General features: G+C 42.0%; 4 protein-coding genes across 7 annotated transcripts in view; 3 read left to right on the forward strand and 1 right to left on the reverse strand.

Moving 5' to 3' along the window:
* The first annotated feature begins 259 nt into the window (after positions 1-259).
* LOC120438159 (tripartite motif-containing protein 16-like) lies at positions 260-2,773 on the forward strand. Its single transcript, XM_039608592.1, has one exon. It carries the CDS (start codon positions 374-376, stop codon positions 2,048-2,050), a length of 1,677 nt encoding a protein of 558 aa, XP_039464526.1. The 5' UTR covers positions 260-373; the 3' UTR covers positions 2,051-2,773.
* A 16,520-nt stretch (positions 2,774-19,293) lies between these two features.
* Positions 19,294-22,893, forward strand: LOC120438173. 4 transcript variants are annotated; one of them, XM_039608613.1, is made up of 6 exons: positions 19,294-19,623; positions 20,188-20,292; positions 20,390-20,675; positions 21,056-21,223; positions 21,718-21,813; positions 22,368-22,893. In XM_039608613.1, the coding sequence occupies exons 3-6, from the start codon at positions 20,400-20,402 to the stop codon at positions 22,617-22,619; spliced, it is 792 nt and encodes a 263-aa protein (XP_039464547.1). In that variant the 5' UTR covers positions 19,294-19,623; positions 20,188-20,292; positions 20,390-20,399; the 3' UTR covers positions 22,620-22,893. The 4 variants fall into 4 exon arrangements, with proteins under 4 accessions (XP_039464547.1, XP_039464545.1, XP_039464548.1 ...); XM_039608611.1 differs by having other exon boundaries at positions 20,188-20,264; XM_039608614.1 differs by lacking the exon at positions 20,188-20,292.
* A 23,456-nt stretch (positions 22,894-46,349) lies between these two features.
* Positions 46,350-49,182, forward strand: LOC120433764 (butyrophilin-like protein 8). The gene is made up of 3 exons (XM_039600621.1): positions 46,350-46,863; positions 46,971-47,327; positions 49,064-49,182. The coding sequence occupies exons 1-3, from the start codon at positions 46,815-46,817 to the stop codon at positions 49,180-49,182; spliced, it is 525 nt and encodes a 174-aa protein (XP_039456555.1). The 5' UTR covers positions 46,350-46,814.
* Positions 49,183-64,306: 15,124 nt separating this feature from the next.
* Positions 64,307-71,883, reverse strand: part of LOC120438167 (polymeric immunoglobulin receptor-like) — an 8,547-nt gene continuing 970 nt past the window's right edge. The window contains exons 2-6 of the mRNA XM_039608602.1: positions 70,865-70,969; positions 68,439-68,774; positions 67,013-67,333; positions 65,234-65,499; positions 64,307-64,733 (exon numbers count right to left, since the gene is read on the reverse strand). Of these exons, the coding sequence (XP_039464536.1) occupies positions 64,647-64,733; positions 65,234-65,499; positions 67,013-67,333; positions 68,439-68,774; positions 70,865-70,904 (1,050 nt within the window). The 5' untranslated portion in view covers positions 70,905-70,969 and the 3' untranslated portion in view covers positions 64,307-64,646. The remainder of the gene's footprint in view (positions 64,734-65,233; positions 65,500-67,012; positions 67,334-68,438; positions 68,775-70,864; positions 70,970-71,883) is intronic.

Raw genomic sequence — 71,883 nt, forward strand, 5'->3', positions numbered from 1 at the left:
GAGAACTCTGACATTTCTAAACTGAAGTTTATTTTTAAAGAAGAAAGTGTTAACAAGCTGATGAGCAATAAATAAAAAAGGGTTAAACACACAGTATCGCTCTCAAACTGCTCCACTTCCTGGAGTGAAGCACAGCCTGATAACCCTCCCTCTTCTTCCTCCTCTTAAACACAGCACCTCCTCTCTGTCCACATGTTTCCTCGTTCCCTCCCCTTCAGATCTGCACTTTGAAGATTGGTGTAACCAACATGTGGTGACGTGTAAGAGCTGACAGGCTCCATTATCTGCAGAAACACATGTTGAGATCAGAGCTCAGACTAGTTTCCGTTATAAGGAAGAGAAACTCACACAGTCACTGACACTGAGAGGAGAAATGGCACAGAAAGGAGTTCAGCTGGACCGAGAAACCTTCTCTTGTTCCATCTGTTTGGATCTACTGAAGGATCCGGTGACTACAGCCTGTGGACACAGCTACTGCATGAACTGTATTCAAGGTTTCTGGGATGAAGAGGACAGGAAGGGAATCCACAGCTGCCCTCAGTGCAGGAAGACTTTCACACCGAGGCCTGTCCTGGAGAAAAACATCATGTTAGCAGCTTTAGTGGAGCAGCTGAAGAAGACTGGACTCCAAGCTGCTCCAGCTGATCACTGCTATGCTGGACCTGAAGATGTGGCCTGTGATGGCTGCACTGGGAGGAAACGGAAAGCCATCAAGTCCTGTTTAGTCTGTTTAATTTCTTACTGTGAGAAACACCTCCAACCTCACTATGATGCAGCTCCATTAAAGAAACACAAGCTGGTGGCGCCCTCCAAGAAGCTCCAGGAGAACATCTGCTCTCGTCATGATGAGGTGATGAAGATTTTCTGTCGTACTGATCAGCAGAGTATCTGTTATCTCTGCACAGTGGATGAACATAAAGGCCATGAAACAGTCCCAGCTGCAGCAGAAAGGACTGAGAAGCAGAAGGAGCTCGAGGTGAGACGACTAAACATCCAGCAGAGAATCCAGGAGCGAGAGAAAGATGTGAAGCTGCTTCAACAGGAGGTGGAGGCCATCAATGGCTCTGCTGATAAAGCAGTGGAGGACAGTGAGAAGATGTTCACTGAGCTGATCCGTCTCATCCAGAAAAGAAGCTCTGATGTGAAGCAGCAGGTCAGATCCCAGCAGGAAACTGAAGTGAGTCGAGTCAAAGAGCTTCAGGAGAAGCTGGAGCAGAAGATCGCTGAGCTGAAGAGGAAAGACGGCGAGCTGGAGCAGCTCTCACACACAGAGGATCACAACCAGTTTCTACACAACTACCCCTCACTGTCAGCACTCAGTGAGTCTACACACTCATCCAGCATCAATATTCGTCCTCTGAGGTACTTTGAGGATGTGACAGCAGCTGTGTCAGAGACCAGAGATAAACTACAGGACATTCTGAGAGAAGAATGGACAAACATCTCACTGACAGTCACTGAAGAGGATGTTTTACTGTCACCACCAGAGCCAAAGACCAGAGCTGGATTCTTAAAATATTCACATGAAATCACACTGGATCCAAACACAGCAAACACACATCTGTTATTATCTGAGGGGAACAGAAAAGTAACATTAATGAAACAACAACAGTCTTATTCTGATCATCCAGACAGATTCACTGACTATTCTCAGGTCCTGAGTAGAGAGAGTCTGACTGGACGTTGTTACTGGGAGGTGGAGTGGAGAGGTGAAGGAGTATTTGTAGCAGTCGCATACAAAAATATCAGCAGAGCAGGGAGCTCAAATAATTGTTTATTTGGATACAATATGAAATCTTGGGCATTATATTGTGACACAAACAGTTATAAATTTTTTCATAACAATATTCTAACTGACCTCTCAGGTCCTCGGTCCTCCAGAGTAGGAGTGTACCTGGATCACAGAGCAGGTATTCGGTCTTTCTACAGCGTCTCTGAAACCATGACTCTCCTCCACAGAGTCCAGACCACATTCACTCAGCCGCTCTATGCTGGACTTTGGCTTACACATGGAGATGGAGTCACTGCAGAGTTGATTAAAGTCAAATAGAGAAGACAGGTTCATGTTGATCCCTGACCATTATATGTACTTGTGTAGTTTCTAAATGAGGCTTTACATTTTAGAAGCTGAGAAGTTCAGTGGTCCATTGATGTGTGAAAATAATATTGCACTGATTCAAACTGTACTTACATTTATATACCTTACATCAATATAAATCTGAATTTGTTCTTATGGCTGATAATCATGTGAGTTTAAATGATACTACTCTTCATATTCAGCATGTTTGAAATCTGTCATCAGTCTGGTTAGTGGTTTTATTCTGTAGTTGCTGTAGTGGGTTGTCAAATGCAACAATATATTGGAGCTGCAGTGACTCATCAGTTAGTCAATGATTAGAGAATTGATTGTTTTATCATTATTTTAGTCACATTTAAAGCTGGTTCCAGTTTCTGAAATGTGAAGATTGTTGATTTTCTTGATCAAATATGACTGTAAACTTAATGTCTTTAAAATGTAACAAAAATTAAATACTTAATGTTTGATATTTAATGTCATGTTTCATGTGAAAACTTTGATCACACTCGATCATTTATACATTTAAATACAGACACTAAATGATACAGGCCTGTATATTGTGGAGGATAGACAGACATTGCCCTGAGCTGTGTCTGGCAGGCAGAGCGTCTCCACAAATCTGATGCTTCTGATTTGGAGTAAATGAGCTGAGGGAGACACCTGGAATCTCGGCCTGGACACAAAGGGAATAAAATCAGCAGAGTTATAACAAGTGGTGATGTTGAATGATTGGCAAATAAACATCTCTTTTAATAATGGACAAAACTGGTTGAAATCGTTGCTCCAAAGCTTCTTTAGAAACTTGGCTTCAAAGAGGAAAACCCAAAGGTTTCCTTCTTCTCTCATACATAAAATACAGTTCTTAATCTTAGTAACATGAAAAACTATTTTGTTGTCTTGTTTTAAATGTGTTCTCTAAATGTGCCTTATCCAGTGTGTCCAACATGTTTTTTTTAAACATCGGTTGGACAGATGGACAAACACAAGCACAGCAGAGGAGATTGTTTGGGTAGACGTGGAGGACAAATGCTTTTTTATTCATGTTTTGCCTGGAAAGTCTGCAGACGTTTTAGTGTCTCATGAAGAATGTGAAGTTTCTCTTCAGCTCATTATCTCTGTAAATAAATAGGCTCCAAATGCAGAAAAAGAAATCCTCAAATTGCTCTTACTGTGGTGCTTAATGCTACAATTTATACTGGGATTTTTGACGGGATCAGAAATGATCAGCCTCTCTAGAGATGGTTTGGACCAGGGCTGGACTGGGATAAAAAATCAGCCCGGGCATTTTGACTAGAGACCCGCCCACCGGTATTACAGGTAAAGCCATAAAGCCTTTGAATGAAAACAAACGCTGTTGTGACAGTGATGTACACTGTCTTGTTGGTATATATGTATCTAATAAACTTAAACCTACACCATCCTCCCTGTTCTGGTATTCTAAACAGTACTTAGCCGAAACCTTGGTCGAGTTAACCTCCTGAACTATCTACAACATATGGTGGAAACCTGAAATTAAGACAGAGAAGACTAGAGGTGAGACATGACCATTACTGAATATTAAAAATAATAAATGACAGATTTAGTGATATTTTCATAAACTATTTATTTACCACATCAATAAACAGCATGGCAGGGCAAAATATTTTTTTTAGCATGTCAACCTTTAAAAAGTGAAAGGAGACAGAAAGACAGGTGAGAAGAATAAAACTTAATTAACTTTTTGATGGCATTTTACACACAGTACTGGTACAGTATCTAGAAAATGTGGGAAATACTGGCATCATATACAGTACTTATATCTGAAGAAATTATGTTGGGACCCTGAAAAAAATTACTATGTACAATAATGGATTTCTATACATTTTACATCACATGAAAACATTTGTTGTAAGATTCAGATAATTATTTGTTAAAAGCGAGACATTTTAAATGAGAATAAGAAAGAAATGTATTTCTTTGTGCCCCCCTTTCCCTGTTACAGTTTTTTCTGATTGCTTAAGCACATTTTTTGTAACTATTGGCTATTTTTGCAAAACTCTACACACAAATAAGAAAACCTGTCACCCAATTATCAAAACATTGTAGTTCTCTTGCAAAAGCAAACACAGCTAGATTAACTCTTCACACCTTCGTAAAAATGGTGTTTTCGTATCAAACAGTACACACAAGCCATCATCTACCAAGCACACAATGTGCCACCTGCACACTGATGGTATGAATACAAAACACATCTGGCTTTTGCTTTCTCTGTGTACAGATGTCAATTTGAGGTCACACTTTTGTCATAGTGTCATGTAAACATACAAGGATCCAAACTTCAAGTATTGGTGTTTATTCACACTCATCAAAACCAAGACAAAGTCAGAACACAAAATAGGAATTTCACAAAAAAAGGAAAAAAAAGACAATCAGCCTACATCATGTCGTCTTTCTGGGTCCGGCCACAAAATTTCGTCCACATCGCATGCGATATCCTCCAGTCCAAGGCACCGGGGAAAATATCTCCCTGAATGCCGTATCCAGGCCTGACATGATGCCTGGTCAATATCTCCACATGCCTCCTCCATTGCCTGTAAAAGGGCTACCTGTTGATGAGGATGACGGTCGTACACTTTCCAGCGCCAGGCAGAGAAGAACTCCTCGATGGGATTTAAGAATGGAGAGTATGGAGGGAGGTTGAGTGCCATGAAGGATGGGTGGTCTGTAAACCAGTTGCGGACCAAAGCAGCCCTATGGAAACATATCGGGTCTGCTCTGGTCTCTGAACAGTGAGCATGTCATGCAAGGTGTCCAGGAATGCAATAATGTGTGCAGTGTTGTATGGGCCTATGGTTGCATGATGGTGAGCAACACCATTTTGGCTTATAGCTGCACACATGGTTATGTTACCACCACGTTGTCCTGGGACATTGATGATGGCACGGTGTCCAATAATGTTCCTGCCACGTCTCCTGGTTTTACTGAGGTTAAAACCGGCCTCATCCACAAAAAGTAGCTCATGTCCCATTGCATCTGCTTCTAGTTCCATCACTCTCTGGACAAGACAAAACAAATGCAACACAACAGGCCCATGCACAGCACTACAGTATGCACTTCCAAATTCAGAACCAATGACACTAGCTTACCTCCACATAGTCATATCGCAGTTGCTTTACACGTTCTGTGTTTCTCTCGAAAGGAACTCTGTAAATTTGCTTCATTCTTATTCTGTGGCGCGCAAGTACACGACTTAGTGCAGAAATGCTTGCACTGTGTATATTTTGAAAGATGGTGTCATTATCAATTATGCGCTGCTGTATTTCGCGCAGTCTTATTGCATTATTGGCAATCGCCATGTTCACTATATGGTTCTCTTGCTCTGGAGTGAACATTCTGCCTCTGCCCCCAACATCTGGACGTCTAGCAATTCTGTGAAGTAACAATTTCAGTATTTTTGCATGTATGGTACTGTTGTGTTTCTCATTAGAGTATGGCAGTGCTACAAAGTACTTACCGATTCTCATTTCGAAATGTCCTAATGATGCCTGCCACAGTGTAGCGGCTCAGTTTAGGCTGGACCCGTTGGCCAGCTTCCCTCAGGGTCATCCCATGGTTGATGACATGGTCCACTATTGTAGCTCTGATGTCATCAGTTATTCTGTTTCTTACTCTTCTTACCCTTCCTCTTTCCCCTCCTCGTCCTCTTCTTGCTCCTCCACATCCTCTTCCTCCAACTTCTTCACCTCCACGTCCTCTTCCTCCAACTTCTTCACCTCCACGTCCTCTCCCTCGGCCTCCTCTGATTCTCACTCTTCTCATTCTTGCTGCTCCTTCCATTGTACTCCACATAGACAGCTTACCTGTGGCCTGTTTATAGTGCTTAGGCTGATTGCAAAGTGGACTAATTATCTAAGACAGTTTTCACATGTGAAAGTGTGCCAGACAGTTGGCAAAATAGTGTTAATGATAGCCATACATGTGTATAATTTTGCTAGGAGTGTGTTGGAAATTTGGTAATTGAGTGTAAGCAGTGAGTTGTGTCTACAGTTTTGCAAAGTGTGTGTTACAAAATGGCAAACTGAGTGCAAAGCAGTGTTTGTGCTTTTAGTTTTGCAAACTCAGTGAGTGGTTTTGCTATAAGTATTAATAGTTTTAGAAATTGTGCTATGGAAATCACAGTTAGGGTTTAAGCATTCAGAAAAAACTGTAATGTCCTACCTGGCCCCCCTGGCAAAACTTTGCTAGACCCGCCCCTGCACAGCTACCAACTGTCAGCTACTTAGAAAAAGGATCCTGGTGTTATTTGTCTCTCAGAAACAGTTCATAACTTCCCTTCAACTCATTCATGTCACCTAAAAGGTAAACCTGTTTCTCCATCACCTGTTCAGCTCTGATGATTCAGTAAGAACATCTCCTGGTTTCATCTTCATGTTTCCCTCTCACCAGATATCCAAACCGACATCATGACCAGCAGCGTTTACAGCTGTGACTCCAGCAAACATCAGCTGATACTAGAAAGTAATATTAAATAAATTCTAACAACAGCTTATCAGACTTAAACGTGCTGCTCTTGTTTAACGCCACATCCACTGCTTTCTTCGTTCTGGCGCAAAGTGGGAGATAAACAAACAAGAAAGACGGGACTTGCGACAGAAAAGCCAATCAGCTGATTGGGCCATCGGCCCACCGGGCATTTGCTCGGTGGGCCGATGGCCAGTCCAGCTATGGTTTGGACATACAGAGAGAGATATGTCAGACAAATGATGCTGAACACAGAGGAGGCCAAAGACAAAGTGCATGACTGTGGTGACGGAGGACATGCAGACTGAGGCAACATGTAAGCAAGTGCTTTCTGAAGTCAGATGAAGGCTGACCCGAATTTGGACACAAACTCAGTTTTTTAGTTTTTTTGTCTTCTTTTTTTATGAAGACAAAATTAGCTTTCACCTGAAAAATGCCAAACAGCAAATAGAACAATACTACATTCACAAACACACACACACACACACACACACACACACACACACACACACACACACACACACCACGAAGGACATCTTTGTGTGAAGGACACAAAGATCAGCCATTTTCTGGTTACCTGCTGCAGTTCTGCTCCGCGGAGGTGATGGTTCAGACTATTTCAGCAGTTTCCCCAAATATTTTACAGACGCTAGGACACATTTCTCAATACTTCGGTCACTTTTGCAAAACTCTTCACACAATTCTCCTAACTGACCTTCAGCTTGGCAAAGCAGTTCATTTCACATTCAAAATGCACTACAACTACCAAAACACTTTATTCAGGTCTCAAATAAACTCATTCTTCCAGAACACTAGCAAAGGTTGACAGCCGACAAACACACTTTGTCACCCACAAAACAATGACCTAAAAAACACTAACAACATGTAGCATTACATAGTGTTTTCTTGTGTAAAACAAGGACACATCTCCGTTTATAATTTCAATATATGTTACTGGAATGAATCAGACATCATGCAGAATTCGTTAATATTTGTTTATGTATTTTTATTTTTTTGCACTAAGTAATCCCAAAATACAAGAATTTGTATACACACCATCCACTGATACACATACAATAGTAATGCTAATCTACTCTGTCTTCTCCATTTGGCCACAGGTTCTCATCCACATCACATCTTATGTCATCTAGGGCAATACACCTAGGAAAGAATCTTCTGGCATGCCTGATCCATCCCTGGCAATCTTCTGCTGATATCTCCAGGCATCCAGCATTCATTGCATCCAGGAGGGACATTTGATCATGTGGATGATGGTCGTAAACCTTCCACCGCCATGAGGAAAAGAATTCCTCTATGGGGTTGAGGAATGGAGAGTAAGGTGGGAGGAAAAGAGACTCCATTCTGGGATGGGCTGCAAACCACTCGGTGACTGCACGGGAGTGATGAAATGCCACATCGTCCCATACAATTATAAATGTTGGCTGATTCCTTCTCTCCGCATCCCTTTCCTCACCTAGCACAACCCTTCCATAGAGATCATGCAGGAACGCAAGGAGCCGTTCAGTGTTGTATGGCCCAATTAGTGGTCTGTGTAACAGCAGTCCATCAGTGGATATTGCTGCGCGCATTGTGATGTTGGCACCTCTCTGGCCCGGGACATTCACTGTGGCTCTCTTCCCAATCACATTCCTCCTCGTCGCCGTGCTTTGGCCAAGTTGAAACCTGCCTCATCCACAAAGATGAAAATGTGGTGTGTTTGCCTGCCTTCAATCTCCATGACTCTCTAACATAAATCCACAAGGCAACATAAGCTGTTACAGTAGTAAATTTGTAAAATTGTCTTTGTGTGTGTTTGGTTTTGTTCAAAAACAGATCTGTATTTTATTGTGATCTTACCTGGACATACTGGTTCCTGAGTTGCTTGACATGTTCAGAGTTCCTCTCAAAAGGCACAGTGTACAACTGTTTCATCCTGACCTGATGTTTTTCAGGACTCTAGAAATTGTTGTTATGCTTACACTGTGAATATTTATGAAAGTAACGTTGTCTGCCAAGACTCTGTGTCTAATTTCAGTGAGTTTTATCCCATTGTTTCTGATGACCATATCAACAATGGCAGTTTCCTGCACATCAGTGAACATCCGTCCTCTCCCTCCTGTGTGAGGTAACCGTTGAGTCCTAAGCAGAAATGCAACAACAATTACACAAAAGCTTATTTACTTCTGAAATGTGCAAATGCCCTTGCAGAATACAAGTTACCTGTTGGTTTGCCGGAAAACTCTAACAATAGATGCCACTGTAGAGCGTTGCAGATTTGGCTGCACGCTCTGACCAGCCTCTCTCATTGAGTGACCATGATTTACTACATGATCAATTACAGTAGCTCTGATCTCATCTGAGACTACAGCTCTTGATCTTCCTCTTATTCTTCTTCCACCACGCATACATATTCCTCGCCCCCTCCCAGCCACGCTTCTTCCTCTTTCAGCCACTTCTCCATTTCTGGCTGGGTCCATGTTTACATCACAAAACAAACCTATTCAGCAGTTGTCTCCTTTTGTAATGAAATTGAAGGAGTAACACCTGTGTAGATGTTCATCTACAATGAGAATCAGCTGTGGCTGGTTAAACTGCATTTTTAGATTTAAAATATGTTTCAATAAAATATTGCTGTTGAATTTTGCTGTCTTATTCAGTTTTGCATTATGTTATTGTTTTGACCATAAGTTTAACAGTTTTGCAAACAGTATGTAAGTACATGCAAAATGTCCTGTACGTACAAAGATTTTTGGCAGTTGTTGTGTCTGAGTGAGAAAATAATTCATGAAATTTGAGAGATGTAGTCATTGAATGCATTTTGTGCCAAAACAATGATAACTGATCCTCAGTTTAGCCCACATAGACTTCTGTTGTGCTCACTGTGTGAGGAGTTTTGCAAAAGTGACCTACATATTGAGAAATGTGTCCTAGCGTCTGTAAAAAACTGTAACACTTCAAATAATCCAACTCAGATATTCAGCTTTCAGCATTTACTCTGCATTTTCTTAGGAAATGTGTTCTCTGATTTGCTTATTGTTTGTTTAACATCCTCTGGTTTTCCACCTTGGATCCTGTCACAGCTGTCACAGAGTGAGAGCGTTCAGCTTTGCAGTTTCTACATTTTTATCACTTTAAATGGTGACACATTTGAAATGTTAACAAATGACTCAGTCTGTATCCTGCAGCCTGCATGAATGAAAGAATGGACACCAGAGTGTAACAGTCACAGCATGAACTCAGGAGGGGTCAGAGGTTATCAACCATCGCTATGACAACCAGTCGCTCATCTGAGTTTCTCAACATCTGAACATAAAGTGAAAATATTCTGATCATTTTCAGCTCTGTGTTTGAACAATAACTTAATAACTTAACAAAAAAATGCTTCTTTCTTTTACTGGGCCTCTGTGCATTTCATATGTTCACATCTATTCATTTGGTCAGAAATCTGACTTCATTACACCATTTGATTATTTTATGAATGCAGATACCTCTTTGATTACAGTTTTTTCTGATGGCTTGAGCACATTTTTTGTAACTATTGGCTATTTTTGCAAAACTCTACACACAAATAAGAAAACTCTTCACCCAATCAGCAAAACATTGTAGTTTTCTTGTAAAAGCAAATAACCTTTGCTTAACTCTCCACACCTTTGTAAAAATGGTATTTTCGTATCCAACAGTTAACACAAGCCATCATATTAATAAGCACACAATGCACCAACTACACACTGATGGTATGAATGAAAAACACACCTGGCTTTTGCTTTCTCTGTGCACAAGGTAGGCTATGTCAGTTTGAGCTCATACTTTTGTCATAGATCCGTAAGCATAGAGGGATCCAAACTTCAAGTACTGGTGTTTATTCACACACATCAAAACAAACACAAGTGTTTATTTCCAAGTCAAAACGAAATAGTAATTTCACTGAGGAAAAAAAAGAAATCAGTCTACATTGTGTCATCTCTGTGGATCTGGCCACAAAATTTCGTCTACATCACGTGAAATGTCCTCTAGTCCAGCGGTCCCCAACCTTTTTTGTGCCACGGACCGGTTTATGCCAGACAATATTTTCACGGACCGGCCTTTAAGGTGTCGCGGATAAACACAACAAAATAAAACTAGTACCGGTACCAAAAACAAAAGAAGATTTATTCATAACACACGTGAAAAGACCCAGGAAAAGCGAGTTAACGATAAAAACGATAACAAAATAACGCTGAAAACCGATAAAAACCCTGAAAACCATACATTTCACACCTGAGCCTCAACTCTCGCGGCCCGGTACCAAACAACTCACGGGCCGGTACCGGTCCGAGGCCCGGGGGTTGGGGACCGCTGCTCTAGTCCAAGGCACAGGGGAAAATATCTTCTGGAATTTTACATCTATGGTATTGTTGTGTTTCTCATTAGCATGGCAGTGCTACAAATCTTAGTGCAAAGTGACTGTACTAACCGACTCAATGTGACAAAATGTCCTTATGATGCTTGCTACAGTGTAGCGGCTCAAGTTAGGCTGAACCCGTTGGCAAGCTTCCCTCAGGGTCACTCCATGGTTGATTACATGGTCCACTATTGTAGCTCTGATGTCATCAGCAATTCTATTTCTTACTCTTCTTACCCTTCTCTCTCCCCTCCTCGTCCCCTCTCCCCTCCTCGTCCTCCTCTCCCCCCTCCTCGTCCTCCTCTTGCTCCTCCTTGTCCTTGTCGTCCTCTTCGTCCTACTTCTTCACCTCCACGTCCTCTTCCTCGGCCTCCTCTACGTCTCACTCTTCCTGCTCCCTCCACTGTACTCCACACACACAGCTTACCTGTATTATAGTGCATAGGCTGATTGCAAAGTGAACTAATTATCTAAAGACGTTTTCACATGTGACAGTGTGCCAGACAGTTGGCAAAATAGTGTAAATAATGGCCTTAAATGTGTATAGTTTTCACATTGCCGGCAATAAGTCGGACTCGTTCCTGGTGGGTGATGGGCTCCGCCAGGGCTGCCCTTTGTCACCGGTTCTGTTCATAATTTTTATGGACAGGATTTCTAGGCGCAGCCAAGTGGCGGAGGGCTTTCGCTCGGTGGCCTCAGAATCTCATCTCTGCTTTTTTGCGGATGATGTGGTTCTGTTGGCTTCATCAGGTGAGGGCCTCCAGCTCGCACTGGAGCGGTTCGCAGCCGAGTGTGAAGCAGCGGGAATGAGGATCAGCACTCCAAATCTGAGGCCATGGTTCTCAGCCGGAAAAGGGTGGAGTGCCCACTCCGGGTCGGGATGAGTTCCTGCCCCAAGTGGAGGAGTTCAAGTATCTCGGGGTCTTGTTCGCGAGTGATGGGAGAAAGGGGCCGGAGATCGACAGACGGATTGGTGCTGCGGCTGCAGTGATGCGGACGCTGCACCGGTCCGTCGTGGTGAAGAGGGAGCTGAGTGTAAAAGCGAAGCTCTCAATTTACCGATCGTTCTACGTCCCTACCCTCACCTATGGCCACGAGCTGTGGGTAGTGACCGAAAGAACGAGATCGCGGATACAAGCGGCAGAAATGAGCTTCCTCCGAAGGGTGGCTGGCCTCTCCCTTAGAGATAGGGTGAGAAGTTCGGCCATCCGGGAGGGGCTCAGAGTAGAGCCGCTGCTCCTCCACATCGAAAGGAGCCAGTTGAGGTGGTTCGGGCATCTGACAAGGATGCCTCCTGGGCGCCTCCTGGGTGAGGTGTTCCGGGCATGTCCCACCGGGAGGAGGCCCCGGGGCAGACCCAGGACACGCTGGAGAGATTATATCTCTCGGCTGGCCTGGGAACGCATTTGGTGTTCCCCGGATAAGCTGGAGGAGGTGGCTGGGGAGAGGGAGGTCTGGGCTTCTCTGCTTAGGCTGCTGCCCCCGCGACCCGGCCTCGGATAAAGCAGATGAAGATGGATGGATGGATGGATGGTGTATAGTTTTGCTAGGAGTGTGTTGATCCTTTGCAAATTGAGTGTAAAGGAGTGAGTTGTGTTTACAGTTCTGCAAAAAGAGTGCTGTGCAGTGGATTGTAGCTACAGGTTTGCAAAGTGTGTGTTACAAAATGGCAAACTGAGTGCAAAGCAGTGTTTGTGCTTTTAGTTTTGCAAACTCAGTGAGTGGTTTTGCTATAAGTATTAATAGTTTTAGAAATTGTGCTATAAGAATCACAGTCAGGGTTTATGTCACAGTCCGGCTGGAGGCCGACTGCATGTATTATGAAAAGGACCCAAAATGCAGACTCCAAAGAACAGGGAGCAAAGCGTGAATGTTAACAAAAGGCGAGCCGTTTAATGTGGCTGGTAAAAGGTACAAACAAAAGGCAAGGCAAACTGAAGCAAACTTAACACCAACCTAAACTGGGAAATCTAAACAAACAATAAGAAAAACCTAGACAAGAAACTTGGAGGCGAGGCATGGGAAACATTGCGTGGACAACAGACGACCTGACAATGACATTCAGAAAACAGAGGACTTAAATACACACATGAGGTGATCAGGGGAAGTGGAGACACATGAGGAAACAGCTGACTAGGATAAACATAATGATGCACAGGCAAGAGTAAAACTAACCACATGAACACAGAACACAAGACCCCTTTTCAAAATAAAACAGGAAACATGAGACAGACATGATAATACAAACTTGATAGCATAAGACACCCAGCATAAACACAAAGGGGCAAGGGAGATTTCACAGGGGTTGAAAACACAAGTGGGAACTAATAAGCAAATGAACATAGGAAACCTAATGAGCTTAAACCTACTATAAACATCAGAGTGAACTAAAACTCAAAACACTGGGTCATAAGAACCAGGATCGTGACAGTTTAAGCATTCAGAAAAAACTGTAAATGTGTGAAAACACAGATGATGAACACTTTTCTCTTGGCTGTCAGATCTCATATACAGCACATAAATATGTTTCTCTCTCAGAGTTGAATGAGCATGCCCAGCCATACAGAGGGGCCTCCTGAAGGCTGCAGTGGGAGTCTGCCAGGCCAGGACTGTGTGGGACCAAGTACAACAGCTCAGCACATCATTATGGTAAAAAACAGAGTTTTTGCATGTGTTGCTACAGCACTGCAGACATTTATGAAACTGTGTGATAATCTGGGATGTTGTGTTATCTGCAGTTTGTTTTTCTCTCCTCTTCTGAGCTCAGGTTGGGTTCTGCTCACTCTGGGGTGGAGTCAGTTTCCAGCACTGGTCAGTGCACACCTGCACTCCATCGAGTAGTAACGAAGCCACTTTCTCTTACTTGTTTTTTTTTTGTTGTTGTTGTTGGGTTTTTTTTTGGGGGGGGGGTTTAGCTTTTCTGCATTAACCCTGTTTTTCCCTTCTTTCCAGTGCACCAGTCTCTTTACCTGGTTTCTCCAGGGCTCGTGCCTGGACGCTCACCACCTCCCTCCCCTCCTGGACTCCATTCTTTCTCTGTCACATGGTACCTCTGTATCCAGCATCCTTTAGCAGATCTACATGGACAGTAAACAGAGGCTGATCCCTATGTGATTAACGTAGGTGAAGCTCTGGGAATATCTGAAAGTTTATTTTTCCCCTTGTGGTGAAAACTGGACATTTTGCGTATCTTTAAAAACTAAAATGAGAAATCTTATCTTAATGTTTCAAAGAAACATAATTTGCTGTGTGTGATTAACCCAGATCCAGGGACTGAATTCACTGGGTGAGATATTCTGTGTCAGACTGGTCTTGTGATTGTTGTTGTTTCTTACACACAGAGGAGTCATAACAATATCATTTACATCAATAATAATTTATTTGGAAACTTATATCAAACAGTGCATTATTCCTTTACAGTACTATTCCTGCACTCTATGTTTCCACAGGACACATATTAATGCATTCCATGTGTAAAATTATGCTTTACATTTTAACTAGTTAATACTCGCTTCAGTTGTTTGTCTCAAAATTGACCTTGGCACTCACCCACGCTGCGCTGTGTGTGGCTAATAGCCGTGGCTTTAAGGAGCTGAATTTCACTGACAGTCAAAGGTCTCTGGCTGATTTAAAGCTAGTTTTCTCTTCCTGTGCGGATGCCCCTTAAAGTGGGCATGAAACACTACACATAAAAAGGCAAATGTACATTGTGGATCCCTGCTCTCAAAAACTGACAAAGATGAATTTAAGAAATAAGTGTTTAAAGTTTTTAAAATAAGTTTAGCTCCAAGTGGGAAAATGTAACTGTTAGCTGTAATGTTCAGGTTTGTAAAACACTTTATAAATGAGGACTGTGTGGAGGAGAGTCTGAGTGACTCAACCAACACACAAGCGTTTCCTCGCCAAGCCAATAACAACAACAATATACACAAAAACACATTTGTGTCCTTTGATAGCTATTTATAGTGTGTAATCTTTATCATGGTGTTAACTGTAGTCGGTCTTTCCTGAGTAATGTGATCGTAAAATATAATGATGTAGTTACAGGGTGAGGCTGGAATATTTCTGACATAAAACACAATTAAACATATTTACTTTGAACCTTTGATGCTAACAGCTAACTCACCAGGATAATACATTCAACTGTCGAATACTCGTTGTTGTGTTGTCAGTAAAAAAAAATAAAAAACTTCACACAACATCTCAGTGGCACTACCTGTGTGTGTGTGTGTGTGTGTGTGTGTGTCTTCTTACCTAACAAGGACGGGATTCTCCTGGGAGCTCCACTCTCTCCTGAACACACCTGACAACCACCTGTGAATCAGCTGTGAATCACCTGTGAATCACCTGTGGATCAGCTGGGACCTGACTTTCAGTCTTTGCCTGAGGGCGTCTGTAGGTGCCAGACGTCTGCTTTCTATTTTTATTCACGATTAGGTTCATGTTTGTTTTATAATTCATAGATTCGTTACGTAATTCATCTTTTCAGGATTAATAAATTTGTAAATGTATATTGTGTTTACATAAAGTAATGAAATGTCACTGTTTGGGATTAGAATCTAAAGGATGTGCTTTAGTTTAAGTATGTAAGTGCATGTTTCAGAATGTCCCACTGGCTCCTCCTGCTGGATTGTTTACCAAACTAGCATCATTAATCAGAGAGTTTATTTGGAACAAGAAGCATCCCCGCATTCGCTTGTCTTTGTTGTATCTTCCCTTTGATACAGGGGGGTTGACATGCCCCAATTTTTACTGGTACTATCTGGCTATTCAACTAAGGACAATAATGTTTTATTTTTCATCCCAAAATATCCCGTCATGGGTGGGGATGGAAGCAAATTCTCTTAAAATGCCATTAAATTTGTACTTAGACTCTGCACAGCCAAAACAATTAAAGAAAGAAACAAATAATCCTATAGTCCGAAATATGATTGAAGTTTGGTTTACAATAAAAGAAATGATGAATATTAAGAATAATCTCTCTCAGTTTAGTCCTATTTGGGGAAATGCCTTATTTGTACCAGGGAATTTGGACGCAGGGTTCCAGGGTTGGGCAGAAAAAGGTGTTAGGAAAGTGGGTGATCTTTTTTGTGATGGAATAATGGTTTCATTTGAGGATTTAGTTTCAAAATTTAAAATCCCCCCAAAACACTTCTTTAAGTATTTACAGATTAGAAGCTTCATTTTTTCCATGCAAAATCAGTCTCTCAACGTTCCCCAGTTAAGTAAGTTAGAGGAGTTAATGGTGAAAAAAGGTGGTAATAAAGGTTTAATTTCAACATTCTATAACTGGATTGTCTCTGCCTCTCCAGAAACATCAGTTTCTAAGTTAGAAGCTTGGAGAAAGGACCTAAATATTAATATTTCTGAGGAGACATAGAATAGAATAGAATAGAATACAATAGAATAGTATAGAATAGAATAGAATAGAATAGCTTTTTATTGTCACTGTTACAAGAACAGTGAAAGGCAGTTTGGCATCTCTCCATGTGTGTGAAGCACACAATAGCGTAAGTATTTACACAATAACAGACAAATTTACATTTACACAAGAAAGATATGTACAAGTTATACATACACCTGCAAACATACACGCACATACATACATATATGTATATATACATATCTGCATCCGTACATACATACACACACATATTTCCACATACACGCTTACATCTATATACATACACATACATGCCATCTAACTAGCAGGTGCATTGAGAGGTGCAGTGTGATCAGTGATATTGCACATTGAGTGTGTGGGGGGATGATATTGCACATTGAGGGGGGGTGCTGTTGGAACTATACTAAATAAGGTTATAATAAATACAGTTTTAAAGAGGTAGGGGTGTTGGTTGCATTGAAGTATAAACAGAAATATGATTTATAAATAAGGTGTAATGTCCATGAGTGTTGGCAGTGCAGTTATCCTCCAGTCAGGGTGGAGGTAGGGCATGTTTGACAGCCTGTGGGTAAAAATTTCTGTTGAGTCTGTTTGTCTTCGACCTGATGGACCTGTAGTGTTTACCAGAGGAAGGGGGAAAAGTGAGTGTCCAGGGTGCGAGGGGTCTTTGATGATGATGCTGGCTTTCTGCTGAAGTCTGCCAGTATAGATGTCTCTGAGGGGGGTTAGTGAAGTGCCGATTGCCCGCTCTGCTGCCCTCACCACCCGCTGCAGTTTCCTCTTGTCCTCCGCAGTGCAGCAGTTGAACCAGAGTGTGGAGCAGTAAGTCAGAAGGCTCTCAATGGTGGAGCGGTAGAAGTTTACTAGCAGTCTTTGGGGTAATTGGGCCTGGACGTAGTTTCCTGAGGAAGTACAGCCTTTGTTGTGCTTTCCCTACCTGGTGGGAGATGTTTGTGGACCAGGTAAGGTCGGCCGAGATGTGGACTCCGAGGAACTTAAAGCTTTCTACCCTTTCTACCTCCTCCCCATCAATGTAGAGGGTAGAGTGCTCAGATCGCTTTGTTCTTCTGAAGTCGATTACCATCTCCTTGGTCTTGGCTGTGTTCAGATGCAGGTTGTCGTCGTCACACCATTGCTTCAGATGCTGAACCTCCTCTCTGTAGACTGAATCATTGTTGTTGTCGATCAGTCCTATGACAGTGGTGTCATCAGCAAATTTTATAATGGTGTTACTGGTGTGGATTGGGGAACAGTCATGGGTGAAAAGTGAGTATAAGAGGGGACTGAGGACACACCCCTGTGGGACACCCACATTCAGAATGAGGGTGGAGGAGGTGTGCTCTCCCATTCTTACGTTCTGGGGTCTGTTGCTCAGGAAGTCCAGTATCCAGCTGCACAGTGAGCTGCTGAGTCCTAAGTTGCTTAGTTTATTAACCAGTTTGTGGGGTTGAACTGTATTGAAGGCAGAGCTGAAGTCCACAAACAGCATTCTCACATAGGTGTTACTACAGTCCAGGTGTGTGAGGGCTGTGTGAAGAGCTGTTATTATGGCATCCTCTGTCGACCTGTTTGCCCTGTATGCAAACTGGTATGGATCGAGGTCTGCAGGGATGGCAGCTTTAATGTGTGACATGATGAGCTGTTCAAAACATTTGGCAATTATGGGTGTTAAAGCAACTGGACGATAGTCATTCAAGCAGCTCACTGTGTTCTTCTTGGGCACTGGAACGATGGTGGCTGACTTAAGGCAGGATGGTACTACAGACTGTAGCACTGAGAGGTTGAAGATGGTGGTGAAAACCTCTGCTAGTTGGTCTGCACATGCTTTAAGCACTCTACCGGCTACACCATCAGGACCAGCTGCTTTCCTCGCATTGACTCTGCGCAGTGTGGCTCTGACCTGGTGCTGCTCCAGCTGGATGGGAGCGTCGTCCCTCTCTGAAACAGCAGGATGGGTGATGGTGTCCCTGTTTTCTTGGTCAAAGCGGGCGAAGAAATGGTTTAGGGTGTCAGGTAAAGTGATGTCTGGGGAGTTGGTTTGTGTGCAACTGTCTTTGTAGCCAGTGAGTGTCTTGATCCCCTGCCACATGTTTCTGGAGTTCTTTGTGTCAAAGTGTTCCTCGATGCGCTGTTTGTATTTGCGCTTGGCTTCTTTTAGGCAAGGCAAGGCAAGGCAAGTTTATTTATATAGCACAATTCAACAACAGGGTGATTCAAGGTGCTTTACAGAAACATTGAAAACAACAGATAAAAAACATGATTTAAAATTGATTAAGACGAGCAAGCAAACAAACAAACAAACAAACAGTATATAAAATCAAAAATCAAAACAGTAGATAAAATCAAATCAGTAGATAAAATCAAAACAGTAGATAAAATCAGGACAGTAGATAAAATCAGTAGTTAAAATGTAAATTTTGAAATTTAAGCTTAAAAGTGTGGATTTGGTGTTTTATTCAAATGCAGCTGAGAACAGGTGAGTCTTCAACCTGGATTTAAATAAACTGAGTGCTTCAGCTGATCTGAGGCTTTCTGGGAGTTTGTTCCAGATATAAGGAGCATAAAAGCTGAATGCAGCTTCTCCGTGTCTGGTTCTGACTCTGGGAACTGATAAAAGACCGGATCCAGATGACCTGAGAGATCTGGAAGGTTCATACTGGGTCAGGAGGTCACTGATGTATTTTGGTCCTAAACCATTCAGAGCTTTATAGACCAGCATCAGAACTTTAAAGTCTATCCTCTGACGGACAGGCAGCCAGTGTAAAGACCTCAGAGCTGGACTGATGTGGTCCACTTTTTTGGTCTTAGTGAGGACTCTAGCAGCAGAGTTCTGAATGAGCTGTAGTTGTCGGACTGATTTTTTAGGTAGACCTGTAAAGATGCTGTTACAGTAATCAAGCCTACACTGTAATCCCTAACAGCTGTTCTAGCTCATAACTAATAAGCTCATAACACTCAAATGTCGTTTTGTAGTTGAGCAAACTATAAAGTATTGAGCTCTGTTGGCTTTTATGCGACTTTAATTGAATAGGGCTCAATATTTTTTAGCTAATTTGTTTGGAACGCTCAAAAAGTTTAAGAAGCATATATTAGTGACGTTCTGGTGGGTGGAGTCTTGTCGCTCCCTCAGGAAAGCTGAGTCAGCCATCTTGAATTTACCTTGATGCGGGGAAGATTTGGCCTGCCCGTGTGGATTAAGAGTCCCCATTCAACCTACAACGACCACCACCTTAATTTTTTTCATCAACTGCCCTAAATTTGGTAAGTCTAACGTGTTTTTGTTTTGTTTAAATTTAATTTCGATAAACAGTCTTTTTATTTTTACTGGAAATATATTCGTACTTTGTGCACAGTGAATGTTTGTTATAAATAAATTCGAATCCAAGTAATTGTAATTTTAGAAGTTTTCGAATGTGACAAATACGTAATGTTATTTCAAATTACAACGGTGTAACGTTTTGGCGGTTTTCCGTGGGGGACAACATTTCCCATAATGCATTGTATTCTTGCCCGGGAAGTTGACGGTGGCAGTTCTAGCTCCATGCATTTGAACTTTCTACTAAAACTTTCTACTGTCCGTTTCTACCGGTTGTCGATTCGCCGGTAATGCACGTGCACAGATTGTGAGTATACTTATTTCAATAAGTGTCCGCGTTACACAGTCAGTAGTTTACGCTGTAGAGCTATGTGTGTGTGTGTGCTAGCATGAAACGAACAATGCTAAACAACATGAGTGTGTTATCATGATTAGACACATGTTTGTATTTTTTCGTAGTCTCAAATGTGTGGTTGTGAGATAATCTCGAAATCCTTTTAACACTTTAGAGGGGTATTCCACTAAGCGAGCTCTACAAGTCAAGACTGGGCAGTGGGTCCATGAATAAACTGCCTCACTCCTGCAGGTGTCTGTCCATACTTCCCATCGTTCAAGTGAGGCTATGGACTTGTATACGTTGTTTGTATCACCTTTACTCTCCATAAAAATTAATGTGGTTTTTTTTTTGTTTGTTTGTTTTTTTTTTTCCAGGAACCAAAAGATGGCTGCTGCCCAGAAGCATGTGCTGCATGTGTATGTTGAACGAGACACCACCCTGAAACTTACTCTACTTGAGCGACCAAAGTCAGTGGAGGAGCTGAAAGAAATAATTAAAGAGAGGAGGTTCAAGCCAAGACTGAATGGGGACTTTAGCCTTCACTATGTCCTCATGGACACAACCTATGCCCTATGTCGCCAAGAAATTGTTGGAGCTGTTGGAGCTCCACGAGTGAGAGACATCGTGGACAGATGGCCAGCCCTACTTATGGAGTCACAGGTGAAAAAATAAAATATAAAATATATATATATATATATAGATGTGTATATGTCTGTCTGTCTCTTTACTGTTCTCCCAGTTTTTAAAAGTCTAGATTTTCAAACAATTTACCAAAAAGCAAATGACAGATGTAAATGACAACACATCACTCTGTGACGTATTTTTTTTCCCCATTCATAGTAAACAAAGTCTCTAGAAGTTTATTTATTTAAATTTCCTTTAGATAACATTACAAAGAATGACGAATAACTTTCTATTTTGGCCTTGGTTCTGACTAGAATTGCTCTGGTTTTGCTAACCTGAGAACTTTTTAAAATACATTCACATTTCTGCTCCTAATTCATCTTTGTTCATTTCTGTGTATTTCTGTTCATGTACAGGTGGTTGCAGAGTTCCACCGAATCAAGAATGTTAACCTGCGCACTCAATTCTACAAGGAGCTGGACAGACACACGCCTAGACTCATCACTTTGTTCCGAGACAAGGCCATCAAGACTGGCAAGATTGCAGAGGAGCTAGCAAAGCTCATGAGAATTTATGACATTCAGGTAAATTTTTCATTTCACATGATTCAGAATTACATTAACAGATGGTTTGTACACAGCTGTAAGAAGCCATAGTGTCAATTGCTTCAACTGTGCCCCACGATTAAGTGATTATGCCATGGATACAAGGTTGTCATTTTAGGAGAAGGACATCGTGACAAAATGTATCCTTTCAAAAGTGTTGTGTTAAAAGATTTATCAGCTTCAATTTAAAGAAGTCCAAACAAGTACTGTTTTTGTAAAAATTGGTTTTACATTTGGAAGTTTTTCCTTTGTGAGTTGTTGATGTATTTACAATGGAAACTTATTAATTTAAAATGTATTACTAAAAATACAGTTATCCAAAATACTGAATTTACCATCTTTAGCCCGTTACACAAAAAGTTTGGACACCCCTGATCTATAACAATGACAATCAGAACATGGCTATCCAACACTTTGTTTTTACTCTGCATTTGTGTAAATACTATTCTAATAGATATTGTATGTTCATCTAGGAACAGCGTGATGTAAATACAAGACGGGTCCTCGTCCTTCATGCACTTCCTGTGTACCTGCGTGAAGATGCCTCCACGTTATTCAGGACTTGTGATGTAAGTGTACTGCCCTCAGCATCAACCCCTTTGCCTAGCTGTTCAGTCGAATATATCACTCAGAACTCAAGGAGAACCAGGGTGTATATCAGGAAGGAGGTTCAAAACTGTCCTCATCTGACTTGTTTTCTCCCATATATCAACTATTGTTGAATAAGATTGCAAGAAGATTGTTACGCATAAACCAGAAAACATGAAAATACTTGAAAGATTATTAAACAAAAACAAATCCACAGATAAAAACTCTCTCCCTTTCTAAAATTCAAGTGTTCTATTTTTTGGAGGTGCCACATTGTGGTCAGAGAAATGTTTGGTAAATAACAAAAACAAATATCTTGACATATATTTATTATTGAAAACATTTATTTAAGCATATGTTTTGAAACCAAACCCAAATTAAGATTATTGTAATGCATCATGATGTATCAAATTAAATCGTTGACATTATAATCCTAAAAGAAACGTGCGACTTATAAAGATTCACACCTCTAATCAATAGCATGATTTGTGTCCTTGAGGGCTGAACTCATTCTTGTATTATTTGTGTTTTGCAGTCAGCAGATGGTCCAGACCTCACTGTCACTCTTGTGGCTCTGCTGACAGTTGTCACGGATGACACTACTGATTCGGCCCTCTTCAGTCCCGAAAGTATCTGCATTGTCGTTGAGGATGAAATACTTGTGAATGGTCCCACAAATCTGGCTGACTCATTTCTCCTGCTCTTTGGGTACATCTATGCACTAGACCTACAATACCCAAAGAAACTTGAGCTTACATTCACATTTATCCAGAAGGTTGTGATGTGACTTGAGGACAACAAACCACTGAAAGGGCGTCTACTGATGCTGAAGAATGATTTGTTCAATGAGTGAATCACTCAGAATGGACTACTTGTTGAGCTGAGTATTGAGAAAGCTTTTTTTTTTTTTTTTTCCTAATCATTTGGCTCTTCTAGTTCAAATTTAAAGTGAATGACTGCTCATTTCGTGGACTATTCATGTTTAACGTTCTGTTGCCTAATACCTTAATGCACTGCCTTGATGTTTGTTACCTATGAAGTACAGCAGTGGAAACCAGTACATTTTTTTTTTTATGTATTTTTAAAATAAGTGAGCTGCAGCTGTCAAGGTACAGTAAGTGTTAAATGCCTCAATGTTCTAATAGCTGCAATTGCTGTTAATACTGAAAATGTTATTTAATTTTAGAATCGAGATGGAGACCCTTGGAGTCTTTCTTTTGTTTTATTTATGAAGCACTTTTTATGAGTGAGCTCCGTTATCCGTGCCTTTTTAAAAGCACATTGTGTTTAATAAAAAAGTTAAATTGTTAGTGTTGTTACTTTCATGTTTTCTAACACTTTTAGCTGATTATAATTTACTGGGCAAACAGTTTAGAATTATTTGTAAATGTATTTCCCACAGTATTTAAAAAATATTTATTAGATTTTAAGTGTTATTTCCCATATTATAAGTTAGAAAATATGAAAAAGTTTGAGTTTATTTCCCACATCGTATGAGTTGCAATATGTAAAATATTTTGAGTGTATTTTCCACCTTAATTAAGTTGAAAAATATTGAACATTTTGAGTTTATTACTCCCTAATTATAAGTTGAGGAATATCAACATTTATAAGTTAACATTGAGGTAATTTAAGGCAACTGCAACTGTAATTTTTATTTTAGTTAAACTTAAAACTTTTAAAAACATCACTAAAAAATTGTTGTGTAATCTGTTACACAACAATTTTTGAGTTCTGTGAACTTATTAGGTTTTACAGTGTACTAAAGATGAATGCATGGACTAGTTTTTCCAGGTCCTGTTGAGACATCAGATCTTTTATCCTTGAAATATTCTTGAGGTGATAGTAAGCTGACTTTGTTATTGTCTTAATGTGTTTTTCTAAGTTTAGGTCTGCATCCATCACTACACCCAAATTTCTCGCCTGGTTTGTGGTTTTTAGGTGTATAGATTGAAGTTCTCTGGTGACCTGTAATCGTTTTTCTTTGGCACCAAAGACTATTACCTCAGTTTTGTTTTTGTTTAGCTGGAGAAAATTGTGGCACAACCAGTCATTAATTTCCTCAATGCATTTACCAAGAGCCTGTACAGGGCCTCGGTCTCCTGGTGACATTGTGATATATATTTGTGTGTCATCTGCATAGCTATGATAGTTTATTTTGTTGTTCTTTATAATCTGTGCCAGTGGGAGCATGTAAATGTTGAACAGAAGGGGTCCCAAGATGGAACCTTGGGGAACTCCACATGTGATACTTGTCTGCTCAGATGTGAAGTTACCTATTGATACAAAGTATTTCCTGTTTTCTAAGTATGTTTTGAACCAGTTTAGTACAGTTCCTGAAAGACCTGCCCAGTTCTCCAGTCGTTTGAGTAATATGTTGTGGTCAACTGTATCAAATGCTGCACTGAGATCCAGTAAAACTAAGACTGACATTTTTCCACTGTCTGTATTCAGACATATGTCATTAAACACTTTGGTCAGAGCGGTTTCAGTGCTGTGGTTCTGTCTAAAACCTGACTGGAAGGCATCATAGCAGTTATTCTGTGTTAAGAAGTAATTGAGCTGTTGAGAAACTGCTTTTTCAATGATCTTACTTAAAAATGGGAGATTTGAGATCGGCCTGTAGTTATTCATTTGTGTCTTGTCAAGATTGTCCTTTTCAGTATAGGTTTAATTACAGCAGTTTTAGTGATTCTGGAAACACACCTGACATTAAAGAAAAGTTTACGATCTGTAACAGGTCTGACTCCAAAGTCTTTGAGACCTTTTTGAAAAAACTTGTTGGCAGGACATCTAAACAGCAAGAGGAGGAGTTCAGTTGACCTAAGATGTCCTCCAGGTCTTTGCTGTTAATAGGGTGAAACTGTTTGATGGTGTTTAAGCAGTTTTTCGGTGGACACAGTACATATCCTGGATCTGCTGTTGATGTACCAATTGCTTGTCTAATCTTTTGGATTTTTTCTGTGAAGAATTTGGCAAAGTCATTGCAGACCATGGTCGAATGAAGTTCAGCTGCCACTGACACAGGAGGGTTTGTTAGCCTGTCAACTGTAGAAAATAAGACCCGAGCATTATGACTGTTTTTGGTGATGATGTCAGAGAAGTAGGACTTCCTTGCACTCCTCAGTTGTAAATTATAATTGTGAAGTTTCTCTTTATAGATGTCATAATGAACCTGGAGGTTTGTTTTCTCCATCTACGCTCAGCTTTCCTACACTCTCTTTTTCTTTTTTCACCAGTGTGGAGTTTCTCCATGGAGACTTTTTCCTTCCAGAGATGACCTTCACCTTAATGGGAGCAATAGTGTCCATTACATTTAACATTTTAGCATTGAAGCTGGTGACGAGCTCATTGACTGAACCTCTGGACAGGTCAGGTGTTAATGGGAAGACCTGGTTAAAGATCTCACTACTGTGTTCAGTTATACACCGTTTTGTGATCACTGCTGTTGACGTATTTGTGTGGGCTAAAATTTTACTTTCAAAGAAAACACAGTAATGATCAGACAGGCCCACATCAGACACTGTAACCTTTGAAATGCTCAGGCCCTTGGAGATCAGTAGGTCAAGAGTGTGTCCTCTATTATGTGTGGCCTCTGTTACATGCTGAGTCAGCCCAAAGTTGCCCAGAGTGTTACTCAGGTCTTTAGTCCCTTTGTCCTGAGGGTTGTCCACATGGATGTTAAAATCCCCAACAATAATTACACAGTCGAAATCAACACAGATCACAGACAGCAGTTCACTGAGGTCATTAAAAAAGTCTGTGCAGTATTTGGGAGGCCTGTAAACATTAAGAAACACAACTTTGGATGGGGCCTTCAGCTGTAAAGCCACATATTCAAAAGACTGAAAACTTCCAGGAGATAGCTGCTTACATTGAAATGATTCATTAAACAAGACAGCAACCCCTCCTCCTCTCCTGCTCACCCTGGCCTCACTGATAAAACTGTAGTTAGGAGGGGTCAACTCGATGAGAACAGCTCCACTGTTACTTTGGTCCAACCAAGTTTCAGTTAAAAACATAAAATCAAGGCTGTGCTCGGTGATTAAATCATTAATTAAAAATGTTTTCCCAGCTAAAGATCTAGCTAAAGATCTTTTATGCCTTTAACCAGAGATTGGCGTGCCTCTTTGTAGACTTGTTGGTCTCCTGATTTGAAGGCGCTGTCACGTGCTCTTAGTAGGGCTCTCACCTCACTGTTGAGCCATGGCTTCTGGTTTGGGAACACTTTAACAGTCTTTGTTGTTGTTGTTACGCTCTCAGTACAGAAGCTGATGTATGAGAGTACGGCAGATGTGTGGCCCTCCAAGTCTGATCCTTCTGCAAATACACTCCAATTCGTGTTATCAAAATAGTCTTGTAGAGCTGTGGTGGCTTCTGTGGTCCACACTCTTACTGATTTTTCAGATGGTTCTTGTCTTTGAATTAGAGGTTTATAAGCAGGAATCAGGGACAGAGAGAGATGATCAGAGAGTCCGAGATGAGGCAGGGGGGTGGCCTTGTAAGCATCTGGGATGTTGGTGTGGACCTGGTCTAGTGTGTTGTTTTCCCTCGTCGGAAAGCTCACGTTTTTAAAGAATCCAGGCAGGACAGATTTCAGGTTTGCGTGGTTAAAATCTCCTGCCACGATCACAGCGCAGTCCGGGTGCGTTGTTAGCTGTTTATTAATGGAGCGCTGGAGTAGCTCCATGGCTGACTTAGCATTAGCTTGCGGCGGCACATAAATTGCTATTATTGTGATCGCTGTGAGCTCTCTCGGCAAGTAGAAGGGTCTGCACTAAACCATCATGTATTCTATGTCTGGGCAGCAGTGAACGACTTTAACTGTGTTGTTGGTGCACCAGTTATTGTTTACAAACACTAGCAGACCTCCCCCGCGTTTCTTACCGGACTCTTTGTTCCTGTCCGCTCTGAACGTAGCGTGGCCCGCTAGCTCAAGCGCAGTGTCTGGGGTAAAAGAGTCCAGCCAAGTCTCTGTGATGATCATAACACAGTAATCCAGACAGCGTGAGGTGATCCGCAGTCGTAGCTCATCCATCTTGTTATTTAGTGACCGTGAGTTGGTGAGGAAGAGACTCGGAATAGCCGGTCCGTGTGGGTTAGCACGTAGCCCAGCCTTCAGCCCCTCTCTTCCCTCTCTTCTGTTTCCTGTGCCTCCGTCGCCACGCGCCACTTCAGCGGTGGTATGGTGAAATTAGAGTCGGTGACCCTCCGGATCCCAGGGGGAATTGAGTCCCAGTCATTGTCAGCAAAGGTGTGCAGGTTTTTGTGGTTTAGAACCGCAAGCAGTTCAGTTTTACTATACTGCATATGTGCTCCTGCATATCGGAGTAAAAGTGAAACAAAAATACACAAAAGAAAAAGAAAAAAGCTAAGTTGAGGAGAGCGCCGGGCCGCTGCGACTGCTCGCGCCGCAGGGGCGATTGTGGCTCAAGAGTTGGGAGTTCGCCTTGTAATCGGAAGGTTACCGGTTCGAGCCCCGGCTTGGACAGTCTCGGTCGTTGTGTCCTTGGGCAAGACACTTCACTCGTTGCCTACTGGTGGTGGTCAGAGGGCCCGGTGGCACCAGTGTCCGGCAGCCTCGCCTCTGTCAGTGCGCCCCAGGGTGGCTGTGGCTACAATGTAGCTTGCCATCACCAGTGTGTGAATGCGTGTGTGAATGGGTGGATGACTGGATATGTAAAGCGCTTTGGGGTCCTCAGGGACTATTAAAGCGCTATATAAATACAGGCCATTTACCATTTGCCATCTTGAAACAAGAATGTTGGATGTTGACATGGAAGTCAATTTGCTTAAAATCACAAAAACAATCGATTAATAGTAACTTAAAGTTATTACAATACAATTGGATCATGCAAACATAAGTAAAACCGGTGAAATTGAACAAATATAATAACAGAATTCCAGATACATGTTTTAAATGTGGAGAAGCCCGTGGAACATTTTTCCACTGTATATGGGAATGCAGAATTGTCCGTGCATTTTGGCAGGAGGTGATGAACAAAATAAACCAAATTTTAAATACAAAGATTGCTTTAGATGCAGAAATGTTGCTATTACGTGTGTATTCTAAAAATCTTAAACAAAGAGTCCATCAAATTGAGTTTATGGATTATTGTACATTACAGGCAAAACGTATGATTGCATTAAATTGGAAAAAATCAGATCCTCCTGCTATTGGTGCTTGGATAAATTCTTTGGCACAATGTATGGCAATGGAAAGGATAACGTATTTTCTCAAAGACAAGTTAACATATTTTGATGAGATTTGGAAGCCATTTAAAAACTTTATAAAAGAAGTAAACATCGGACAACTCCTGCAGGAGTGTGGATGAGGGGGAAAATTGTTTAATATGCGTTAGCTATTTCTATTGTCTTTTTTTTTCTTTCTTTTTTTGTTTCTTTCAATAAGTATAAATGTCACATATTGTGCAAATGTATACATATTTTATGTGGGTTTTTTTTTTATCTTGTTTGATGGAGGTTTGGAAGAGAGCAGGGTGGGAGGTGTGTGTGTGTGTGTGGGGGGTTCCTATTACTGCAGGATATTACTGGAAAATAAACCTTTGTATGCTGTTGCAAAAGCAATAAAAATATTGTTTAAAAAAAAGTATGTAAGTGCAAAGGGCAGCTGGAAAAGCTGTGTGATTGGAAAGAGGAGAAGCATGGACAGAGAGGTTAGGAGTCTCATGAGTCACGAGGATGCTCTGTGACTACTTTCTGGAAGTCTGAGAAAAGTCACTTGGATAGAAAGAGTTCCACCGTCCAAGAGGAAGCCATGATCTACAGGAAAACATAAAAAATGTTTTTTTCCACTTGGAAAAGTTCAGGGTCAGGTGAAATTAATGGCTGATTCATGTTTGTTGAATGGAAGAATTAAATAAAATATTTAATTTGTCATTAAAGTGAAAGCAAAGTGTTTCATAGGTATTTGTACTGTTGGTAAAATGCTTATGAGAGCAGAGAAGGTTTGGGGAAAAGAGACTTAGAAACTCCTTTGACGGCCTTTTGTGAATCGATTAGAAGTTTTCACTGTTCACTAATCAGCCAAGTCAGTCACACCACTTTAAAGTGAGATCGTCTGTTGGGTTGTGACGTTGTCTCATTCAAAATTAAATTGTGAGGTGAAAGTAGGTTTAAACACTTCCTGTGTTCATCTCAGAGGAAGTCCCACACAGTACCAAGAGCTTTGTAATCAGAAACAACTTCACATTCAACTAACGAACCACTAAGAGCATCGTGGTGCTTATATGGAAGAAGATAATGTGTTTGTACCTTTTGGTTTTTGTGTTCCTGTTTCTAGAATGAAAGTTTGCTGCTGTGCTGCCCTCACGACACGTGACCATGTGAAGCTAGACAGCCAGCGAACAAAATAGACGAGATCTTCCACACAAGGCTTGCTTTTCTTGCTTTTAATGAAGATCCTTTAAAGCCTTATCCTCTCTCAAGGCTTCTCCTTTCTATTTCTTATTTGTAACTGAAATATACAAAAAGTGAAAATAAATTGCTAGCTAATACACATCTTAATGACAAACTTAATGATTAGCCTAGCTTGACACGTGCGTTACATTAGCATCACAGTTCACTCCATGTAAACACATATACAAGTCATTTCTGAACACATTAATACTTACAAAGACGAACGTTTCCCAAGGTACAAGCGTGTATAGCACTTTTAGCGTGTACATGAGCTTATTCACAGTTTTAATACTGCCGAAGCACTTTTCACAACATTAACGGAGAAAATACGTCAAAGATAGGCAAAAGATCAGAGCGCTCCCTCGCTCCCATTTCCGCACATACAATACAAAGATAGCTTGCGACTAAGACATCTCACTCTGAGCAAATTTCAATCACACACATCTTAACGTTTTTAGCATGAATTACTTATAATATTTCTTAACTTTGAACTTATTTATCACCTTAGTTACGTAACTTAATCAGATTATGCACTAACTACTGACTTTTGACCAAAAGGCATAACACTCCCCGCTTGATATAAACACATTATATCACTATAAACATCAATACAACATATTCAAACATCATTTAGCATCGAAGAATATTCATTCAGTCTCTGCAAGCAAAACAACAATCTCTGAAACTGGTCTGAGAAACATTTTAACAGTCCCATCTTTTACAGTCCGCACTTCCACTTTTCGGACCTTCTTGTCGCTGCTGGGGAATGTTTTTACTACTAGTCCCATGGGCCATTCATTCCTGCTGGCTTGGGAGTCCTTCAGCAGGACCACATCTCCTTCTTTGACATTAGGTCTAGTCTCTGTCCATTTTGCACGACTTTGTAAGGTAGACAAATATTCTCCTTTCCACCTTTTCCAAAAGGTATCAGCAAGTTGTTGAACATGTTTCCATTGTTTCCCAAACAACTGCCCTGATGAAAAGTTCCCGAGTGGAGCAGACACAGCACTCATCTTCTGCGTTAGTAGCATTGCTGGAGTGAGTACTGCAGGACTGTCAGGGTCAGTGGATATGGGGACAAGAGGCCTTGCATTAATAATTGCCATCACCTCAGCCATGAAGGTGCACAACACTTCATGAGTAAGACGTGTTTGTTCAGTTCGTAACAACACTGCATCCAGAATGCGCCTGGCTACCCCTATAAGGCGCTCCCACGAGCCTCCCATGTGAGACGCATGAGGGGGTTGAATGTCCAAACACACCCTTTCCTTTGCAGGTACTTCCCTACTGCTTTGTTTCCTGAGTTTAGCCCTAATTCCTTACAAGCGCCCACAAAATTGGTGCCTCTGTCTGAGCGCAGAAACTTGGCTGGGCCCCGAATAGAGAAGAGCCTTCTTAATGCATTGATAAAACTATCAGCAGACATAGTCTCTATCAGTTCGATATGCACAGCTCTAGTTGACATGCATGTGAATAACACAGCCCAACGTTTGTTCTGGGAACAACCACCTCTTGTACGACGCGTCACAATTGTCCATGGCCCAAACACATCTAGGCCTACAGTGGTAAAGGGTGGTTCAGGGGTGACTCGGTCTGCGGGCAAGTCCGCCATTTTCTGGATCTGCATTTTGCCTCGCAACTTGCGACATGTGACACACCTATGAATGACAGATGACACGAGCCGCTTCCCTCCAATTATCCAGTACCCAGCACCACGGATAGCTCCTTCAGTTATGTGTCTTCCTTGATGAGCTACTTGTTCATGATAGTGAGTTACAATTAGCATGGCGATGTGGCTGGTAGATGGGATAATCAGAGGGTGCTTTTCATTTTCTGTGAGATCGGCAGCGGAAAGATGTCCACCGACTCGTAAGAGACTGTCTTTGTCCACTACAGGATTGAGCTTTTTGAGTGCGTCAAATATGCCACTGGCCTTCCTTCCTTCTTCAATGTTTTCAAGCGTCCCTTTGTAAGCTTCTTGTTGGACAGCTCGAATGATGACTACTTTGGCTCGGGTGAGTTCTTGGACATTTGGTGTCTCACTGAAGCTTTTCCATCCCCTTTGTCCACTTGTCTTTTGTGCAAAGGATGTAACTACATGAATGAGTCTGGCTATGACTCTGAAAAGTGTGGTCCAGTTTGAGTACTTTTTGAAACGCTCAGAACCTAACTGTGGCTCTGATACAGTAGTTTTCATTACTTTTATTTCTGGACGTATCTCTCTGTCTTTTTCAGGTTCGATGAGCGTGAAAGGACCAGTGTGTGGTTCTGTGTGTGTGTCAGAGTACAGAAAGGGTGGACCTGAGAACCAGGTACTGTTCTGCAGGTCTGCTGCTGGAATGAACCGAGTGGCTTGGTCAGCTTGATTGTTATCCAACATTCTCTGTTGGATGTAGTAATCTTTCGTTTCTGGTTTCTTTTCTAAAGTCTTTCGGAGAGAGCAGAGGCGTTTTAGGGCTTGTTCTCTGTTGTCAGGGAGCCTCCTTCTCGGTGAGCGAAAGGGTAAAGGTGCCACCCAGCTGTTCTCTTGGTTTTGATAAACTTCATTGTCCATTATTGTCAGGAATGCTTTGTCATCGATAGACATGGCTTGTTTGTTATCACCCTCAGATCTAACAAACACAGAGTGTCCCAAATCGTCTGTGACGCAGGTAGCATTCATAGTGACCCCATAATTCTCTTTAACATGAATTGTGTTTGGGCAAGGCTCAAAATAGGATGCACGTCCATTATCTAAGGTGTGTGTTTTGTAGACATTGACCTCTGACTGACTGTGCGCTTTTCCTAAACACACCTCCCCCACAATAACCCAACCCAGGTCTAGCTTTTGGGCGTATGGTGCATTGTTGGGTCCGTTGATTTGCTCACGTACCTTATGGACCCTGATGACGTCTCGTCCTAGGAGTAAAAGGATTGGGGCGTGGTGGTCAACAGGTGGGATGTTATCTGCGACTGGAAGAAGATGTGGGTGATGCTGGGCAATCTCTGGAGAGGGTATTTCAGATCTATTGTCTGGAACAGAGTCACATTCAATTAAAGGGGGTAGCTGGATGTTGACTTCTCCATCCAAGGACTCGAGGAAGAAGTTCACAGCTCTCCTACCTGAGGTTTGTTCTCTGCCAGAGCAAGTCTTTAAGGTGTATGGAGTGGGTCTGGCATTGATATCGAAAAGGCTGAAAAACTCTGACTTAACCAGTGACCTGTTGGACTGATCATCTATTACTGCATACATTTTTATAGCTCTCTCTTTTTGGCCTGCGGGATACACTTTGACTAAACTGATCTTAGAACATGAACGTGGGCTATCACTTTGGCCACATACCTCTGTGCACTTCGACTCGACTGAAGGTGAGCTCTCAGTTTGCTCTTCATTGTCGTTGTTTCCTGGTGTAGTACTCTTAGGGGCAGGAGTAGGACCAGGATGCATTGCAGATAAGTGTTTAAGGCTGTCACACTCGATACACTTAACCATTGCTTTACAGTTTTTTGCAATGTGTTGGACAGACCCACAGCATCTGTAGCAGATGTGATGCTCTTTGAGATAGGTTTGTCTCTAAAAAGTTTACACTTTTTGAGTGGATGTGGTTTTTTGTGGATTGGGCACTGACGATCCGGTTCCTCCATGTTCTTTGGACTGAGATTATTCTGGTCGGGCTCTGCCATAATGTCCATTTTGTGTGTTGACACAGTAGGTTTGCGACTATATGACCCCAGTTTTTCTGTGGGAGAAGGGACATGGGTGTTGGCCTTGGACATAGCAAAGCTTGGGTCATTCCTCATTTTCGCTTGCCGTTGGACAAATTGTGTGAAAACTGAGAAAGGAGGAAATGACACACTATGAGTCTCCTTGTACTCTGTTCCTACAGTAGTCCACCTTTCCTGTAGGTTGAAGGGAAGTTTATCCACTATTTGCCTGACTCCTCTGGCTGTGTCGAGGTAAGCAAGTCCTGGGAGTGCGCCATCTTGTTTAGCACACTGTAGCTCCAATAAGATGTCACTAAGTTCTTGCAGCTTAACATTGTCTTTATTTGTTAGTTTAGGAAAGTCCTCTACCTTTTTTAAGAGTGCATCCTCAATAGCCTCAGGTGAGCCGTAGCACTCTTCAAGGCGTTGCCAGACCATCTTCGCACCTGCAGCAGGATTGAGGGTGTGTACAGCACGAATCCGCTTAGCCTGTTCGGATGATGTTGGACCCAACCATTTCGTTAGCAAGTCTAATTCCTCTCTTGGAGACAAATTTAGGTCTTTGGTTGCGCTGATGAATGAGGTTTTCCATGCCCAATAGTTTTCAGGTTTGTCATCAAATTGCAAAAGACCTGTGCTGACTAGTTCTTTGCGAATTAGGTATTTTGCAAACTGTTGCGTTTCACTTGCTTCAGGTAAGCAGTTGTTAAGGTTGGGGGTGTGCTTTGTGGAGTTGGACCAGTACGTGTCGACTACACATGTGTTCATTGTTTGCTCCTGTTTCCTTTCTCTGTTTACAGGTGGTGGTTTCGTCTGAGTGTTGGTTATAAATGGATTAGTTATTTGTGTACTGTCTTGTACATCTACTTCATTGTCATTCCCTTTAGGAAGCTGTGCTGGGTCGTGCTGAGTGTCTGGGTAGAGTAACTCACATTGTTGTTGAACATATTCGTTAGTGCGGTGCACTGTACTGATAGGCTCAACTTCCTCACAAAGTTCTCCATAGAGCTCCCCGCTTTGAATTTCTGCTTCTTCATAGGCTGAAGCCTCTGCTTCAGCTGCGGCTATTGCTTTTTGGCACTGGAGGACATGTAGATGAGCATCCAGTTCAGCTCTCTGTTTCATTGCATTAGCTTCCTTTTCAGCGAAGGCCAGTTGAGCTCGTGCTGCTTGAGCTTTGGCGTAGGCCCTTGCAGCTGCAGAAGCTGTTGATGAGGATGTCCGTTGAGACCGCCTTGTCGATGTTCTGGATTTCTGCAACTTGGTGTCGAATGGCTGAGACTGTTGCTGCATTGTAGCTGATTGAGTGGCGATGTCTGGTTGCTGTTCACCACCGGCTGCTTCGTCTAGCTCTTCAGCAGCGTAGTCTTTTAGATAATTTCTTCCTGAGCGTAGACTCATGTTGCTTAAAGTAGCTCTGTATGCTTGAACCCGCTGAGTAGGCGTCTTTTTACTGTGCTGCCCTCACGACACATGACCATGTGAAGCTAGACAGCCAGCGAACAAAATAGACGAGATCTTCCACACAAGGCTTGCTTTTCTTGCTTTTAATGAAGATCCTTTAAAGCCTTATCCTCTCTCAAGGCTTCTCCTTTCTATTTCTTATTTGTAACTGAAATATACAAAAAGTGAAAATAAATTGCTAGCTAATACACATCTTAATGACAAACTTAATGATTAGCCTAGCTTGACACGTGCGTTACATTAGCATCACAGTTCACTCCATGTAAACACATATACAAGTCATTTCTGAACACATTAATACTTACAAAGACGAACGTTTCCCAAGGTACAAGCGTGTATAGCACTTTTAGCGTGTACATGAGCTTATTCACAGTTTTAATACTGCCGAAGCACTTTTCACAACATTAACGGAGAAAATACGTCAAAGATAGGCAAAAGATCAGAGCGCTCCCTCGCTCCCATTTCCGCACATACAATACAAAGATAGCTTGCGACTAAGACGTCTCACTCTGAGCAAATTTCAATCACACACATCTTAACGTTTTTAGCATGAATTACTTATAATATTTCTTAACTTTGAACTTATTTATCACCTTAGTTACGTAACTTAATCAGATTATGCACTAACTACTGACTTTTGACCAAAAGGCATAACAGCTGCTATTTGCTGATATACGCAGAGTGTTACAATATTCTGCACACGATGAAGAGATTTTAGGAGAATACAAAAAGCTGCCATTACTTAGTTTTTACTGAGTTTGTTTAAACCAACTAGTGAGGACCAACGAATTTTCAAACCCAGCTTCCCCACTTTTTAACAAAGCCACATTACTCCATCTTCATTACACAACACTAGCCCTCTGTTAGATGTGCAATCAGTTTAAAACTTTCATTGATTAGATTTGAAGCTTCTCACGGTCTCCTACTTTAGGGTCCTAACTCAAGGGTTCAGGTCATGAATTTGAGGATCAGAACTAACCTGGATAAAGTCAGTCACTTTGTTTAAGTCACGTCTTAAAAAAATAAATTCATGGGACTGCTCTCCCTAAGTTTATTTGAAGTTTGTTTCCTATAAAGCATTTGTAACAGCAGTCTGGCGAGGAAGGAGCGGCTAGCAGGTCCAGCGAGCGTGTGGTGTGGGGGTTAGCCGAATAACCCGAAGCCAGTCGGTTAAATCCAATAACAGACCTTTATTTGGTGTGGCAACATTACACCTCATAAGCCAGGTCTCCACGGCTGTACTCGTCCGTGCATACATGCGCGGAGGTTGGTATCGCCGGCGCCAGCTGGTCACAATAGTATGGTGTCTTTTTGAGAGAAAAGAACATGAGCAGCATAGAATGGCTGCCGCTAACAACACACACCCACTAGGAGACTCCCACAACTACTACAATAGTAGGGCAACCCCCCTAGTGGTGCTATAACCCAAAAGGGTTGTTACATCACCCCCCCGGCAATTAGAAGGCTGTCCTCAGCCGGACCCAGGCAACCCTCCTCCCGCTACCCCCTTTCACTATACATAGCTACTTAAGGTAGTAAGCAGGCTGTGGAGGAATTGTTATACAGCATCGGTACAGTCAATACAATCAACAAACAAAATTAGTGCTTGAAGCAAACAATACAGCATATGCAGTATTACTGCCAATCCATCTTCCAGAGATGGTCATAGACAAGGGAAACCGTCAAACATACAACATAACCGGTCACTCAAATCAGTACAACAGAAAACCAAACAAAGGCTCTCACGGGCCCCGATGACGAGGGCTCAGTGGAACAGAACAAGTAATCACCCCTTAGGAACAGAATAATTACAGCACGTACATGTATGAGACCAACCCTCAGTCAACATTGAGTCTGTCCGTATGATAACGGTTAGTCCACCTGGTAGCAGTCCAACCATCAGTGATTCTGGGGCACCGGCGGGGTCTCAAACGATAGTGTTCCCCCTTGGCCGGTGGCGACTCAGAGGCGCCCACAGCGGGGTGCCCGCCTGCTCTGATATCTCCTGAACTCGGGAATGAGGGCTGTTCCCACATTTCAGTCTCATTCAGGCTCTCCTGGGCTGAAATCCGGTGCCCTGAAGGAGATGCGGAGTCCCAGGAGTAAAACGGCTGAATGTTCACGACGTGGAAGACTCCTGCGTCTTCACCAGTGTCAATCTTGGCTAATCTGTAGTTGACCTCCCCAAGCGTCTGAGTAACCTGGAGGGGGCCTGTAAACAAGGGTGCCAGCTTGGCCGTGAAACAAGATTGAGCGTCCGATCGATGATGAGCTTTGACTTTCACCAAGTCTCCGACTGCATAGGTCATCGGCCGGCGTCTCAGGTCGTAGTAGCGTTTCTGCCTAGCGTGGCTGCGAGCCAGTGTCTCCCTGGCACGATCGTGGGCCTCCTGAAGCGACGCTTTAAGGGTCTCCGGGTAGGGCATGGATGACTCCTCGTTCTCTCCAGACGGCTTAGTAAGCAAGTCAAGGGGTGTCTCCAGCTCCCTACCATACAGCATCATAGCAGGGCTGAGTCCTGTACTCTCATGGGGGGCCGAGCGCAGCGCGAAACAGATTTGGGACATGAACTTATCCCACGACGCGTGCTTATCGCCCACGTATGCGCGGATGGCCGTTTTGAGAGTTCTGTTCACTCTTTCGGTCGCATTAGTTTGCGGATGATACGCCGTCGTGAGGCGGTGGGTGGACCCAAGAGTGGAGAGAACAGACTCAAACAGCTCACTGACAAAAGGTGAGCCCCTGTCCGAAATAAGGTACCTAGGGGCCCCATGCCTAGCAAACACTTCGTTAATGAACTTACTGGCTGCCACTCGAGCCGTCGCATCCCGAACGGCACACACTTCGATCCACTTGGAGAAGTAGTCCACGAAGACCAGTATGTACGAGTTCCCCGAAGCGGTGCGAGGTAGTGGTCCGACAAAATCGACCCCTGCGTATTCCCAGGGTCGCTGGGGCGAAATGGGGACCATGAAGCCCGCCGGCTTTCTTTGACTGGGTTTCGTGAGTTGACAAACTGGGCAGGACAAGACGTAGCGTTTAATGTCAGATGCCATCTTGGGCCAATAAAACCTGGACTGCATTCTCGCTAGTGTCTTAGCAATCCCCAGGTGACCTGCTGTAGGGTGGTCATGATAATAACCGCACAAGGTGCCCCGGAGAGCCATAGGAGCATACAGCTTCAGCTCCCCCTGTGGCCGAAGATTGCGCTTATGTTTCGGGCCTCGGTAATAGAGCAGGCCATCATTGACCACCAAGGATGGTGGAGGACTGACGTCCAAACCCAGATCGGGGCAACACTCCAGGTCTCGGAGCTTCGGACCTGCACCTGGGTCATCCAACTGCAGCTGCCTTAGTTGTGTTCGGTCCTCTAACAAAAGGGGAGGCTGGGCACGAAGATCCATGCCCCAGATGAGAGCATGCTCCGGCAAGATTTCAATAGGAGGACCCTCTGGCGCAGGTAGTGGGTTGCGAGACAGAGCGTCTGGCACCCTGTTGTGCACCCCAGCCTTATGTACGATGGTAAAGTCAAAGTCCTGCAAGCGCAGGGACCACCGCGCCAACCGGCCAGTGGGGTTTGGGCGTGACATCAGCCACTTAAGGCTGTTGTGGTCAGTCAAGACCGTCACGTGAAGCCCTTCCACATAGGGACGAAAGTGTTCCAAAGCCCAAATCACAGCCAGACACTCTTTTTCTGGCGTAGAGTATGGCTTCTCTGCCTTGTGAAGAGCTCGACTCGCGTAAGCGACCGCTACTTCCCTACCCTCTGCATCCTTCTGCATTAAGGCCGCCCCCAAGCCCAGGTCACATGCATCCGTATGGATGGAGAAAGGCCGGGAAAAGTCGGGGAGTGACAGGACAGGTGCTGTCGCAATGCTCCGTTTCAGGAAGTCCATGGACTCCTGACACCTGTCATCCCACTGAAAGGCAACATCCTGCCTTGTCAGGGCGTGCAGAGGTTCTGCATGGCGAGCATATTCCTTTACGAATCTGCGGTAGTAACCCGTCAGACCGAGGAACTGCCGCACCTGTTTCATTGAGGACGGAGTTCTGAACTGCATCACAGCCTTGATTTTGTCGTCGTCCGGTTTAATGCCATCCGGGGTAACCCGGTAGCCCAGGAAGGTGAGCTCCTTTAGGCAGAACTGGCATTTCTTAAGCTTCAACGAGAGACCCGCAGACCTAAGTCTCTCAAGGACCTCCCGCAGGTCCACCAAATGCTGTTTGAAGGTAGGGGACACAACCACGATGTCGTCCAGATATACAGCACATGTCTTGTAAACAAGGCCGCTGAGGACGTTGTGCATCAGCCTCTGAAAGGTGGCTGGTGCGTTGCAGAGTCCGAAAGGGAGCACGCGAAACTGAAACAGCCCACAATGGGAAACAAAGGCTGTTTTAGGGCGTGAGTCCCCTGAGACCGGCACCTGCCAGTAACCCCTCGCCAGGTCCAATGTTGAAATGAATCGACCTCTCGCTAGGAAGTCGAGAGACTCATCGACCCGCGGTAAGGGGTATGAGTCCTTCCGAGTCACCTGGTTCAGCCCCCTAAAGTCCACACAGAACCGTGGGTCAGCGCCCAACCTGTTAACGATCACGACAGGTGCGGCCCAGGGGCTCATGGACGGTTCAATTATGCCATCTTCCAGCATCTTTTGGACCTGCTCCTCAATGAGTTGTTTCTTTGCAGGGGAGGTGCGGTATGGGGGCAGGTTAATAGGCCTCGCATCTCCCGTGTCGATCACATGTTCAGTTAAAGATGTGCGACCCAAATGACCATCAAACATACTGCTAAATTGTTCAAGGAGGACAACTAATAGTTCTCTCTGACTATCTGTTAGGTTTGCCTCCAGAGCTTTGGTCTCCAGCGAGGGCTCTACCATGTCAAGCGTCATAATGACATTATCATTGCTCAACAGATCAACTGAGCAATCCTCCTCCACATTCGCGCCTGGGCATGGGATGTCGTCCATAACTACGGTTCTCGAGGGGATGTGGATTGTCAAAGAGGCCCTGCTCATAAAGTCCATCCCCAAGACAAAGGGGGACGACAAGTTGCGGATGACAGCAAACCGGTGATAAAACCTTTTGTTCAAGAACCCTATGGGCAGCCATGTAACACCCTCCGGAAGACAGCGAGCACCGTCTACTAGGCTCACCGGTGGACCCATCCACTGTTGGGTCCCGCTTGGAGACAAGTTGTTCTCCAAAATGAGTTCAGCCCGCACAGCAGACAGGGATGCCCCTGTATCTAGCGTAGCATTCACTGCCACTGAGTTGAAGTTAATTTTGGCTTTCAGTGGAGTATTCCAGTGTGCTCCAGACTCTACATCTTCCATGTGCCCCACGACGCCTTGCACAATGTGGTGGGCATCATGCGGGCGAGGCATACTTTGCGAATGGGGGGAGGGCTGTCTCACTGAAATGTCCTCCCCCCCCGGGGGTTTCCCGACTGGTGACTGGCCGCACGAGCTGCCGGCAGCGAATCAAGTCCCTCTGTATCGGCCGGTTCCAGGCCCGGCGGTGGGCCTGGGAGAGGTCGGTGGGAGGTTGCCCTGGGTCTGGTAGCACCTCGGTCTTTTGGGGCGACCCAGGTGCAACTTGGGCACGTGCGTGTGGTAAACCCAGGGGGGGGAGCACTTAAAACAATGTGGTTCTCTCGCGCTTGCAACACTAGGGGATGAAGTAGGGGTTGAGCGGCCAACTGGCCCTAAGGCTGTGTGGAGCTCGTGCGCGCGAAGCAGTAGGTCCATAACCGACGGGACCGGCGTACCATACAACGCAACCCGATACTTCTCCAATGAATGTTTACATATGAGCTCGATCTGTTCATGCTCCGGCGGCGGGCACCTTAGCTTATTAAACTCACCGAGCATGTGAGCTACAAACGTCGGGAGGGGCTCCTCCGGTGATTGGACGCGATCGAGGATGCCCCGCCAAACGTGCTCTTGGTTATCAGCTGACACAAACACTGATTCAAAAAGTTGGTAAAAATGTGCCCATGTAGTAATGTGAGAGCTGAGGGCCCTAAACCATTTACTGGGCTCTCCCTTGAGGAAGTGAGGGAGCTCCCTCAGAACCTGCGAGTCGGTTAGGCGCAGTGACGATCTGTAGCTGTCCACTGATTGGAGCCACTCCTCCGGTGACACTCCACCGTCACCAGCGAACACTGGGGGCTCCAGCTTGGCCTGGTGCAGCGCTGCAGCAATCATCCTCGATGTATTGCAGAGTTCTGCCGACTGACGCTGGAGAAGCACAGGGGGCTCCGTGTTAATCCCTTTCTGCGTGAACGGTGTGGAGAAAGCCACTGGGTTGGGGGTTCTCTGAGGAGATGCTTGCTCCCCCGGTTCCCCTCTCGCACCACCATCCAAGTGCTTCAGAAGGTTTTTTTGTAGCTCCAGCGAATCGTGCAAGCAGACTCGCAGTTTCTCCACCTCTTCTTGCAAGCTTTCCACCTTAAGGTTGAGGTCATGAGGGGTAGAGCGAGGGATGATGTACTTTGTCAGGCTGGGAGCTTCAGCATCCGAGTCGTAGCCGTCTCCCTCGCTCCCTGTGTCTGGGTGGGACGCCATTTCAAAAGTATGGCCGAAACAACTCTCTCCCACAATAGTTATGGCAAAGTGAAAGAGCGTTCACACACAGTACCTAAGCGTTAATATCCGTCAGACAGAGAGCGTCCGTGCTTTGATGCTTCACACAAAACAATACGTCCCTCTGAATGAACACTGAGTCAAAGTCACCGTAGCGTTAGCCTTAGCTTTAGCACCGCCGATGTCGCAACAGTCCAATAGCACTAAGTTAGCGGTCCAACGGACCATACAGTTACTCACGGAGCACTCTCCCTCGGCAGGCGAGCGTGTCAAGCGATGGGTCGGCGCTCTTCCGTGCCTGTAAATACCGGTGAAATCGCGGAGAGTCGGCTCCTTCACTGGGTCCTATCGGCCCGGCCAATACAGCCAGATGAAGAGAAAAAAAACACGCCACCTCAGCCGAAGTGTCGATCGTTGAAAAACACGGGAAAAATATCCGAGCCCACCGTCTGTCGGTCCGGATGACGATGAAGATCCAGAGAACAATGTTTGGGCGCCACTTTGTAACAGCAGTCTGGCGAGGAAGGAGCGGCTAGCAGGTCCAGCGAGCGTGTGGTGTGGGGGTTAGCCGAATAACCCGAAGCCAGTCGGTTAAATCCAATAACAGACCTTTATTTGGTGTGGCAACATTACACCTCATAAGCCAGGTCTCCACGGCTGTACTCGTCCGTGCATACATGCGCGGAGGTTGGTATCGCCGGCGCCAGCTGGTCACAATAGTATGGTGTCTTTTTGAGAGAAAAGAACATGAGCAGCATAGAATGGCTGCCGCTAACAACACACACCCACTAGGAGACTCCCACAACTACTACAATAGTAGGGCAACCCCCCTAGTGGTGCTATAACCCAAAAGGGTTGTTACACATTCCACACCAACAATCCCACACCAGCTATCTGAACTCAAAAGTTGGTGTCTCAGGTTGGAGTAGATGTGCAAAGAAAAAAGAAATAAAAACACAGACACTTGTAGGTTATTAATCATAAGTTTGGAAGCAAAACAGGCAAAATGTCCATGATGAAAGAAAACGCAGGATATAGACAGAAAAGAATATTTTAATTTTGTTGATATGATGCAAAACGAGAACCGCTTTCTAAGTGCGCAACAGGAAGTAAATAGCAGCGCAGCTTTCAGGAAATATACCCATTGTTATTGTTACAGTTATTATCTCGTATAGCTTTTGTTGTTGTGAATTAAACACGAGGGTTGGGGTTGTAAATAAGTATAGCAAATAATAATTTTTGTGACACTTCTGAAAGGAACTTTTAAAGAACACCGATCACATGACCTGTTTAATTTTGCCTCATTTATTTTCTGGTGAGAAACGCCCCCTGTTGGCTAATGCTCAACTTATCTGTGAGGTCTGATGGAATGAAAATCTATTACACTGATATTTTGTTTTTATCTTGCAGGTCAGTGAGTGTAATGCACCCGGTAAAGTCAACAGAAAACTTCACATGTTCTTCCACGTTCGTAGAGAGGAGCTCATGGTTCGTAGAGACAGCTGCCAGAGATGGAGAAACGCAAGAACAGGTAGAAAACTCAGCCTGAAAACATCTAAACATGTTACTGGAGTAACAAAACAACACACTTCACTCTGATGTCAACAGACAATTTTAAATCTTGTAGCTGAAAGTGTGCACAGAATAATGATCATGACTTGGATCATAGACGACCGTTAACTCTTCATGTGCTGGTGAGCTGCACTGAAACTGTGGCTGGGTAGACTCTGTCAAGTGTCAAGTGTCTGTTATTGTCATTACCATGTGCAGTCGTACAGTACAGAGTGAAATGACAGCTTTCCTCCGAGACCCTGGTGCTACATATGACATATAATAGAAAAACACGGGACTATGTAAAGAGCAATGTGCAAAAAATTGCAAAGAAAACAAGACAAGACAGTGCAATGGAAATGTGCAAAGTGCTGAGTTTTGTAGACGAGTGCTTAGCAGTGACGTGTATGAAGGTGTGTGTGTGTGTGTGTGTGTGTGTGTCAGTCCAGTCACTGAGTGTTCAGGAGTCTGACGGCTTGGGGGAAGAAACTGTTCCATAGTCTGGCAGTGAGGGCCCAAATGCTCCGGTACCTCTTTCCAGAAGGCAGCAGGGTGAAAAGTGTGTGTGAGGTCCTCCATAATGCTGGTGGTGTTGCAGATGGAGCGGGTGCTGAAAGTGTCCTTGGTGGAGGGAAGAGAGGCTCCAATGATCTTCTCAGCTGCTCTCACTATCCATTGTAGGGTATTGTGATCCGATATGGTGCAGTTACCACAACAGGCAGTGATGCAACGGATTAAAAATCTCACGGTTCGGATCGGATCACGGTTTTAAGTCACGGATCGGATCAATTTTTGGATCAGCAAAAAAAGAAAAAAAGACAAAATTTTAACATTTACTTATTAACTTATTTAAGTATTTTTTGCCTGTTAAAAACATTCAACTCAAGACTCATTCCACACAATTATATAAAAACAAATTAAGGTGCAGTATAGGGCAGTACAGGGCTTTGTATCTACCACTCCTGTGATATAATGAGCGGTCACGGTCACGTAGCTTTCTGTTGACCCGGACGTCCACCCATTTGTAGTTAGAGCAACAGAAGATGCCTGGGACAGTTCAGCCATAACTTTGAACTTTTCCTGCTCATACATGCCTGGGTACGAATTTGTCACTGAAGTGACAAAAAGTCCACACTTTTCCCCTCAATTGTTCCGTCTGTCCTGCTCACATCTCCAATGGTTGTACACGTTGTCATTAACGTGGCTTCACTCCACATCAGCCACGCCGCTTTGCTAGCTAAAACACCAGTGTCGGTTAGGGTTGCCAACTGTCCCTTAAAAAACAGAATTGTCCCGTATTTAGAAACAAAAGTACACGTCCCGTATTGAGCTAATAAGGGACGCACTTTGTCCCGTAATACAGTGAGAATCAAAAGTAGTCTATAAATGTTAATGGAATTAACGCTTTGTTTGAAAACATAATTCCCAGCCCCTCTCCTGCTTTGTGACCAATGAGCTGACAGCACACTTATGACAATTCGAGTACGACAATTCAGATTACCGCTTATCTCATTGGTCGAGGAAAGGTCGGAGAAAATACAGGAAGACAACAGATGACCACAACACCAACAGGGAAACAAACGCCGACACTGCGGTGCAAGTCTCGGACGACAGTACACCTAAAGCTGGGCATACATTGTGCGATTTTTTTCAGTCACGTTGTTCAGCTCCTGCTCAAACTGCACGATTGACTCGCAGGGGTTATAAGTTCATAGGTCACGATGCAGGGTCTCACACTATACGGCCCGATGCTCTGATGCGACCTGAGTGCTCACACTGTGCCTCCATAAAATGAAGGTTATAACAGAAAATCTGTCGCTCGCTCCCTCTCTGTCTTTCACTCACACAAACTCACACCACCACCATCAACTTTGCTAAATTGCTAATGAAAAACATTGATCAGGCAGCTGTGATTGAGCAGCAATGTAAATCCAACTATTTTCACGGTTGTTGTGGTCGTGATAATTTTGTGAGGCCACATCGAAAAGGCTCGGATGAGCTTTCCAAAGTTCTACAAGTTGTGCCTCCATCGTTTGTGTCCAGATCACACGCTGCACAGCCGTGCTGCTCCGTCTTTTTCACCGAAGTTTACGTGTTTGCGCGTGAGCAGTGTGAGCTCAAAATGGGCCAAAAATCGCACAGTGTAAGCCCAGCATTAGACCAGCAATGTTCCCCTCAGAGAAACAAAAAAGGCTGCAAAAGTACTGGGAGGAATGGGAAAAGGAAAACACCTGGCTGGGAAAAGTGCACGACAACACCTATAAAGCGCACTGCACTGTGTGCCGGTGCACTTTTTCCATAGGCATGCTTCTAATGGTGGGCACATGAAGAACATGAGGGGCGTGAAAGCTCGGGGAACCCTTAACCAATTTTTTGTCCACCAGGCCACGGCAGAAGCAGATATGGTATGTAAACACTGGTTTGTTTTTTTAAACCCTCTTGTTAAGGTTAATATGGGCATGTGCAGTGAATATCAGCGCTATGTGGCCAGAAGTATGATAATATAATTTATTTTGTGTAATAAACAACTGCAAGGATAGATGATTACAACAAATAGATGACTAATACATAAAAGTAATACATAGATGAATAATGATGATGAGTTATGATGCGTAATCATTGTAACAAGTGGGTTTACAAACGGGAGCTGATTAGCATTAGAAAAGCTGAAATAATACCTCAACTGAAGCCAATTGTACTAAAAGCACTAAATGTGCACAGTTACAAGAATGTTTTTTGTTCTATTGTTTTCTATTAATTTATATAATTTTAAGTTAAGCAGGACAGAGTTCTTTTAAAGAAAGATTTACTTATATTCTCAAAAGTTAAGTATGACAGGCTTCTGTTTAAGAAAGAGACCTTTTATTGTGTTAATGTTGTCATTTTGAGCTAAAAATAAATGGCTAAATGATCATTTGTTTCCTATGTGTTCATATCACAAAGAATATGCATCTGCTTAAATCAAATTCAAGTCAAATGGTTAAAAAAATAATTTCACACACACAAAAAAAAGAGCTACAAAATTCACCACATTGGGAAGGGTGAAGACAACTGGGTTGCCCGACCCCGGCCACAAGGTGTCCCTTATTTATTTTTCAGGGAGTTGGCAACCCTAGTGTCGGTACATAAGGACGCTGTCATAGCCTGTCAACCACGTTAATTAGCTGCGTATATACGAATGTAATTTGCGTGATTCAATTCAGGTTAGATTTTTTTGTGTGCGCAACGCAGATTTTTTGTGCGCAGAGACCATGCCAGCAGTGCGCAATTGTGCACGTGTGCAGTTTAGAGGGAACATTGCTTGTTTTGCACAAGGGAATACGGCCTCCTGTCTGCAGCTAAACACCCCAGTAACTTTTGTAATAGCTGTAGCCCGGTCGGATTGGGGAGCAAAGGGCTGCTTAGATGCCGGAAACTCCTCTGCTCCTCCACTTGGACCTTTAGGACCTTTAGCGCTGGCCATAACTATCACTTGACAGACTGACTACGCGCACCATATACATACTTTTTTTCCTTCTTTTTTGAATCTTCGGATCACGTGCGTTCCGAACCGTGGAGTGGGATCGGTTCGGATTATGGGTCAACCGTGATCCATTGCACCACTACCAGGCAGTGATGCAGCTGCTCAGGATGCTCTCTATAGTCCCTCTGTAGAAGGTGGTAAGAATGGACGATGGCAGATGGGCTTTCCTCAGCTTCCGCAGGAAGTAGACACGCTGCTGGGCTTTTCTTGTTATGGAGCTGGTGTTGGAGGATCAGGGGAGGTTCTCCACCAGGTAGTGACCAAGGAATTTGGTGCTCTTGACAACCTCCACAGAGGATCTATTGATGTTAAGTGGGCAGTGATCTCTCCGTGCTCTCCTGAAGTCAACAATCATCTCTTTTGTTTTGTCCACATTCAGAGACAGGTTGTCAGCTCTACATCAGTCTGGTAGCTGTTGCACCCCCTCTATGTATGCTGACTCAGCGTTCTATAGTAGGATTTTGAAATTCATACCATAGGTGAGTTAAATACGTCTCTGAGATGAGTTTGAATCCCTGTGATCTTGACCTCAAGTACAGAGTCAACTTTTCTGAGATCACCTGGGATTTTCACATTTACCAGAAGTGCAGCTGCTGAGAGGCTGAGGGGTAGCCGCCAAAATGTTTTAGAAGATGAAAAAGTTCATGAGAGACAAAATTCAGCTCTGTTAATTTTTTTATACTCTTATTTAAAACATATACATGTGTGTGAAAAGGTTCTTCCTCAAATCAAATTTTATCGTTACAGGGAGAAAATGATCTGCAGGATCCTGCTGCTCATCATCCTCACCTCATGTGTCTCTGGTTAGTTTACAGCTTCACTTTATGAACTCCAAATAAAGCTCAACAACAGATTTGTTCCAGTTCTCAGTGTGTCTGCTCCTCTCTTTTCCTCTCTGTCTCCTCAACAGGATCATTTGTAGTCAATGTGACACAGACCTCCTATCAGGCAGAGGAGAACCACAACATCACACTGGAGTGGACGTTCACCACCAAACCTGACAGATCCACAAAAACTCTCAACATCCTCTGTGAACTGATAACTGATAAAGTCTCAGTCCTGTATCAGGTTCATGAAGGTGTTGAGGTGTCAGAGTCTCAGGATGAAAAGTTTTCAGGACGAGTCCAGAGTGACAAAGACGCCCTCAGAGAAGGACGAATCAGACTTCAACTGTCCAGACTCAGGACTGATGACTCGGGTCTGTACCTGTGTGAGGTGAACACTGATTATGGTTTCAGCTCTGGCGACTGTCAACTCAATGTCACTGGTAAGCTGATTTAATATTAGTTAATTAATTACCTTTTTTTGCAATAGCTCTCATTGTGTTGCTAAAATTGACTCGTTGGCTTCTGTGAACTGTTTGTGCTGGAATTTTCATTTATGACTGAAATACAATATGTGCATTGCAAATATCCATTTTGGACTTGAACAACCAGCAACATTTTTTTTTCTTTTACAGCAGCTGCAGATCAACTCAAATCTAAGAGACCAACTTTAATATCACAAAAAACCCCAATATCTTAATTGGAGTGTGTCAAGAGATGTACTCTTAAAACACTTCTTCAGTTGCAAATCAGAGGAGAACACACAGTTTTACTTGCAGCAAGGGCAGCACAGAGCAGGGCTCTGTGACACGCACTCTGAGACTGCCCTGGTCTTTATTTATACATCAGTGGGTGTTTGTTCCTTACATTGGAATGTGGATGTGTATATGTGTGTGTGTGTGTGTGTGTGTGTGTGTGTGTGTGTGTGTGTGTGTGTCAGAGTGTGACCCCATAAACGACTTCCCTACACCTGCTGGTCTGGAAAGTCCAACGGTTCATTTAAATAAAAAGGCACTTATACTAAAACTGACATAGCTACGTTTATCCTACCGTAAAATTGGAAAGGAAGGTATGACCTCTCCATTTCCCCAGGATGTGGGTCTGAATGCCAGTGCTCTCTTAAATGCACACAAAGTTGTTACAGACCTCCTAGGATGAGACATTCTTTCAACATGCTATCAACTACATACTTCTAAACACAAATGATCACATGCAGCATTCTACCATAAGTAAACTTATATTATTAAAAGATTATACTGACCACTAAGTACAATTTTATATTGACATTCCCTCCTGTTGTCAGTATAACTTTTAAGTGAGATATCAGTATGTAACATCTTGTTGTACATTTTCTGTCACATCCTCATTAATCACACAAAATCTTCACATTCCAACAGGTCAGAGTCTTCATCATCATTCGTCACGGCTATGTATGCAGCAACAGTGGAAAATACTATGCAGTTAATCATGAGTTTTAGACATGGCAGGATACATGTTACAATGACACAAAATAAAAGTAAAAATATTCCAACTCCAATAAGTGGTCTTTTTAGCACCTGTAGCCAGGAGCCAGTGTAAAGCCAAGAAAACCAGTTACTTGTATCACTTACATAGTCCTGATTATGAGCCTGCTGGATCTCTCTCAAGGCATTCAAAGCATCAGTCATATTTGATGAGTGTACATTGTCTGGTATGTATGTGCAACAGGTGTTATTGAAGAGGACGCAAAGTCCCCCTTTCTCTACTAGTATCATGTCCAGAGCTACTTGATGTTGCATCACTGCAATCCATAATGCATCAATTTCCTGATTCTGCTGTTCATTGATCTTACACGAAGTGTTCAAGAAGAGTTGATCACATGCTCCATTACTAAGTCCAACAGCATGTGGGATTGTGTTGTTGGTGATGATTCGGCTGTGTTGGAATCCAATGCCAGCGAAGCTGGCTGCACACTTTGCTTGAGTCTTGTTCATGTATTCACCATATAGTGTGGGGTGTGTCGACATGCTGGGCATATGAGAACAGACATAGCAGTCTGTATTTGCCGATTCTGCCTTGGTCCTGTCGTGGATATGACGGTACCAGGCATTGTTCATCCACGGATGGATGTGGTCTTGTGTCATGTCTCTTAGGTGGGAGTTGTCGTGCGTCCATCTTTTCTGTCTGCCTCGTGGCTCAGCTGTTTCCGGCATCAGCTGGGGTCCTGTAAGGGTGAGCGCCGTAGTCAAGGTAACCAGGAGGGTCCACCTTCTCATGGCTGGCACAGGTCCGTCACACCCTAATGCTTGGTTACCTTAGAGCTGGTCAATGGCTGGAGGTTGAAGTGCGAGCAATTCCTTACGGGCGCCCAATCAGCACTTCCCCCTCACCACTGAAGCAACCAAGCGAGGGTGAAACTTTCCTTTACTAGTTGACATCTGTGGAGGAAGTGGAATCCTCTGGGACCTCAAGCTTTTTGCAGTGGCTCTGATGTATCCAGGAGGGTCTCTCTGCTATTTTGCATGCTGTTGGAGTGGTCAAAAGCACTTGGTATGGACCCTCCCACTGTGGCGAGCTCCAATTTTTCCTTTGGAGTACTCGGAGAAGGATCCAATCTCCTGGCTTCAACCTGCAAGAAATAGGTGAAAAAGAGTCTTGCAGCAGTTTATTGTTTAAAACAACTTCTCTGTTTGTCAACAATTGAGTCATCCAATCTGCCAGAGTGGTTTTACAGATTGATTTATCTAGTGGCTCACTAATAACTGGTAGTGGAAAAGGTCGCCCATGTATGATTTCAAATGGGGACAGTTTGCTACTTCCTTGTGTTATTCTCATCCACATTTTGACTAGGCCTACACATTCTGGCCATGGTCTGCCAGTTTCTTCCATTGTTTTCCTGAGCCTTTGTTTTATAGTGCCATTTGTTCTCTCCACTAATCCTGCACTCTGTGGATGGTAGGCACAATGGTGTTTTAAACTGAAACCTAGTGCTTCAGATACCTTGCTGATCACGTCATTTACAAAATGGGTTCCGTTATCTGATCTTATCAGAGTAGGAATACCATATGTTGGGATGAAATGGTTGCATAGACACTTTGCAACTGAGATTGCGTCTGCTTTTTTTCACTGGGTAGATTTCTGGCCATTTTGAGAAAACATCTGTAATTACTAGAGCATATTTTGAGCCCTGACACTCATTCAATTCAATGAAGTCCATGCGAATTGTATGAAATGGGTGAGGTGGTGTAGGAAAATGTCCTCTTTTTGGTCTTAAATTACCTTGGGTATTGTGTTTTTGGCAGGTCATACATGTTCTCACATATTCTTTTGCTGAAGTTTCAAAATTTACAGTATAAAATTGTTGATTTATTATAGAGATCATCCCTCCTGTTGAGACATGGCTTAAACCATGGCTCACTAAAGCGGCTGTTTTATGTAATGATTTGGGAAGAATGGGTTTTCCTGCTATTTTCATTATATCGTCAGTGTCTGTACTGCTCCGTGTTTCATCCTGCAGTACAGACAGTGGGATGATGTGATTTTCATGAGTTGTTAATAAAACTGTGGTTGCTACGGCTGCTGCTTTTGCAGCTTTATCAGCAAAATTGTTTCTCTTTGTAACTTCAGAGTCATCCTTCTGATGTGCTGCACATTTGCAAATTGCTAAATGTCGTATCACATGAGGAGTTCTCTCCCATGTAAACAGATGTGTGCCATGATAAAACCTTTCTCCACACACCAGAAATAAGAAACTAATTTCAACCCTCTGTTACATTTTATTCATTTATTTCATAATCCATTCATTTTTCCAAATCTAGTATCAATGAACTAATTTGCAAATCAGCTCATAATGCGCTAAGTTGACAGGTCAACAGAAATGCACTTTCAAAAAAATATTATCACAAAACAGAATTTCCTTCATATAGTTAATTACTTGTGTTGCATCAATCAAACTGAAAGCATTCCACAATGTATTACCAACTAAATCTATTGTCTGATTACTGCTTGGTCATACCAGATTCTCTCTGTATTTTTATTTTTTCTTCTCTGTTTTCACAAATGTTTGTCCTATTGTCCTGCAAGCTGGAGAGTTAAATGTCAGCATTTGATAACAAAACTCTGTTAAGTTTTTCCTGCTTTAACACCAATGGGAGATATAGAGGCGCATGTATAGTGTGTGCTATAGTGTAAGCTGTTCTCTGATAGTAGAGACTACAGAGCACATTCTTCACCTCCACCTTTGTTGGAAGCAGAAAAACAAGGAGCCAAGGTCATAACTCAGGCTCACTGGGAGTTAGAAAGAATGTGTGTGCTTAGTTTGTGGCTGTGGCCCACTTTGTATAGCTTCTTTCCTTTTGTTTAGTAGCTTTCTGCCTTCACCTGAGAGGGTGTGCCCTAAATATGTGACTTCAGGTCTCCGTATTTAGAGTTAATTTAAAGATAATGTTACACCACTCCAGAACAACTTGGTGTAGACAGCAAACCGAGTTTATTTGGGTACTCCAGAACCGTGGCTTTCACATACAGAACCCAAGAATACTCTCTTCTTTTTTCCTTTTTTTTTTACAGAACATTGTTTTTTCCATTTTGCCGTGACTGCCCTCTACTGGTGGAAAACATGTAGCAGCCAAAAACCCAAACATATAGCTGAATAGCACAAATACCAACAAATTTATGCAATGTTTTAGACATATTTTAGCTTTACACTTTACCAAGTGCTACATTCCTCCCCTGCTAAATAAATGTTGTCCCAACATTGACAAAACATGACAATAAGAAACAAAAATAAACAAATATACTTCTTTTTTTCTTGTGACAATGTAGAGATGGCGTAAGTTGGGATAGGGTATAGCAGTGCTTTAACATCACTTTCACGATGCACTATTGGACCTCAGGTGACAGAATCACATGTTACTCTCTTACCAGATAAGCATAAGCTTATAACAATGCTGAGTTGTTTCCAATAGTCCACATAGAAATATTACCCTCCAAGACATTACTATCACTTTATCACGTGCTCCGGAGCTTGTCAACTTAGATAGTAACCATTATATCACAATTAACCTCATTAAACATAACACAATCCAATGTCTTACGCTACCATCCCAAAAGCATCAAATACTTGTGTCACCATACTGGTAAGACCTTGTAAGTACTCATACATTTTTGAAAAACAACACCATTTAAATTCAGAAAAGCTCTTTCACAGTTCAATAATAACTAACTGGTACATAAGCTGAATAGTAAGGCATTTGTAGAGCTGCCCAAGGTACTCCAAACTGTTCATAGAATGGAGATGCTGTTGCACTGGCATACAATGGGTTAACACTGTGACCAATTACTCTTTGAACTGGTTGGCCAAATGCATCATAAGTCAATATTTTCCGTGGACATCTCTCCCTTTGAGATCTTCTCGGCTGCAGTTCCGACAGTTCTGGGTTCATTTCACTGGGCTGATCTGGCGAAGCAACAGTGTCTGATGATGCTGAGATGTCATGTTCAGTGTTATCCTGTCCATTCACCATATCTGCTTGAAACTCTTCAGCGTCCACTCTAAGCTCCGTGCTCTTTTGCTGAAGGTCCTGGTCAGGTTCAGTAGCAGGTGCAGACACCATCGAATCCCCTTGAGGCTGACAGTGGTGATGCCTCACTCTCTGAGACCAATACTGCTCCTCATCATCTGAACTCTCTATATGGTTCAATGCATCTTGTGGGTCTCTTTGTTTTTGTGTCTGTGTAGTGTTTTTGTGTCTGCTTTCTTCAGTTCTTGTTATTTTGGGAAGCGGTAATGCATTACAGGGCATTAACATGTTGCGGTGGAGAATACGACCTCGTCCAGTGCCACGCTCTGGCTTGACCTCATAAACAGGGCTATTTTCCCCCTTTTGAGAGATCACTATGTGAACTTGATCCTCCCAATAGGAGCATAACTTTCCCGGGCCTCCCCTCTCTTACATGTTCCTGACAAGTACCCTGTCCCCAGGTGAGAGTACAGCACTTTGTCTCTTCTGGTCATAATGTGGTTTTCCTCTTGCCAGAGTCTTTTTAATGTTTCTGGATGCAATGTCATATGCTTCTTCCATCTGTTGTTGCCATTTGTGAGCATAATCCTCATGTGATTTGCATTTGTTTGTCTCACTCAGTCCAAAAATTACATCAATAGGGAGACGTGGATGTCTGCCAAAGAGTAAATAAAAGGGCGAGTATCCCGTCGAGTCACTAGTTGTGCAATTATAGGCATGCACAACTTTGTTTACATAGTCACTCCAGTTTTCTTTCTTTTCCTCATCCAGGGTCCGCAGCATTGACAGCAAGGTGCGATTAAACCTTTCCACTGGGTTCCCCTGTGGATGGTAGGGTGTAGTCTTTGAATTGGCTATTCCTGTGTACTTCTGCAGCTGTTTGAATAAATGGTTTTCAAATTCTCTGCCTTGATCATGATGTAATTTACCAGGAAAACCAAATTTAAAGGAAAAGTCATTAAAAATTTTATCTGCTGCTGTTTTGCCAGATTTGTTGTGTGTAGGGTAGGCTTGAGCAAACTTGGTGAAGTTGTCCTGTAACACCAAAATATACTCATACCCTCCCCTGCTCTTTTCGAGATGGACATAGTCTATTGAAACCATTTCAAAGGGTGCAGTAGCCGGCACGTGACACATGGGGGCCCGACGCTGAACTGTAGGTTTTTTCTGAATATTACATTTGCACACCTGTGTGATGAAAAACTCAATATCTTTGTACATATTTGGCCAATAAAACCTACTCCTTGCCAAATTCATCACACGGTCCACCCCCAAGTGACCCATTTCACAGTGAAGGTGTTTGTACACCAGTTCTTTGTACGATTCTGGAATCACAATCTGAGTATAAGTCATAGTCTTTCGTATCAGCAACCCATCATCTGAAATAAACAGCTTTTTCCACTCATGTAGTAGCTGTTTTGCTTTAGGGGTTTTGGTCGCTGATGTTTTGTCAAAGCTTGCACCTGTACTCTTTAAGTTGAGAACATAAGCTATGGCAGAGTCCTGCTTTTGAGCTTGTAATAGCTCCTGTGTTGTGATTCTCACATCTGGCTGATTTTCTGTAAGTATTTTGTTTACTTCTGGATTGCACGTTATAGCTGATATCCAATCCAGTTGTTTTTCTTCCTGTGTTTCAATGGCATTCAGTACTGCGCTTAACACTTCAGGCGAACACAGCTCAGTACATTCTAACATGTATGAGTCCATATTGTTCTGGACAAAAAGTCTGCATCCACGTTACTTTTTCCGGGTCGGTATTTCAATGTTATGTTAAAATCAGCCAGCTCGGAAACCCATCTGTGTCCTGTTGCATTCAGTTTAGCTGTGCCCAAAACATAGGTTAAAGGGTTGTTGTCACTGTATACTGTCACTGAGGGAGCATAGAACAAATAGTCTCTAAAGCGCTCAGTCACCGCCCATTTTAGTGCCAAAAACTCAAGTTTCCCTGAGTGCCACCTGTAGTTCTTCTCAGCCTGTGTTAATGTTCTTGATCCATATCCAATTACTCTTAATTTACTGTCCTGCCTCTGGTACAAAACTGCACCAAGGCCTTCTTCTGATGCATCGATGTGCAGAATAAAGGGTTCCTCAAACTTAGGATAAGCCATCACGGGTGGATTAGTCAAAACATTCACCAAATAGTCTAGTGCTTTTTGGTGGCTGTCACTCCATATGATTTTTTGGGTGGGTGCAGCATGCCCCGCCTTGGCTGACCGTGCTGGTGTTTGAGTGTGGTCAACTGAGAGTAAATCATATAGGCACTTTGCATGTCTTGAAAAATCTTGTACATAGCTTCGGTAGTATCCTAAAAATCCTAAAAGCTTTCTCAGCTCTTTGATGTTTGTTGGTGGGTTGTCCTTCAAAGCTCGTACTGCTTGTACCTCTTTTTCATCCATTTTGTAACCGTCTGCTGAAATGATTTTGCCCACATAGCGGACCTCATTTTTAAACAAGTCACATTTATCAGGTCTTAGTTTTACTCCCCAAGCCTGCTGACGTTTGAGAACTGATCTCAAATCTTCAATATGCTGCTCAAATGTTTGACTGTACACTAAAACATCATCTAAATATGGAGTGCATATTTTGTCCCTCAAGCCTTCTAAACTTTCCTCCATGCTACGCTGGAAAGCTGCAGGTGCATTGGTGAGTCCAAATGGAATTCTATTCCATTCATACAGCCCCCAGGGTGTTGTGAAGGCGGTATATTTTTTCGAGTCTTCGCTGATTTCACCTTGATAGTACGCTTTGCCTTGGTCAAGCACACTGAACCACCTATTGCCGCCAAGTCCATCAAGGATTTCCTGTATTCGTGGAATAGGGTGTCTGTCTGGAATGGTCTTTTTATTGAGGCCCCTATAATCGACACACAGTCTCAGGCCTCCATCCCGCCTCCTCACACATACTATTGGAGAGGCATATGGTGAGGTTGACTTGCAAATAAAGTCTTTTTTTAACAAGTCCTGAATGTGACTTTTTACTTCATCATAGAGAGCACGTGGGACCGCATTATAGGATTTGGCTACAGGAATCTGATCAGTGAGTTTGATATCCATTTTTAGATTTTTTATGTAACCAACTTCCTCTTTGTGTTTAGCAAATGCGCCTGACTCCTCCCTTAACATTTCCATGACAGCTGCCTGTTGTTCTGTGTTAAGGTGGCCCAAATTGACAGGTGGTTCCCAAGGCTCTTCTGGTAAGCTAGGTGAGTTCTGATTGTCTTTTTCTACAACCGAACCTATCTGAGCTTCTTTGAGATTCACAGGATAACTGTGTGTTACCCTCTCTATGTTACCTAGAAGGGTTTTAGGTGGCAAAACAATGTCATGTTTGGTAACATTAGTAACATAGATATTGACTTTGTGGGTATTGCCAGATACAGACAGCAACTGGCACTTAGATTTCAGACCCTCATCTAAAGACAGGTTTTCATCTGGCTCAAAAAGCATTTCACTTTTTACCTTTAAGTCTGTTTTGATGGAACAACTAACGCTGTACATTTGTCCACTCGGTACGACAATAGCTTTGCGTCCTGATCTGACAGGATAAGTAACTGTCTCACTACTGGCGGTGTGGATAAGGTTCAACAGTGCTTCTGCTTTGCTTGATCCTACTCTTAGAGAGTTTCTGAGTAAAGACAAGCTTTCACTGGACTGAGTAGTGTCTTTTTTTATCAGTTCCTCAATAGCATTAAACCCTATTATTGGTTTCTGTATCACATCCTGACTTACTAGGATTGGAACCCAAACCTCATTCTGAGCTACAGCTTTTCCTCTCGGATCACAAAGGCTAAGGCTAACTTCTACCCAACCCTGGAAAGGGACTTCAGATCCATTTACAGGTCTCAAGTCTAAAAGTTCATCCTTACTTAGTAAATCACTGATGGGGTGAACTTCTAAGTGAGGTAAATTGTCTGATTTCCAGCATGCACTCATTATTGAAACTTGGGCTCCCGTGTCCCACAGTGCCTGTGTTTTGCAGTTGTTCATTCTACACCATACTAGACACTTTTTGCCCACGAGCTGTGCTACTTTTCTTTTTTTGGTACTCAGATTGAACACGTTTGGGGGTTGGTTCCTAATTTTAGGATTTCCTGAGTCAGTTGGTGATGCAAGGGATAAACTTTGGGCCTTGGGAATGTTATCACATTGGGACTAGAGATGGACCGATCCGATATTACGTATCGGTATCGGTCCGATACTGACCTAAATTACTGGATCGGATATCGGCGAGAAATAAAAAATGTAATCCGATCCATTAAATATAAAAAAAAAAAAACACCTCACAAAACTTGCGACATGGGGTAACTCGGCTCATAACCGTAGCACCTAGGAGCAGTATGCATCACGTGATAGAGCGGCTGTGTGTATTTGTAGCCTCGCTACCAAACCAGCATTTCATCTCCGAGGAAGTTATCCAAGAGTGAAGTAAAGCAAGTGCGTAAGTTCATCTCTGAATGTTTGTAAAGCATTCCCACGTTAAGCTTAACAACCGATACATGGAGTGACTGCCTCTCCCTCACCTTCCTGCAGCTACTTCAATCTTGAAACTGCTTAATGATCAGCTGATCGGCTTTTCTGTCGCGAGTCCGTCTCTCTTCTTTGTTTTTGGTCCACTTTGCACCAGAAAGAGGAAACCAGCAGCTGAACAGCAGCAGCACGTTTAAGCTTGATAAGCTGTTGTTAGAATTTATTTAATATTACTTTCTACACCAGGATCCTTTTCTACGCAGCTGACGGCTGGTAACTGTGCAGGGGCGAAGTGTAGCCAGGGGGGCCGATAGGGCGTGAACAGGGAAAAGGGGGCACAAAGACATACTTTTCTTTCTTATTGTCATTTAAAATGTCTAGCTTTTAATAAATAATTATCTGAATCTTACACCCAAAGTTTTAATCTGATGTAAAATGAATAGAAGTCCATTACTGTGTATAGTAACTGTTAAGTCTAATATACCCTAGTAAACTATAGTACTTTTTCCTTTTGGAAGATACCATCTGTGCAGTCTGCAGTTCTGTTGAAGAAAGATGTTGAATCTATTTAATTATTCTTGAAAAATAATTTATTTCTGTGCATTTTTTTTTCACACTGCATCAAATTAAAGTTGATTACATCGATTAAGCATCATGAGGTGGAGGGTGGGGGGTGGTTCTCTATTTTTTTTTGCTGGGAGTTTGCAACCCTATTAGTTAGGTTGATTAATATTTCTGCTAAGTACTCTTTAAAATACCAGAATAGGGAGGATGGAGTAGGTTTAAGTTTATTAGATTGATCAGTATTGCTGAACTATGAAATATTTTGGGTGCAGTGTATTTTTTACATACAGGTATAACAGAATAGCTTTAGTGTTGTTGTTTATTTAAACTTGAGTATGAACTTATACAAAATGCAGCAAGATATTAAAAAAACAGTTTTATTGATTAAAAAACACACTATATCGGATTAATATCGGTATCGGCAGATATCCAAATTTATGATATTGGTATCGGTATCGGACATAAAAAAGTGGTATCGTGCCATCTCTAATTGGGACATTGGTGCTGAAGCTGTGGCTTGTCCCACAGTCACAGCCCCACCCAGTTTCCCTGCTTCTGAGCTCCCCTTACTTTACATCCTTTTGCCCAGTGAGAGTCACTGCCACATTTGAAACAATGGTCACAGTCCCTGTTTTCTTGTTGACATGCAGAGCATCGCCTTTTTGGTCTCTGAGCTGGCTTTCTGTACACCCTGGCTTGCCTATCACCGTCACCACTTCTATCCTGTTGGACAGTTTGTACTAGTGAAGCTACCTGTCCTGTAAGTTCCCTGATTGCTGAGTTACTTTCCTCAATTTTTGCAAATAAGGAGTTATCTTTGAGGGGCTTAGCCGGTTTTGTATCAGGCTGGCTTGTGCAGGGATCAGTAAGCGTTACATTCTGCTCAACTACATTTAGTCCTGTTCTAAATGACCTGTGGGCTTTTGCCTTTAACGCTCTTTCGCTTTCATTGTACTGGGCTGTTTGCATTTTCATTAATAAGAGTTCATCGCTACAGTTTTCATCCTGCAAATATACTCTCATTTCTGCTCTGACATTGTCATTTAGAAGACCCGTTCTAATGGACTGAAAACATTGACTTTGAACAAGTTCTTTGTTGTACTTTAGGCTAGACTGGGCGCGCTCAGATGCGAAAAGAATTTTTTGATGCAAATCCAGCACTCTAATGAGGAACTCAAGTGGTGTTTCATTTGCCCCCTGTGTAGCCTTGGTTAATTGCTGATACAGTACTGTTGAATCCGTTTCTGCATAATGGGCTTTTAGAACTTGTCTCAGGCTGGTCAATGTGAGATCTTCTTTCCCTTCCAAATAGTTCCTTAGTTTTAACCCAGGACTGATGGCACGGATGACAGCCTCCACGATCTCAGCTTCAGAGTAGCCCGTTTTTAAGCCGTTTTCCATCTGGTGCTCTAAGCTACTGAAACTCAGCGTGTCTTTAGCTGTTGACTCACCCACATGTCCACTTATCCTGAAGTCTTTTCTGAATCCACCTGATGAAACATTACAGCAGCTGTTGCCAATGCAGTCTCTCCCCCTGCGCTGTGTTTCGCCGTCCAGCGACGTCCTCATGGCCACCTGCCGCTCCGCTGATGTCCCTTGAGCCGCCTGATGCTCCAGCGATGTCATCGGCCCTGTCCGCCGCTCCGGAGGTGCCCGCGTCGCTGCGAGTTGCCCCTCGTGCACAGCCTCCGCCGTCATCTCCGCTCTGTCTGAAGATGAAGACCGGGCCGCCGCTCCCGCGCCGACAGCCGCTGACCGCGCCTCCACCAGCAAAACCAGCACATCATTTAGCTCCAGAAGCACCGACATGCCTTCATTCTCTCGTTGCAAAAATTCTTCTCGTTCACAGAACTGGCTAATAAGCTTAACGAGAGCTCTGCGAGATTTGCTTTGTATTTCTTCGCTGTCCTTTTCTGTAATATTACATAGTTCACATACTCTGAGCAGTTCTTCCACAGAAAGTCCACATAACTTCTGCTCCAACTCCAACAAAAAATCTTCACGGTTCACAGACATGCTTGAAAGATAACTAAGACGAGTGAAGCTCTCTCAGTGTATCCGACCGGAGAAAACACAGTTTGCGTCGCATTAGCTAGACTGTTGCAATCCGTTAGCATTAGCCCCTTTGCTCTGTCACGCTCCTTTACCGTGTTCCTCTGTGTGAAGTAGTCCCAAAAACGATCTCGGTGGAACCTCCAAAATGTTACACCACTCCAGGACAACTTGGTGTAGACAGCAAACCGAGTTTATTTGGGTACTCCAGAACCGTGGCTTTCACATACATACAGAACCCATGAATACTTCTTTCTTTTTCTTTTTCAGAACATTGTTTTCTTTTCTTTTTGCCGTGACTGCCCTCTACTGGTGGAAAACATGTAGCAGCCAAAAATCCAAACATATAGTTGAATAACACAAATCCTAACAGATTTATGCAATGTTCTAGACATATCTTAGCTTTACACTTTACCAAGTGCTACACTCACAACATTTAAACCTGAAACCACAGAGTGGTGTTTCCATCAGCTGCAGGACAGAGTCATGGTTACCAACAACGCAGCGACTGTTTGAAGAGAATAAACAGTTACCAGTTTAAATGAGAGGAAACTACAGGAATATGAATTTTATATTTTCCTGTGTCATTGTGTCTACCACTGCTCTTTATTTGTGCACAACTTATTTGAAACTTCTGTCTGTTTAAAGCATTTAAAAGCAGTGAGGCTGTCAGTCTGACTTGCACTTTAGAAACTACTCAAATTGAACTGCCACACGACTTCAGCAAGGCCTTTCACTTTTTTGCCTTCTTTGTTCTTGTTGAACTTTTACCACCATCCAGCTACACTGAAAAAGACTGCTCCTAACTTTGGACTTTAGTTTAAGTTTTGAAGAAAAGTTTTCTTCTAAATATGGACAAAAAATGCCACACTGTAATTTCTACCTGTTGTTTACAGGGCTGTATTGTGAGCTTTTCATCATAACCCAAGCAAGTTTACATTACTGAAGCCAAGTTAATGTTAAAAATGTTGGAATCACAACACTTTCCAGTTTTAATAATTTCAGTTTAACATTAAATTATGTATCTTAATTGTCCTCCTGCACTTAAAATGCACTTGCATATATGTAAAGATATTTTTGTTGAAGAAAAAGGCATTGATCTAGAAGCATTTGAACAGCTCAAAGTTTGCTTCAACATGTTTTACACTAAGTGTTATTACAGTTTTTTCTGATTGCTTAAGCACATTTTTTGTAACTATTGGCTATTTTTGCAAAACTCAACACACAAATAAGAAAACCTGTCACCCAATTATCAAAACATTGTAGTTCTCTTGCAAAAGCGAACACAGCTAGATTAACTCTTCACACCTTCGTAAAAATGGTGTTTTCGTATCAAACAGTACACACAAGCCATCATCTACTAAGCACACAATGCGCCGACTACACACTGATGGTATGAATACAAAACACATCTGACTTTTGCTTTCTCTGTGCACAAGGTAGGCCATGTCAGTTTGAGCTCATACTTTTGTCATAGATCCGTAAGCATAGAGGGATCCAAACATCTGGTACTGGTGTTTATTCACACACATCAAAACAAACACAAGTGTTTATTTCCAAGTATAGGATTATTTGCAATCACCATATTGACTATATGGGTTTCTTGGTCTGCAGTGAACATGCTTCCTCTGCCCCAGCATCTGGTCGTCTAGCAATTCTGTAAAGTAACAATTTCAGTATTTTTACATCTATGGTATTTTTGTGTTTCTCATTAGCATATGGCAGTGCTACAAGTCTTAGTGCAAAGTGACTGTACTAACCGATTCTGATTTTGAAGTGTCCTTATGATGCTTGCTACAGTGTAGCAGCTCGAGTTAGGCTGAACCCGTTGGCCAGCTTCCCTCAGGGTCACTCCATGGTTGATTACATGGTCCACTATTGTAGCTCTGATGTCATCAGCAATTCTATTTCTTACTCTTCTTACCCTTCCTCTCCCCCCTCCTCGTCCTCCTCCCCCCCCCTCCTCATCCTCCTCTTGCTCCTCCTTGTCCTTGTTGTCCTCTTCATCCTACTTCTTCACCTCCACGTACTGTTCCTCGGCCTCCTCTACTTCTCACTCTTCCTGCTCCCTCCACTGTACTCCACACACAGAGCTTACCTGTATTATAGTGCTTAGGCTGATTGCAAAGTGAACTACTTATCTAAAAAAGTTTTCACATGTGAAAGTGTGCCAGACAGTTGGCAAAATAGCATAAATAATGGCCATAAATGTGTATAGTTTTGCTAGGAGTGTGTTGGAAATTTGGTAATTGAGTGTAAGCAGTGAATTGTGCCTACAGTTTTGCAAAGTGTGTGTTACAAAATGGCAAACTGAGTGCAAAGCAGTGTTTGTGCTTTTAGTTTTGCAAACTCAGTGAGTGGTTTTGCTATAAGTATTAATAGTTTTAGAAATTGTGCTATAAGAATCACAGTTAGGGTTTAAGCATTCAGAAAAAACTGTAAAGTTAGGTTAACTAAACAAACTTGATTTATTTAATTTACAAACTTGTATAGAGTAAGTTGCAATTCTGTTAAAGTGATTTAATCCTATAGTTTCAGTAGAGCTTGTTTTGGTTGTTCAAATTAAAAGTATCATACATTTTATATTTCACTAACCCAGTTGTGTGGAACCAGTTGACATAACTGGGTGGAGTAAATACAACATGTTATTTCTTAAAGGGAGTAGATTTTATTTAATAATCGGATATGTTGAGGAGTGAAGAAAGAGGAAAGTACACAGGAGTATTTTAATCTGTTTGATTTGGTCCAGTGAGCTCACAGCACCTCCAGCAGGTGGATTCTAGTAGTGTTTTTGTTTTTTAATAAGTTTTCTTCTCTGCTGTCAGTGTCTGTTTGGAGCCAAGTTACTAAAGAGGTCTTTTATTTGAGCCAGTTTAAATGGTTTAAATTTGAAATATCTGTTTGTCTCCTCACTAACGGGACCTAAAATACAACTCATCTGAAAAGAAAACACAAAAGAGCACCACCTGGTGGCCGCACACTTGGTGAAGTGTGCAGCTCTCTGAACACATGAGGCAGAGTTCATGTCACAGCCAATGCTGCAGCAGAAACAAATTGAGCAACAAAAGACAAGAGCTGTTTCTCAACATCAAGTACTCCAAGTTTGTTCTTCCTTAGTTGCTAATTCAAACTTGGCAAGTTAACTTAAGCGCCCAGACTTCTGAGCATGGGAGGACACACACACACACACACTTTCACTGTGATTAATATATAAAACGGAAATTATTAGAGGCCACATAAATAAAAAATATATATTACTGATTTTTTTAAGTGGAAATGTGGAGTTAACAGTTGTTTGTAGACAAAACTCTTATGGCTTATATAAAGTCTACTAAATGACTTGTGTAGATGAGTTAGTGAAATTCTACGTCAGAATTGGTATTTATTAAAATTATTTCTCTTTTAGCACATAAACAGTGTGGTGAGAGTTATAAGGCCACTGTGGTGGTGCAGAAAGCTGCATCAGGTCAGAAGGGAAAAAAAGACACAAACTTGTTGGCTGGATTTGTATAAAATGAAGTGCCTGGCAATGGACAGAAGCAAGGATATTGATGGTTACACCCTTGAGCAATGAAGAGGATGCATGTTGTATCACAAGACACGATAAGACAGTTGATTGATTTTTTTTTCTCTGAGGCATTTTGTGAGGGTGTAGCTGCGGTGGCGTTTGTCTGGCTTGAAATAACAACTGTAATTTCCACATTTCGACTTTTCTCAAAATACTATTTTGAGGTAAATCTCAAAATGGACACTCATTTTTTTTCATTAATGTGACCTTAGTACCCTATCGTACCACTAATTACCCAACTTCTAAAAAAAAGTACTTTAACAACATATTTAGTTATAAAAAAGACCATCAAAAGGAAACTTATAAAAGTGGTTTGCCACCCTTTGCTGCATGCACCCCCCCGCCCCCCTTCTTATGCACTTTCCTCTTCATCTTCACTATTACTATCCAATAGAAGGCAAGGTGCCTTGTTTGTTTGAGGATTTCTCCAAAACATGTATTGATCAAAGATATCGATGGTCTGATAAAATAAGTGGTTTTGTTTGAAGTTGTGCAGGACTTGTCTGTGTCACTGTTTCACAGAATATGATCAAGACATGACAATACCCAAATTATCCAGCAGGTGCCACTGTGAAGATGGTTTAAGATTATTTGGAATCCTCAAGACAAGCACAAATACTTCAAATGTTTCACGAAGTTTCGCTTTGCTCATCACTAGTATGGTGACAACTTCACAGGAGGTCCGTATCTCAGCATTGTCATAGTTAAAGGTGACCTTTATGTTTGCCACAGAAAATCCACATTTGCTCCTAACTAAGGGTTTAAATGCACAAAGGGCAAAAATAAGACAAAAATACGATAGGAAACAGACACTCAGACAGAGACTAAGACGTATAAACTTGGCAGGGACAAAAAGGAAAACAAACATGAAGATGAAACTGACTAAACATATGAGACACAGGGTTCATAAGAACAACAGGCAAAGTTTTACTCAAAGTCCCCAGATACATTCATTAGACACTATTGTGTCTAACATTTTGTCAGGTTGAAGAAACCTTTTTGTATTTTCCATCAATTTCAGTGTGAAGTGCTTCACATGTAAAACCCAACATGGGAAATTCTGTAATTCTCCAGTCGAGGTGCTTGATCAGATTACTGGAATGCAAAACAAACAGCAAACAATACAAACAAACAACAAATCTCCAGAAGCAAAGACTGTGATAAATATCTGCTAGCAGATATTTATCACAGTCTTTGACTCTGACCACACTGGAAGATGTTTCCCCTTATTCAACAAAGCATTTAGACATCCCTTAATCAGGCTCCTGCTGCAACTATCGATTGTATTTCGCCTGTTTGTTTTACTGTTTCTTGTTTTCCTGAACAGCACAGACTCATTATTGTAGAACACTCTGTATTTGTCAAATTTATTTAAGGAACCATCACACCATTTTGCATCGTCAACACTTGTTTAATTTTGTTGTACCTTGTAATAAACGCCGGTGATTTAAAATACATGGCATAAGTAAGCACATAAATGTATAAATCATACAGTAGACAACAATGAATGAAATAAAACCAAATGTTTACAACATTTTTCAGTTACAGTTGGGAAATAGCAATGGATTTGTGAAATCTCAAAATTCATTTTTACTTGTTAGATTTTGGTCTTTAATAATGCAGAGTGGGTTTGGTCCTGCTGCTTTTGGACTCTTTGTGTTTGAAGGTTGGTTCCCAGTTCTCATGTGTTACAGAGAACTGAAAATGAAAAAAAAAAGACAATAACCTCATGCAACATCACAGTTTAATGCAAATTGAACTTTAAAACAAATAAGCACAAAGTTTATTCCAGAGAAACAAACAAACCAAAAAAATGTAACATAAATATCATAAGAAGTTCAACAGATTTGCTTCAGAGCAGCTTACATGTGCTGCAGTGTCAGGAAACAGAACTAAAGGTGCTTTCACACTTTTAGATATGACATCATGAAATTATGATGCTGTGGAATAACCTCAGAAAGGACCATAAAATATGTTGCATGGTTTTATATCTACATAATTATAGAAAATATTTCTGTCTGGTTAAAATTGTTCACTGTGTCTTCACCTCCCACTGCTGGTGAAGACTAAAAGGATATTATTGAAGAAACCGTATAACAGGTAAAATCACCTCTTTTCACACTGACAGCATGAACCAACAACACTCACTGAAACCTGCAACAACAGACAAGTGACGAAAACAAGTGACACAAACTCACCTCCATGTTTGTGTCATTTTCTCTGCTCTTCAGTCCAAAGTTCCTCCTTGTCTTACTAATGTAGAAGAGCATGAGGAAAACAGCCATCAGCAAAACACCATCCAAGGACGCACGCACAACCAGAAGCCAGGAGGAGTCAGGACAATGTGTAGAGACTCCTGCAGTGACACTTTCACTCTGTGTTGTTGCTGTCTGTAGAGTGGAAGCAGGTGGGTTGGAAGCCATTTGTGTTGTTGTTTGTGGTGTGGAAGTAGGTGGGTTTGAATCTGTGAACAACAAACACAAAAAATATAAATACTAAGGCTACGTCCACATGTACATGGGTATTTTTGAAAACGGAGATATGCATTTGCACCTTTTGTCCACACGTAAACGGCATTTTCGGTCACTGAAAACTGAGATTTTTAAAACGCCTGCCAGGGTGGATATTTTCGAAAACTCTGTTTTTGCATTTACATGTGGACGAGGAAAACGGAGAAAATACAGCGTCAAAGGTGTACGCATTTTCTGACGTCACACTGTGGCCACGTTATTGTTAAGGTGAAATGGATTTCTACAATGGAGACAAAATACTGTTACTTTTAATTGTACTCTCTGCAGTGTTTAAATGCTTACATATCCACACACAGTTACTGTCCCTCCACACATAGGACATAAGCCATCTTTCTTTACTCTTTCCCACCCAGGCTTCTAGACTTCTGATTGGCAAACATTTCTACACATTTAGGAATATATCGCCACCTTTTGCTTTGGCATGTTCCTAGTAGGGTTTTCCTTCGTTTTTGCGTTTACGTGTGGACAGGAATTTTTTGAAAAACAAAAATGGACAATCTCCGTTTTCAAAAATACCCGTGTACGTGTGGAAGTAGCCTAAATCAATAGCGATACAGACAAATGCAGTAAAACTAATCATATTATCATACAGGTAAATACAAACATTTATGAAGCACTAAATGCAGCATTAACATGAAGCTTATGTGTAAGTTCAATAGGGAAGATCTGTAATCACTCAGCTGCCTGCTTTCCTGTTCTTTACATCATTATTACTTTTTCAGATAAACCACAAAGTCACGTTCAGTCTCATCAGATCAGCTGATGGATAACCTAATACTCTTTTACACATTAGACTGGGAAATCTCATATCCTGCACACTACATATGTTTTCACCTGTATGAGTAGAAACACTCAGCTTTAGTGAAAGATGATGATGATACAGATGTTTTCCCCTCAATTTAAGCTCCACCATCACAAGTTTTAAAAAAAAAAAAAAAAATAATCAAAGTGGAGCACACACTTCTTAAACACACTTAAAAAAACTTTTAATAATATAAAAAATGATGTTTCGTATATAATATGTGCACTGATTAAAAATTATCAGTGCACATTATGACTGTGAAACTTACTATATTTAAATATCTGTATATTTTTTAAAGCATCATAACAAATACGGTTTATATTTGTGAATAAACAGAGGAATAAATTTATCACCACAACAGGAGATTAATACTCTGAGATCGGACATCCAGACTTCAACAAAAACATGGACATTATTTGTCCTGTTTTTGATGTTAGAAATGTATAATGATGTCTCAACCAATCAGCTGATCTCTGGCAGTAACAACAATCTCACCTCAAAGTCACCAAAAGGTTCATGTTTTTATTTGCTGTTGTTCTAATTTTGCTTATCTTACATTTTGAGTTGTGATTTTCTATTATTAGTAGTATTTTAAGGTACACGAAATATGAAAAAAGTTTTTACAATTTTAAAAAGAAACTTACCATCAATGACAAGAAAATATTCATTCGCATATGAATCAGGAGACAGAGGGTTTCCATAACCACAGATGTACTTTCCTGTGTCTGACTTGGACGACTGTGTGATGGTTGCATACAGTCCGTACACAGATCCTGGTCTGTGTTCAATGCTGTATCTGCCACTCACAGATTTGTTATTAGTTGTGTCAATGAGGATCTCCCCTTCATTCTTACACTGATTCTTACAAAAGAACTTCCTGTGTCCAGTCACTGTATTGGAACATCCCAATGTGATGTTTTCTCCCTCAGTTTGTGTGCGATAAAAACCAACGTTTCTATCCAGATCTGTGAAATAAAAGAACATTAATTAGTCTGAACTGAACCAGTTTGTGGGGGAGGTGTGGTCCCTGGCTCAGCTGCAGGGGAGGAGTGGGGCAGTGAGCTCAAGGGGGAGGGACAGGTGGTGGTGATTTAACCATTGAGGTTTCTCCCTATATATATATTGAAGGTGGAGACCTGAGAGAGAGAGTTTGTGTGCTTATGACTTACTGAAAAGTTGGTGAACTATGTGCCGAAACGTACAGCCACATGTGTGGTACTTCAATAAACACCCCACAAGCATACAACATACTAGTGTGTTGGGTCATTTTTTACACTGTTATATTATGATTATATTTCATGGATCAAATAAGCACAGTTATCATTTCATAATAAATCAGTCAAATCTGAAAAACACATTCTTACCTGATCCTCTGAAAATCAAAACTTTTTGTTGCATATTTAATGAAGCCATGCAAAACGTAACATTCACACTATAAAATTGAAGAGCAGAGTTATAGACCCTTGAAGTTCACCGGTGTGACTGCAAATGTTTTTTGGGTTTTTTTGTTTCATTTGTCTTATTTATTTAGGCATTTCTCAGGACTCACAGCTAGAAGATGAGCCTGATATCCACACCAGGCTGGGTCACTAACTTCTTTTTAGCATGATGAGACTCTTGGAAGATCATCAACTTTTTAGGTCAAACATTTCTTCTGCTACTCTCCATCATAGGAATTAAATTAGTAGATTTAATCTATTTAAATCATGACATAAATCATGATACTAATGCTCAAAATCAGTTATAGAGAAAAGAAAATCTGAACAAAAGCAAGATTTTGCTTTAGACTTTGATAGTTGGAGGTGGTGTAAAACTGAGTTAGTTTTAGCAGAGTCTAAATTTGAATCAATAAATCATTGAATATTATTGTAGGCTTTACACTGAGGTGCTAAAACGTTATCTTAGTACAGTTGTCACATGCCATATAACATGGACACTTAAGTGGAATAACAGATAAAGCGTGGTTGTATTTATTGATTAAACAGGTTGATCTAAAAGTGGTCCACATTACTAAATTAGACCTGGGGGTCTCCAAATTTTCAATTCCACTCACCTTTACTAAAAACTCACCATTTGAAACTCTGACCTCAAAGTCAAAGTATGAATCTGGAGCAGAAGATTTTCCCAAACCACACCTGTACATTCCTGCGTCAGACTTGATCATTTGTGAGAAGCTTAAAAACACAATTCCTCTTCTTGGAGATCCATCTTTATACTTCATGCTGTATCTCCCACTCTGAGCTGTGCTTTCATCTGTTTTAATGAGGATATCTTCTGCTCGCTCACATTTTTCCTTACAGAAGAACTTTGTGCTTCCAGACAAAGATAAGTTGCAGTTAAGCGTGCCATTTGCTCCTTCAGCTGCAGACCAAATATTATGTTTTGGCTTGACGAGCCCAGCTGGACCTGTCAGATGAAAAATAATAATAATACATTTAAAAGAAGATGGATAATCACAACATTATTTAGTGTATGTAAATATTAGACTTGTTGTCAAGACTGAACCAAGACCAAGATCAAGACAATACCAAGACCAGAGAGTATTGAGACCAAGACAAAGTTGAGACGAGACCAAGACCGAGGCCGAGACAAAAAGTCTTTAAACTGCAGCCAGATGCTGCTTCGTTTACGGGTGTCAGGTATGGGCTCAAAATGTGGTCATAAATATTTTGTACTTGTAAATCAGGATTTGTGTGTGTAAAAAGAATTTGTGTGTGCGTAAAAAAGATTTGTGTGTGGGCTTAGCCAAAAAAAAAAAAAAAACGTGTGAATCTCTGCAAGTTACAAGTATGAATTTTGACCCTATTTTTCTTCCTTTCATCTGATTGGTCAATGTCATGTCAATCGCAAATGTAACAATCCAATCAGAGAACAGATGGGTTTGGCTGTCGGAGAGGAGCTTTTTTGAACTGCAGGTCCTTGAAGGGTAATACAGTTTGAAACTGGAGGATCTCTATATAAATATCCGATAGAAGCTAGGTCCGCTAACTTTCAGCAGCTGTTGAAAGGATAAAGTTGGGGTATGTCAGTGGTTAGAAATACCATTATTACTTTAGGATTAGTTTAACGTTTCATACATCGTTAAAACACTTGACTCCAGGTACCGCTCAGCTGGAAACACTTCAAGCAAGTTGAGCTGCCCGATATTCACAGAATTTACATAAAATGTTAAATTGTTGTGATTTGTATGTATGTCTTATATCGGAATATGAGACGCAACGCCACAAAGGCTGTCCCAATTCAAAGGCTGCTCGAAATGCAGCCTCAAATGCGTTCTTCATTTCCCTGATTTTTAAAGATGTGGCGGTGTAGACTTCATGGCCCAACATATCCCAGAATGCATAGCGCGGCGGTGGGTGTTGATAATTTTGCTGGAAAAAAACAGCAGAAGAGGGACGCCCAATGAGTAAACTTTTAAAAGTAAGTGCTGAATATTATGTCACTTATTGATGTGTAAATGTTTAATAACGAAGAACATTAAAACATTACTATTGGCCAGATGTCGGGAAATTTATGTGACATTAGTGATGTTTGTACTAACTTGGTTTTAAAGCCTTTAAAATATACGCTGTTCAGTAGTCGGCCTTAATCTTACAGAGAATGTGATGATTTCATCAATATTTAAAGTAAGCACTGAGACAAATTTAGTAATGCCAACATATTAAAAGAACAATATTTGTCTCTTATATATAACATAGTTATATATACAGTGTCAAAGGAACCTGTCTTTGAGTAAAGATTTAAGATGATAGGAAATATAAATATGAATTTTTGAATTTTTACTGCAGCTCAGTATTTGAAACAGAGTTCATTCACTGCTGTAATAACTAATAATGATTGAAATAATAACTTTAATATTGGCCATATTATATTTACATTACCAAAGTGAGATGACTTTAGTCTCATGAACAACATTAGCTAATTGTTATTTACTAGCTAATCTTAAATGACTGTTCAGTACAGAAATGAAGCCCAACAATCACATTTTACAGTCCCGTGGTCTCAGCCTCAGATACTTATTAAATCAAAGCTCATGTAGAAACAAACAAACAAATGAACAAAATATGTTCTCCTTCATTTCTGTCAAACAAAGCTGTATGAAACTTTTCCAGCTGTTAGTGTCATGGTTGCTAGGCAACCTGGGCAGCGCAACGGAGGCTAGACTGTCCCATTTCACAAGCCTCGTACTTCCGGTCTTAGTGGTTTTTGAGTTTGCGGCACTTGAGGACCGTTAAGGCTGCGAACTTTAAGGCTGCAGACCCTGAATTGGGATACAGCCTATATCGAACGTTACGTTGTGTGTCATGCATACTGTTGACTCCAAATCTCCAGAACACTATGTCGATCTGAGACAGCGAGACCAAGACCACGTAAAAGTGGTCTTGAGACATCCAACTCTAGTAAACACATTTATTTCACAAGGTGATTTATAAAGTTGAGTATGTTTTTAGTTAAAATTAAAATTAAAGAGCAACATTAAGATCATCAGTTCTCACCTGACAAGAAGCAGAAGAAGAGAAAATGGAGGATTTTCATTCTGACTTTGATCCTGATGCAGAAAAGTTGTGAAACTTCAGAAGAACAGCGTCTGACTCTTCACTCTGTCAGATCATCAGAAAACTGAAGTTACTGAATGAGTTTTCCTTTTTATCACTTCCTTCAACTTTTTTTAGATGCATCCATCACACAATGATGTAGATCAGTACTGTGAAGTTTCCCTGATGCCGTAGGTGTGAATGAAAAGAGTTTCAGACCAAATTTGACTTTGAAAACCTGACGACAGCTGGTTCAACCTCTGAGCAACACATGAAGCAGATAGATTTTTTTTTCCCTCCATGGTAATAAAACGTTTCTGGCATTTTATTCTCATCTGAATATTGTGTTTGGATTTAGGAAAAAAGAGGAATATTTATTTATTTATTTATTTATTTATAAATCACCATCATTTCTTGAAGTTGCATTCTAAGATTATTTAACATTAAATACTCAAAATAAATCATAGACTTGATATAAAGCTAAAAATATCTGATGAAATCATCCCATGAAGAAATCTTACAAACTGAATTTATAAGCAACAACAACAACAACATCTCAGCAGCTTAACAGATGGATAAAATTAGAGTCGTCACTGCAGGGCCTGGGTCTGATTCTGCCTCAGACCATTTCCTGTGTCGTTTCCCCTCACACTCTCGTCACCCTGCTGTTTCCTTTCTGTGCTATCTAAAACACAAAAATAAACAACATCTCAAAGCTGACTGTTTTCTTAGGAATAAAGAGGCATATTAATTAATTTGTTTAGAAATCAAATTATTTTTTGCTGTCTCATTTTGACATTATTTAATATAAAATACTCAAAGTAAATGGCACAATTAGCCAAATGGCACAAAATTGAAAATGGATTTAAAGACTTTTTTTGAACGTGAACCCTTTTGTAATCTCTGAAGAGGAAAACATATATGATAGGTTTGTAGCATAAACCTATTCGCTGGAACGTTCAGGACAATTTTAGCAAAAA

Source organism: Oreochromis aureus, linkage group 3, assembly GCF_013358895.1.
Source record: "Oreochromis aureus strain Israel breed Guangdong linkage group 3, ZZ_aureus, whole genome shotgun sequence".
Taxonomy (NCBI): Eukaryota; Metazoa; Chordata; class Actinopteri; order Cichliformes; family Cichlidae; genus Oreochromis; species Oreochromis aureus.

Coding starts and splice junctions, on each gene's coding strand:
- LOC120433764 (XM_039600621.1), top strand. CDS start 46,815: ATGATCTGCAGGATCCTGCTGCTCATCATCCTCACCTCATGTGTCTCT. Junction 46,864..46,970: donor CCTCACCTCATGTGTCTCTG/GTTAGTTTACAG, acceptor TCTCCTCAACAG/GATCATTTGTAGTCAATGTG. Junction 47,328..49,063: donor CTGTCAACTCAATGTCACTG/GTAAGCTGATTT, acceptor CTCGTGGCTCAG/CTGTTTCCGGCATCAGCTGG.
- LOC120438159 (XM_039608592.1), top strand. CDS start 374: ATGGCACAGAAAGGAGTTCAGCTGGACCGAGAAACCTTCTCTTGTTCC.
- LOC120438173 (XM_039608611.1), top strand. CDS start 20,239: ATGAATAAACTGCCTCACTCCTGCAG. Junction 20,676..21,055: donor CCCTACTTATGGAGTCACAG/GTGAAAAAATAA, acceptor GTTCATGTACAG/GTGGTTGCAGAGTTCCACCG. Junction 21,224..21,717: donor TGAGAATTTATGACATTCAG/GTAAATTTTTCA, acceptor ATGTTCATCTAG/GAACAGCGTGATGTAAATAC.